Source organism: Centroberyx affinis, unplaced genomic scaffold (assembly GCF_046629955.1).
Source record: "Centroberyx affinis isolate AG114_WGS23_722 - 3 ecotype Tasmania unplaced genomic scaffold, CSIRO-AGI_Caff_v1 ptg004269l_1, whole genome shotgun sequence".
Classification (NCBI taxonomy): Eukaryota; Metazoa; Chordata; class Actinopteri; order Beryciformes; family Berycidae; genus Centroberyx; species Centroberyx affinis.
This window is the reverse complement of record NW_027281993.1, coordinates 338-67,500: the sequence shown is the minus strand read 5'-3', so window position 1 is coordinate 67,500 and position 67,163 is coordinate 338. Positions and strand designations below refer to the sequence as shown.

Below are 67,163 nucleotides of genomic sequence, written 5' to 3'. Positions count from 1 at the left end.
TTTACCCACTTAGTCATTATATCCACATTACTGATGATTATTTATCAAAAATCTCATTGTGTAAATATTTTGTGAAAGCACCAATAGTCATCCCTACAATATTGTTGCAATATCGATATCAAGGTATTTGGTCAAAAATATTGTGATATTTGATTTTGTCCATATCGCCCAGCCCTACTTACAACTGATCATTTAGCCCACTTTGTAGAAAATAACGAGATATATATCATGTATCGTCATTCAGCCTAAAAATACCGAGATATGATTTTTGGTCCATATCACCCAGCCCTAATTGTTTCTGAGGCAGTATAGATACAAAGCAACTACATCATCTCTCAGCCTCGGCATCAGGACCTTGGAGAAGACCTCTGCAATGTAAAGCATGGTGATTTTGAGAGCTAAGGCCTCTTTATGGTTGTTTTCTGACTCTTAACCTCCACTGTCCTCATTAAGCAGTGGACGGTCCCCTCTGACCCCAGACAGCAACTTGACCATTAGCTTAACTTGGCCCGAAGACAGCAGATGACTAGAGCGCGAGAGCAACCGCGGGTCAATCGCCTTGCTCAGCGGTGGTGGAGGGACGGGAGAGTGCTACGCATTTCATTTGACACTCCGGATATTTGCAGCCAGTCTGGAGATAAGAATCATCGTTGTGTGCCGACTGCCAACAGTTTTGACTTGCAAAGTTTCATTCAACAAATCATCTATGGGCAGCTCCGATCGCTTTGAATGCTAAGGTCCCGGTCAAGTGAATTTTTGAATGAATATTGAGTGCCGGAATGTGTAGACGGCTCTAATGACACAATGCTATAGTCATTTACAAGAGCTTTTAACTACAGTACATTCCTGGTCTGGTTGCTGATATACACAAAAGGTGGCGATTCCTTGTTGAATCTGGGTGTGTGTTTCATCAAGATACATTTTCAGCTTTGAAATGCCATTTAGAACGAAATATAACACCAACTTCAGAACTGAAAAAATGTGAAAATGAAAACAACTGTAGTCCTAATAGAATAGAAGTGTGGATGACTGTGCTGATATCACACTATCAAACAGCACACCAAGAATATACCACATTTATAAGCAACTGCAACTGAATTGAAGAATGCTATATTTCACTGTATTCAAGACTATTTAAGGCCTTCACTTTAGGTAATACAATTTTTAACAAGACTTTTTCAGGACCCTGTGAATGCACCAACAGGCGCTGGTCAACATTTTTCAACGTTTAACACCTGTAGTGAAGATTTGCACTAAATAATGGTGTAAATATCTGTGGTGTAAATGTCTTCTCCACTCACTGTGCCTTCTTTTTTTGGCTTCAGAAGACTTGGATTATGCTGCAGGAGCTGTTTGGAGTAATTTTATGGTCATTTTTTTTTGCTCTTTTTGGAACTCTAAAGAACTGGTCCCCATTGACTTCAGTTGTTTTGGAGAAGGCTGCTACAGAGTTGTGCTGGTAACCTCCCTGTGTGTTATATGGACTAACAAACTTCACCCGTGTTTCAGCTGGCATGCGGGTGAGTACATAATGACAGCATTTATGGGTGAACTATTCCTTTAAGAGCTGTAAAATAATGTGGGAGACAAGCAGCGATATGGATTTCTAGAATCAATACTGGACTGGGAAGAAAAATGCTCTGTAAATGTAATGATATGAATAGACAATGATGCACATTTGCATTTATGCTCTTGGCGCTGGGCTCTAAGTTTGTAACGCCGCAACTGCAGATATCTGTTAATTTGTCAATAGCCATTATAATGAGAAACCCATGAGACGCTCTATCTTTCAACATTTATATTTGAATATTTCTTTATTTCATCGCATTCTTATGTACACTCTGTTCACCTTTGCTGCTGCACTGAGTGAATTTCCCCTCAGAGATCAATAAAGTTTGTCTTATCTTAAAATCACCATGTATTTGTGTATTGATTTTTGCAGACCCAACCTTACTGGAGAATTATTTTTTACACCCTGCGGAACATTGTTAGTGTCAAGCCCTACAGCTAGTTATAACATCGCCTCAGAATGAAAAGCGTACCGATGATCTGTACTGGGAAAAAAAAAAAAGAAATTTGAATGTGGCAAGCAAAGAATATGATCATTAAAAACAGAATGTGTTCTCCCTTCTACTGGCTATTAGTTGACTCTGTCCTCATTAATCACAATGCAAGCCTACCTGGCCCCAGACTGCAACTTAACCATTAACTCAACCTTAATACCATGTTAGACTACCTCCAGTCAAGTGTTATTATCTCCCCTGATATGCATGTGAGAGTGTGTTTGTGTGTGTGTGTGAGAGAAACGGAGAGAGTGTGTGTGTGTCCACGCATATGTGTTGGTGTGTGTGTGCGTGTCCAGGCGTAGATAAATGATAGTGAAGCCAGGAGATGGAGCTACTAGTGGCTGGCCAGCTGTTTGGCGCTGACAGCTGCCGCACTGGTGCCTCGTGGGTAATGGAGTTCTTAACCAATTACAACCTGGGGAAATTAAAAACACCGTCCCACCAGAACAGTTCATCTCCTTCTCTCTCTCTCTCTGTCTCTCTTTCTTTATCATTTTCTCTCTCTCTCTCTCTCGGCTGCAGCTGTTCATTCTCAACTCTCTCGCTCTTTGTTACACACCGACAGACAGGCCGACACACACACACACACACACACACACACACACACACAAACAACCAACCTCCACTCAGCAAGTCCATTTATCAAGGCTAAGTTCTAGTCACCTGGGGATGATTATGGAGATCCAAGCTAATAGCATTCACATCCTTTTTATTCTCAACACGCTCCCCTTCTCTCCCTCCATCCCTCCAACCCTGTGGTCTCCCTCTTCCCTCCATCCGTATCCGATCTCCCTCTGCCCTCCTCTCCCGTCCCTCCGTCCTGCGATCTCTCATTCATCACCGGTTAGATTGCGTATGGAGGTAATAAGTTAGACCTACAGACACCGCGAAACACCTGGACAGCGTAGCAGCTGGACCCTCTCCAGCTCTCTATGTGTTTTGTCTGCCTCGCTCACTCACACACACACGCACACACACACACACACACACACACACACAGTCCAATCTGTCATTCAGTTCATATTTGCTTTATTGTCATGGCAGGAAATAAAAAATATCGACATTAACTAAATTACTAGTAACAATAAAAACAAAAAAATTCAATATCAGCTCATATAATATAGTATAATATCATTTCTCAGTGTCTCTTTTTAGCTGCTGTTTTATATTTTAGAGTGGTAGAACAAGCTTCAATTCCAAGATCACCAGCATTACAAGCAGCCAATAGGAAGGAATGCAAAGGGCAAAGGTCATTCCTGTAACCATAGAGAAATCATGCGAGAGCTAGGAAAAAAAAATTGAATAAGAGGGAATTTTTTTTTCTTTGTTCCTTCATTTTTTTCTCTCTCCATCCCTCCCTCGGTCTCTCATTCCTGTGCTTTTTAGTTGTTGTCCACCTTCCCTCTCTCCCCCCCCATCCCCCTTCCTCCATCCGTCCCTCCTGTGGCGACTCGTAGCATTTTCCATCCCTCCCTCCCTCCCTCCCTCCTTCAATCCATCCCTCCTACTAGGTAATTAACGGGAGCAGGGAAATCGCTGCGAACTGGTTGCTATGTGTCCTGAGATCCTTTGTATTCTACATTGGGATCGGAATTAGAAGGAGTGTATGGCCGCGAAAAAATCTGACATGCCAGGGTAAAATCTCAACATTGCTGCCAGTTGAAGGTGTAATTTCAATGGGATTTTTTTTAAAATCTAACTCTAACCAACTGGAATTCATGTTGTTGTTGCCCCACTGTGACGACCCAGAGCCGCTCCTTTACCCCTCTCTCACTCCCTCTCCCATCCATCCATCTCCCGCTCTGTCTCTTTGGTGGCTATTCTGAGCTAGAACCTGCTCCCCCCCGCCCCTCCGTTCTCCCTCTCTCTCCTCCCCTGCTCTCCCTCCATCCCTCCTTCTGTCTCGGGCTCCCTCCTCCATCCATCCCTCCGTCCGTCCCCTCCTGTGGCTATTCAACACAGTTGTGTTCCAGACAAACCATCTGGTGCGCTTTATTAATGACTGACCCTACATGGCCCGGACGTCACCGCTCGCTGTGTGTGTGTGTGTCTGTCTGTCTGTCTGTACGTGTGAGTGTGTGTGTGTGTGTGTATGTGTGTGTGTGTGCATGAACAGGTGCAGGTTGACTGATGATGTGATGCTGTGTGCAGCTTTAGCCACCAAAGCAGGTGTACTGGTTACAGAGACCCAAACAAACTCTCTCTCCCTCTCTCTCCCTCTCTATTCAATTTCAATTTTCAAAATGTCTGTAAAGATTGCAATGAGGTTAAGAAAATTAAACTGAAGTACACAAAATTCAACACAATTAAATGAAATAAGATAAAGATGGAAGAATGAAGTTTTGTCTCTCTCTCTCTCTCCCCCACTCCCTCTCTCTCTCCCTCTCTCTCTCCCACTCCCTCTCTCTCCCTCATTTTGCTCAAATTCAAACATGAAGACCACCAACGAATAAAGTTGCTGGGAATGCAAGAAGTGAATGTGATTGAGTAGAGTTCTGTTAGACTCCATGACAGTATATACTGTATATAATACAATATATGCTGTATTACCATCTACAGTTTTCCCCTCAATGAGTATATGATCAAATATCAGTATAATCAGTCACAAATTAAAAACAAAAAAGCTGGAGCTCATGAAACAATTTCTAGACCTTGGATGAGCAATATCAGCTTCTAATTACAGTCAAAAATAATGAATTCATTTTTCTTAAAAAGGCAGATTTGGCGATACAAGGTTTTTCCGCAGGACTCCGACAATACGCCACAATCAAAGAGCTGCCTGTGGAATGAAGTGTAGGACTGATGCGTGCCGACGTTCAACCGCTGACAATGATAGCGGGATGAGACGGATGGAGGGGGGGGGGAGAAAGGAGTGAGAGGGAAAGATGAGAGGAAGAGAAGCAGAAGGTGGTTGTCGGGGGATTGATCCCTCTAAGACACTCTGGGCTTCTCCTCGGAGGATGAAGGGAGGAAGGAGGCAGGCAGGGGAGGGAGGGAGAAAGAGAATGACTTATGAAGAAGCTCCACTTGAAAGAGACGTGTCAACACTTTGATAGTAAAGAGAGAGAGAGAGAGAGAGAGGGAGAGAGAGAATGAGAGAAGGGGGTGTGTATGGATCGTACAGTATGGAAGGTCAAAATCATGAAAAGAGAAGAGGTTGAGGTTGATGGAAATTGCAGCATGGAGGCCGGTAGACGTCAATCTTTTCAGTGATGGTCTGGTATGTTTATGGTAATTATGTGGTAATGATTTATTGATGCTGCAGATACTATTGGTGCATCTAATTCAAAAGCAACAATAAGGATATTGCTATTAAGTTTTACAATTAAAGCTATTGCACATAATGGTGGTAAACCAAACAATGTTGTGCATTAGAAGCTGATGAGGCAAAAGGTCAAGGAAGTGCTGATGATGCTGATGGGTCCAATCTCACTCTCTCTCTCTCTCTCTCACACACACACACACACACACACACACACACACAATCACCTCTGCTAATAGTTTAGGCTTCATTAGCCACTAATTGTTTCATTTGGCAGTTGTTTCAGTATGACAATGTGTGTGTGTGTGTGTGTGTGTGTGTGTGTGTGTGTGTGTGTGCCAGGAGCTGTACTGTTATATAAAGAGTAATACACAGACAGGTCCAAAGTCATTCCCATTAACGCTGTGTGCGTGTGTGTGTGTGTGTGTGTGTGTGTGTGTGTGTGTGAGTCTGTCTGGACATGTTTTCCATTCCCTGAAACACGGCTGTGTTTAAAGAGGATGAAAGGGACAGTGAGACACGTAGTATCACACACACACACACACACACACACACACACACACACACACACACACACACACACGCACACATGCCTTTGACGGCTTTCAGGATTAGTAATATTAAAATTCATATAGAAGTCGTGACAGAACTGGAACGGGCTTTTTACATTTTCCGGTGACAGGAGGTCGGCCTGCGTTTCCTCGATAGAGATGCACACACACACAACACACACACACACACATATACTCAAACACACAGTGTGCAGTGTTAGACCTACAATATCTGTGTATTACTCTTCATAATACAACACAGCTTCTGACACACACACCCACACACACACACACACAGACACACACAACATGTGTTCATAAAAGAAATGAGTGTGACGGTTCAAGCTGTCATTTTGTGAATCATTATGTTTTTAAATCTTTGGGTTGGGTTTAAGGGAGGCAGGGGATTGTGCTGTGTGTGTGCGTGCGTGTGTGTGTGTGTGTGTGTGTGTGCGTGTGTGTGTGTGTGTGTGTGTGTGTGTGTGTAGCAGGTAGGGCTTCACCGTCTCATTTGCCAGCATCCCTAAAATCATTTGCACTGGTTTCAGTGGAGAGTTTTAATGCCATGGGTTTTTGCCTTTAAATCCTAATATGAGACATTTCTGGTCCAAACTCTGCCGTACATGTAATCTTTCTCACTCTCTCTCTCTCTCTCTTCTTCTCACTCATACTCTCCCTCTCCCTCTTTCACACTCCGTCTCTCGGGTTCTGTTCGGCTCGATTCAAATACGCGGAACTGTCACGACAGAGAGAGAAACCTGCCTTGTGTTGCCAAAGCAATAAAAAGGTAAAAAAAAAAAATATGACCAGACGCCTCGCTCTCTCTCACCACATGTGCCGGCACTTGCTCCATCTTGGCGGCGGGCGTGCCGGGCCGGGGGTAGAACTGGTTGATGAAGAGGCTGGGGAAGCGGTAGAGTCTCACCAGGTCCACCGTCTCCTGGAAGTCCGCCTCCGTCTCGCCGGGGAAGCCGCAGATGATGTCCGTGGCGATGGTGATGCCCGGGACCCTGGGGGGGGGGGGACACAAGGCTTTTAGGATGTGAATCGTGAAGTTTGGTCGTCCTTTCACGGCTGTTTGTTCTCATTCTGTACATTTCAAGGCAAGCTTATGATCAGAAGGTGGCTTATTTGCTTGTGTGTGTGGGGAAGAAGCATGCTCAGTCAACTTTCCCAGCATAAAAAGGGTTAAAATGACAAACAAACAAATCAATCAATTAATTTGTTCATGTTCAAAAATCACAAAAAGTCAACAAAATCAACATAAGTAGTATTGGCATTTAACCGATTCCACAATGGCAAATTTCTTTATCAATACAAAACACACAACACAGCATTCTGTTCATTCATTCTGTTTACACATTATTCTATCAGGGACTCTCATGGAGATCAAGACCAAAACATTCATAGAATTGACAGAGAAAATACAAAATACAATTCAGTCACACGCATCAGCAGTCAAACAGTCGGCAACATAGTTTATGAAACATTAGAAAACATAAGGTAAACGAACAAGCAAATAGCAAAACTAGAATAATATAGAAACACATTGATTGGGACAGTGGAATCTAGTTGGTTCTGTCATTTATAAAATTTACAATTCTAATCAAAAGGTGAAAATGAGGTAAGATGATTTTCTTACACACTGGGACAAAACCACTAGAAGTAAATGAATCTAAAACCACTACTTGGCCAGTCACCTAAAACTACGTTCCAAAGTTGATATTTGCCTTTCAAACACAAAGTCAAGCCCCCTAGCATCAAAAAGGCCAAAGCATAAGGCCAGGCGTGTCCCTGTGGAGTCATTCAACCAATCACAACCTGATTAGCAACCTCAGCCGGTCGTTCATCATTGATTATCGACCCGCTGGCTCATTGGATTAATCGCAGCCAATGGGAATAGATGCATCAATTGGCTCTATGTATTCTGTTAGCACTGATAGCAAATGGGACACTTTATGTAACAACTCCAAGGCTAAGTCATCGCTGTTGTCTGGCAGAAAATCATGTAACTCCAGAATACATGGGAAATATTGCCGTTTTGACATGTCACAATACAGTTTCAATGGTTTTGCTCCATCCCAGATGCATTTAACATCTTTAAGGGCTAAACTAGCTGTCAATTACCGTATAATAAGGACAAATTAGCGATGTGTGGATTGTGGAGGGAGGGACGTCATGCTGAGCAGCAGAGGTCAAATTACTGGCGACGAACCGGCCTTCCCATTCCCTGTCATTTGCTAGAGTGGTCTATTTTCTCCTCCGAGTCAGGCTGGGAACGCTATCCAATATGGAAATCATTGGAAATCATTCTCAATAGAAGCCGAGGCATCGATCACAAGCTTCCTATCAAAGCTCTAGATGCGAGGCAACAGGAGGGACACTGCAGCATCTTCTCATTAGCAGTTGATTGAACTGATCTCCTTATTCTTTTACTTATTTTTTCTTTCACTCCTTTTGAGGCCTTCCTGTGTTTTCCTTATTTCTTTTCACATCTCGATTCCCTTCGCTCCTCACGTTTCAGAGTGAGCATCTCACTTGCTGCGGTCTCTCACTGTTCGTTTCCGTCTTCTCTGCTCTTAATGACAAGCGCACGGCTGCAGAAGTTCCACAGAATGAAGAGAGGCGGCTGAGAGGAGAGGAGGATGGAACAAAAAGTAAGAGAAGATAGGCTATTTTATCTCCTGTTGACAATCCCTGAAAGAGCCGGACACACAGACGAGGCGACAGCAACAAACAGACAAAGAGAGAAAGATAGTTCAACAAAGAGAGTGGAAAAAAAGAAGACATTTTCACTCCAATCGAAAAACATGATGCATCTTTAATCACATTAACTTCCTGCCTCTGCTCCCCCAAGATAACCTCTGACCTATTGATGGGTTCCAATTGGCTGACGGTCATTAATATTAACCAATGGCCTGCAGGCACAGGCATCCTTGACCTCTCAGATCTGCCTGACAACCGCCTCGTGGGAGAGTTAAAGAAAAAATCAACATGAAATGGCTAAAAAGAATAAATAAATGAATAATTTTGCCTTCGCGATTACAATTAACTTTTTTGGATGGAGTCAAGCGGCGGCTCTAAACGCCCCTCGAGTATCGCGAGATGATTATACAAAAAAAAAAAAGATACATCCAGTATGTTTTTAATCCTTTACTGTGGTGGAAGCAGGACTAGCTGGAGCCTCTAGGCTTCTCGCAAACAGCTAATCAAGTGAAGCGGCCTGAAAAAGGGAAGATCCAGATGAGTTTCTCTGGGTCAGAGTGCACGTGTGTGTGTGTGTGTGTGGGTGTGTGTGCCCACGTTTGGGTCAGAGAGAGGGAGCCTGCTGGATTCTCGGGCTCGCAGGTTCAGTCCAGCAGCCATATTTGAGAAATTTACTCTTGCCCCTAAGATCTAGCGGAACAATAACATATTCCTGGCCTTAAGAGGATAAAGGAAATTCAACAGTGTGAATAAATAAATGTTATTTGGCATTTTTTTGATGTTCTCTTCACAAAGGCAAAAAAAAAAAGAAAAGTCAATAATATACTCCCCTAAGCTACTTTACTAATAACAGTGGGAGGGAAGGTAAATAAAATTAGCAATGTGGATAAACAAGTACATTTTCTGGCCTAAATAGATAACTGCCTGTTTCATTTCCTAAGGGCTTGCATATATAATCTGCTATGGCCCTTTGGTGGGAGGGAGGATGGTATATACTGTATGTTGCCAGTGTTTCCTCGCCATAATTACAGCAGAAGTGAGAAAGTGAACAGAACCACTGGAGAAAAACACAAACTTGAGGGAAGACTGCAATCCCCCCCCTTCCAAAAAAAAGAAAAAAAAAACACACCCAATTCATGTTTGTATCATGATAAAGCATCTAGACAAAAGCCAGATTTTGTCCTTTGTTAAATAAAATGCTAATCACCTGGAAAAAAAACACACAAACAAACAAAAGCTACAGGATGGAAGAGGTGCAAAATAACACACAGATAGCATCCGGAGAGAAAGAGCAAAGAAAGACTGGTGTGAATTGGCTTTTGTGGGTTTTCTTAAGGTGGAAGGTGAGAAAAAGAAATGGAAGGAGACTAGGCGCACACACACACAAACACACACACACACACACACACACACAGTCATCCTGACACCTCTGTCTCTCGCAGATCTAAAAGGTGACGGGGGTGTGATGTATGATACTAATGAACAAGAGCCACACTGATGCTCTCCTTGTTAAAGCGAGAGAGGAGCGACGGAGGAGAGGTGTATCTTGTTATTGTGCGCAATTGAAAAAAAAAAAACAGAGAGGAAGTTAGACAGATAGAGTGACGGATAGGGAGGAAATCAGGAGAGAAGACGTTAAGTTTGGGGTCAACTTGCTTTCAATTAAAAGCGACTCAGGAAGTGGGTTCTCTTTCAAATCCAAAAACTTCATCCTTTCCTTCTACTTCTTTCAACAAGCCCATCAGTTTTATCGATGCATCTGTGAACACACCACTGATTTACTATGTCAAAGTACTTCCAAATATGTATCTATTGTTTGCAAAGCATCACATGCATGAGTCAAACCCCTATCTGACACACAGCTAGGCCAATTGAGGCGAATGCTTTATGTCTCTTATTGTTTTGGCCTTTTACCAGCATCATTTCCCCATTTTTCCACTGTGATTTGTTGACAAAATGGGGACCTGGGCTGTAGCTTTGCCTTTGTAACTTGACTTTGGACTCCAAAATATATGTGAATAGTTATGAAAATTGGTTTATACATGTAAACCTGTTGAAATCCTGCAGACAGGCTGTTGGTGAGGAGGGGTTGTCATTCAAAAAAGCGTGTCAGACAGCGATGTAGAGAGACATTTCCGTAGAAAGAAAATGAATTATCTCACCGATAAACTGAGGAAACTGTGAAGTGGACTGACCCAAAAACACTGATAGAGAGAGAGAGAGAGAGATGTGCCTCCTCGGCGTGCGGAGGAGAGATAAAGAGACAGAGAGCCGAATCAGATCTATCCAATAAGACTTTATCTGGTGAGTCAGGCCTGGAAGAGGGAGGAACAACGATTAGTATTGACTGGAGAGTGATATCAGTGGGGGTATTGATTAGAGAATTAAAAAGAAAATCACTACGGTGGGGTTATGGCTTCCTGGTGCAGAGAGCAGAGGAGAGAGGGAGGAGGAGGACTGATGGAGAGAAGGAATGAACAGATGGATAGATGCTGGATGGAAGAAGGGAGAGACTTTGCAGAACAGCAAGGAAAAAAAGAAATCCATAACAGCATCTTCCCTCTCCGGCTATTCACCTGTGTGTGTGTGTGTGTGTGTGTGTGTTAAACATCAAATGGACATGCATCACTTGGTTATCTCTCTTACTCTCTCTTACACAGAACTAAAAAACAAGTTAACATGTCGTCCCCCATGAATGATGCAGGCAACCCTTGGGCCAATCAGAAACGAGATGCACCTTCCCTCCAAGTTTCATCAAAATCAGGCATCAAAGTTTTGAAATTGACCTTTAATAATAGTGTCCTCATCAGGCCAATCAGACTATTTTTTTAAATGCCAGAAATGCATCCTCCCTCAAAGTTTCATCAAAATTGGACCGTGGAGCCTTAGGTATCACATTTAAATTTTGACCTTTAATTATAGCGTCCCTATTAGACCAATCAGTGTAATTTGTAAGGATAGCTGGATTTGCATCGCAGGTTTTGTGCCAATCAGACTTATGGTGTAGGAGTTAAGGCCGTTCAAAGTTTGAAATTTTGACCTTTAATTATAGCGTTATACATTAGGCAAATCAATCAAGAACAGGAAAAAAACAACAAAGTTATGAAGAAATCTGTGTAGTACAGGATAGAAAGTATACTATACATGATCTTCAACAACAAAGTATTCAGACTCAACCATTTTCTAAGTCTGTGCCAGAGACACATGAAGAATATAAATCAACATATAAAATATAGAAATCAATATAAATCACCTGCTACACTGCTCACCAGGCCTGTCCAGGAGCCACCCACACCTGTCTCCTAAAGTCACGGCTATAGGAGCTTCGTGTAATTATTCCACTGTTTGACAACGGCTGAGACTATATGAACGGCTTTAATGGAAAGTAAACTGAGAACCCGTGTTAAGACGTGATGCGCACGCCTGTATGGAGAGAGAGAAGGGAGAGAAGGGAGGGAGGCAATGAGGGAGAGGAAGATAGAGACAGAAACTTGTCTAATACAAGTGTCTAACATATAGATTTGATCCTATTTGAGGTTGTATGGTTCATTTTCTCAAATAAATCAGCTGATTGTTCAAAATCAGGTGGTAGAGTGTAATTCACTAGTTTTCTATTCATCTATCACTATAGTTTTCTGCCATCTTGGACCAAGCCAGCTGAGCAGGGATTGACTCTTGTGTTAATACTACTGACTACAGGCTTAATGTTTGTGTTACATTACTTCTGATTGGTGTGCTGACTATTGGCTTGATGCTAGTGTTACATTACTTCTGATTGGCTGACTGAACTGACTACAGGCTTTATTCTAATATTACATTACTGCTGTTTGGTATGCCGAGTAGAGGATTAGTGCTTGTGTTACATTACTTCTGACTGGTGTGCTGACTACTGGCTTGATGCTGGTGTTACATTACATCTGATTGGCTGACTACAGGCTTAATGCTCGTGTTTCATTCACTCTCATTCATAAATTTGGTTGTCACTACCAAATTCTAGCAGTGTGTGTCAAAGGTGTCAGCTGCTACCTGAAAATGTTGACATCCTAATTTTCTTAAAAAAATAAATAAATAAAACATGTCCTCCTAGGTTAGAATATAAGTGTCTGAATATATGTGTTGTTTTAATTTGGAGAATGTTAGATCAACCATGTTCAGACATTTGCACTTAACTGTAAAGAGGACATCGTTGTTTAGACATTTTATTTTAATTTACAATTTGTTTCATTTAGACAAGCATCTGCTGTTAAAAGCTGATTTATTTTATTCAACAGATTTCATTATTTGCTTTTTGCACTGAAAAATATATACCAAAGAAAGAAACCATTATAAAAGAAACTGTAGGAATAGGTTAAACTTCAAGTTGAAAATATTGGGTTTTTTTGACATTTTATGTCTAAGCAATAAGGAAAGATTCTTCTACAGTCATAATTTGTTTCCATTTAAACTTTGTTAAAAATATCGTCATTGTATCGAACCGTGAAGCCTGTACCATGTATCCAGCTGAGTGTATCGTTACACCCCTATTGGTGGAGCTAACTTCTATCAATGTGACAGGAACCACCTAGAACAGAAAGGCTGTGAAAACACAGAAGTAGTCACAGACATTTGATTCAGACTTTAAGAAGGTGGAACGGTGAACAGAGTCTGCATCAATTCCTTATATATGTAAATGTATATCTATGGTTTCTCAAAGTCCTGTGCCCCTGAATCACAGGTGATAATAGGGTAGGATAATAGGTGTGTTTGTGTGTGTGTGTGTGCTTTGTTCCCATCACTCCTACTCCCGCTCCATGGAGGCAGACAGGCCATTTCCCTGAAGACAGCAGCCTCCATTAGCCATAGTGTGCTAGCAGTCAGAGTTAGCATTTACACAGGGAGAATGTGTTCATAGGGGACTGAAGTCTTTTAATTAAAACTCCAGATAAGCACACAGTCAGTCCCCCATCTGCCTCAATGGGGTGAATTAAGCTTCATAAAACACGCCATTGTCTTCTGCACAATTATTATCAACTCTTTGTTTGCTGTGGTCCTCACAGGTACATATGTGTGTGTGTGTGTGTGTGTGTGTGAGAGTTTCTGTACACACACACAACCATGCGCTTCATCATATATTCAACGTATGTGCCTGTGTACCCCGCCGCGATAAGATGGAAGGCGAGACCGGTGGGAGAGACGGGCGCGGGGATGGGAGGATGAGAGAGGAAGAGAGACAATCTGGGAAGGTAAATATTTACCCGTTCATCTGTCGGAGAGAGAGAGAGAGAGAGAGAGAGAGACCGCGCTTAAACCATCTGTGCCGGAGCGCGCGCGGCGAGCGTTGTGTTCTCTGAAATGTTAATGCGTGGCACGCCGGGGCCGCCGCCGCGTGGGAGTCGGACAGAGCGGGAGGGAGGGAGGGAGAGAGAGAGAGAGAGAGAGAGAGAGAGAGAGATGGGAGATGGGAAAAAGAAGAAATGCTGAGGGGAGTTTTGTTGTGAGAAGCAAAAGTTTGGAAAGTTTGCTGTCTTGAGGAAAAGTCAACTCCGAAGTAATATCGCATGAACACGCGTGCTTTGACGGCTTCAGAGTGTGTGTGTGTGTGTGTGTGTGTGTGTGTGTGTGTGTGTGTGTGTGTGTGTGTGTGTGTGTGTGTGTGTGTGGTGAGTCTCCTATACTGTTTCAGAGTCAGCGCCACCTGCTGTTTAATGTTTCAGTGTGTTGAAACCAAGTAGGAAACAACTGTTTGACACCACACTTTTTACATTTCAATGATTTGTCCCATTTCTCAGTCACCTTAATATTGCTAATACACAGTGGAGCCATTGTAGAAGTGTCCCATCTTGCATTTATCCTGCATCTACCCTGCATTAGTAAACCAGTTAATGCTTTCTCACTGTTGATCCACATGTGTGTAGATCCACATTAATGTACTGTAGGGATTGGATGATATGCTTATCTCACAAATAAGATTTGATACGCGATATGCGGTTGACGATTCGATACAACCACGATACAATATGATAAATAAAAGTTCAATGACAACAAAGTCTGACTGTGCAGAATTATGTTTATTTATCAGCCACAAATCTTTCTAGCTTGCCAGAATGTAAACAACAATTGAAAAATGTCATTACAAAGTGCAAATACTACGATTTGGATGGAGAGCTTGTGAAATTGTGATGGTCAAGCGTCTCATTGGTGATTACTACAGCAGAATAACATGGAGCTAGAGAGAGAGAGAGAGGTGGGGGAATCAGATGGTAAAGTTCATTCATCTGTGCTTGTGGCACAAATTAAAAGATTTCATTTGTGATTACTACAGCAGGATAAAAATATCACGGTTCATTTTTCTGCCCCACGATAGGTACTGTCCCTAACCCTAACCCTAACCCTAACCCTAACCCTAACCCTAACCCACGATAGGTACTGTCACATTTTTGTATCGCGATATAGTGAATTTCAATATATCGTCCCATCCCTAGTATACTGCAAAACAAATCTAGTTATCAGACTATCCCTTGTAACCTATGAAGACTAAAACTAGAACACAATTTCATTTGTTCTGAACAATTCCCTTTGGGGATAAAGCAGGCACAGCATTTCCTCTGCAGTAGGAACAAGTGCTTGCTCCATCTCTACATTTCCTCGAAACGCTGCCAATGTGTTAGGTACTCCTACATCACACGTACGATATAATATACGTTTGAAAAAGAAAGTTTTCAAATCCGAAACCCTTTGCCACGCGGCTGACGCCCTGCAAAAAATAACTTGATCTTTGCGAAAGGCTGTGAAATGTTCTTAAAAAGAATACCGGCTGTCATCACACCGACTCATTTGCCTCATCAGATCCCTTCTGCAGCACATGCACAGTCGCAAAGGTCATCCATATCTTTAGTTTTGAAGATGTGCTCAGAACCCGGAGTGCACACACACATCCACAAAAACATACATCGCAATTATTCTCTGCTTTCAAATACGTTCAAAGGAAAAAATGTCAGTATAGTTTGTTAAACGGTTGTCGTCATTTACGTTCTGTTATCCAATCCGGTCGCGTCTTGGCTTGTCATCTTGCTTTTTCTTTTCTTTTGGTTTTTAAACTCGACCTCGACATATTTTTTTCATTTTCGTTCTTTCTTCCAAGTCTTAGTTTTCATTTCATGCCTGTGTTTTATCGACTAAAAAACGAAACATCGGATGCGAAATCTATCTATCTATCTCAGTGAGACAACGCTTCCCACCTAAAAAGAAAGACAGACGGAAACAAAGAAAGAGGGGGAAAAAAATAAGGACACTCGTGGAGGAGTGTGAGCAATCACTCCGACACTTATGTGTTTGATTTAGCGGTGGCAGCTGGAGGTAATGGTGCTGTCATGTAGCGGCTCAATTTACAGACGGAGAGGGAGAGAGAGAGAGAGAGAGAGAGAGAGAGAGGGGGAAAGGGAAAGAGGTCGGCCTTGTTATCGCTCACTTTTCTCACCCACTTCTGCTATGGAGGATGGAGGAGGTGATTGCCAGGACTAGCTGAAGAGGCGCCGGGTGATAGCGGCGAGCGGAGGTTCCCACACACACGACTTCACACACCTAAGTCCGGCTTACTACCGTGACCCAAAAAAGTCCATTCCTTCCCGATTCGCTCGTGTTTTTTCAGCTCAGAAAAAAAAGTTATCGCGATTCATAATTCCGCCCCTACGATAGGTATCATCCCATTTCTGCATCGCGATATATTGACAGGGTCCCTACACATTTTCAATTTAAAAAATTCCATACTTTTCCCCAGACCTTGATTTGTTTTGAAGATTTTGTCTGGTTGTTCAATATGATTTATGCAGACAGACATCTTGCCCCTGCTAACTAGGTCATATCACTGTATAGATGAAGATTGTTCTTCACAGCGACAAATATCAGAATATGTGAGATGATTGGCAGGGTTCCTACACGGTTTCCACTTTAAAATTTCATATTTTTCCCAGACCCTATGTTCTTGACCGGATTTGATTTTGGTGGGTATTTGATATAATGCATGCTGACAGCGGCTGGGTACTAAGAGCGTCCCTCTATCTGAACATTATTCTTCACATCAACAAAAACTGTGGACTCAAAGTGGCTCTACAACAACATAAAAGCTAGAATTATGTGTGAACCACAACATTTTCCATACTTTTTCCAGACATTTTTTCAAATTCCCAAACTATTCAAGACCTGGAAATGATCAAATTCATTTTTAATACTTTTCCAGACTTTCCCTGTATTGAATTCTGATATATCGTCCCGTCCCTCGCTGAACCAGAAAGAGGCGGATCTTCTCGTTTCCTCTCTACATCCTCGCTTGAGTCAAAAGCGAAGACGGAGGGCGAGAGAGAGAGAGAGAGAGAGAGAGAGAGAGAGAGAGAGAGAGGGTGATGACTGTCTGGCCCGAGGAGGACGAGGTAAGAGAGGTTAAGGCTAATTGCGGCGCGCCGGAGAGCGGAAGAGGTGACAGGTAGATGATTGGGTGAGAGACGGAGTGAGAGAGGAGCTGTCAACGTGTCAGACGAGCTCCTCTCTCTCCGCCTCTCCGGCTGTCTCTCCCCCTCTTTCTCGCTCGTTCTCCCCTTCGTATCCTCGGCATCTCTCGCTCCGGCTGCTGCTGGTGTGTGTGTGTGAGAAAAACGGTGTGTGGGTCCACTTTCTGGTGCCCCTTAGTTTCTCAATTCTCTTTCACTCCATCTCCCTCTCTCTTTCTCTCATCTTTATTTATCTTTCAATGCCCCGCTCCCATCTGTTGGGCAATAGGAATCTGTCAGGTGTCTGCTGGGAAATGGGAATCAAAGTTTCACTGGTGTTTTATCACTCACGTGTGCGCGTGCGTGTGTGTGTGAGAGAGTGTGAATGTGAGAGAGAGAGAGAGAGAGAGAGAGAGAAAGAGAGAGAGAGAGAGAGAGACACACACGCACGCAGACACACACACTGTACCTTAATGCTTTGGCAACACTGTTTGTAAACTTTCATGCTAATGAAGCAAACTGAATTGAATTGAATTGAGAGAGAGAGAGAGAGAGAGAGAGAGAGAGAGAGAGAAAGAAAGAGAGAGAGAGACACACACACACACACACACGCAGACACACACACTGTACCTTAATGCTTTGGCAACATTGTTTGTAAACTTTCATGCTAATGAAGCAAATTGAATTGAATTGAGAGAGAGAGAGAGAGAGAGAGAGAGAGAGAGAGAGAGAGAGAGAAAGAAAGAGAGAGAAAGAGAGAGAGAGAGAGAGACACACACACACACACACACACTGTACCTTAATGCTTTGGCAACATTGTTTGTAAACTTTTATGCTAATGAAGCAAATTGAATTGAATTGAATTGAGAGAGAGAGAGAGAGAAAGAAAGAGAGAAAAAGAGAGAGAGAGAGAGAAAGACAAAGAGAGAGAGAGAGAGAGAGAGAGAGAGATCTAAAAGGTATGCAAATACAAATCGATAACACTTTACAATGGCCTTATTCCAGTGTATGAACCTGTGTATTAACACATAATAAAGTACTGTAAGTACACAATATTACTGTGTATGTACTTGATTAAAATCTCCATAATACATAATGTTCAGCATACATAAACTATAATGTAATATAATGAGATTTTCCTACACAGTAATACTGTGTACTTAACAATACTTTACCATAGGTTAATACACTACAATATACTACAATAAAACACAAAACAATAAGCCTAATCTTTTACTTTGCTAACCTTTATTTACCTTTTCTCTTTTCCCCCACAATGCAAAGTTGGATACAGGTTCAAATGAGGCGTGTGAACATGCAGCGGCTGAATACTAAGTGATTTGTCCCTAACCCCGCGGTGCAAAATGACCTCTGTCTCTATATGTAGCAGGCCATTTATAAAGAGCGGGGTGGCTGCTGCACGGTGAACGGAGAGCCAGGTAAATAATGATCCCGCCGGAGTCATCAGTAAACTTTATCATTTAATGGAACAGCCTGAACACAGCAGAGCAGAACCGCGGTTCAATTTAGCACACACACACACACACACACACACACAGGCAAGCACACGCACAGACACACACATACTTCATTAGGCTGAGAGAAGGGTAATGAGAACACACACACACACACATTTCATTAGGCTGTGGGAGGGGTAATATGAATGCACACACACACACACAGATATATATATATACTGCACTTCATTAGGTCTAAGGAGGGTTAAGGTGCACACACACACACACACACACACACACACCACACACAGACAGACACCCGTCACTGTCTAGCCAGGCGTTAAATGGACTGTCCCTTTGCACTTTATTTCAATTTGAGCCAACCTTCATTGACACACACTTAGCATGTGACTCCTCATCCCCGCTCACTGGGAGTTTGAGCTGTGCTGGACAGATACTGCAAACATCAAAGCGCTGGATAAAAGCTGCAATGAAAAGGCTTATCTCTGTGTCATACAGGGTGGACATGCTTTAAGTATGTGCTCTCTTTCTTGTTCTAGAAATAACATGTAATGCAGAAACTCATACATAAACAGATAACGATATGTCCGTTATCCCCTTTTTTTAGGTTGTTTTTTTTTTTACAGAAAGAGATATAAAGAGATGTTCCCAAATGTAAAAAAAACCCTTTTTTTATTTTCAAGATACCGTAGGAAGAATGACTTCTCTGTTAAAACTGATTCATGACAATAAAATGTTGAATGTGTCATTTCTCCAACATGGAGAGCTTCATCAGGCGGATTTTGATAGAACAGAAAAACTCTCTTTTTTTTGTCAATTCTGCTTCATTTAATAATCAACAACAAAAGAGAGACAAGACTACGTGAAAAATGTTCACAGCCAGCCAAACTCAAGGCGTCATGATTATACAAGTGTGCCTGGCTCAACATTGTAAGCGAATAATGAAATGCTGACTCGGCATTTTGAAAAGCTCATGAAAAGGGAAAAACAGTATGAACTCGGGACGGGACGATATATCGAAATTCAATATATCGCGATGCAAAAATGAAAAATGGAAGAAAAATGAACCGTGATATTAGCTCCATTTTATTCTGCTGTAGTAATCACAAATGAAATCTTTTAATTTGTGCCACAAGCACAGATGAAGGAACTCTCTCTCTCTCTCTCTCTCTCTCCTCAATCCATCCCCTTCCTCTCCAGCCACCCGCTCCCTGATCTTACCACCCTTACATCTCTCCCTCTTTTCCCTCCTTTCTTTCCTCCCATCTGTCTCTCTCGTTTTATTTCTCCCCCCCGCCTCTCTCTCCTCCTTCCCCTACCGCATCTCTCCCTTCCTCCTCCTCCAGTCTCTCTCTCTCTCTCTCTGCATCTCTCTCTCTGTGATATGCTGTATTTCATCACAGTCTTTGAAGCCATAAGCAGCAGCATTGAGGAGATTAAATGGAATGATTTATTTCTCATTAACCGCAACAAAGGGTGTCCGTCTCCCATCTCTCTCTCTCTCTCTCTCTCTCTCTCACACACACACACACTGGTACAGACTGTTGCCGGCGCAAACACACACACACACACCCTAACACAGAACCACACACACAGATAGACACACATATTTGTGCAACTCAAGCATGCAAAATTGCTGCTCAGTTGGAGTATAAGCCACAAAGTATGTTAGGTTAATACTATAGTTATTGTATTGTATATGATATGTGCTGCTCATGTTTATGTATTATGAAAATTATTATTACCACTGAAGAAGAATTATTTCATAACAATGTTCAGAACAGACATGAAAAGAATATAAGTCAAAACAAGTGTAATTGTAGATGCATCTCCTCCAAGCTGTATGTTCTCTGTATTATGTGTGTTGAATAAAAAATCAGTTAAAAAAAAAGAGCTCAAGCATGCACACAAAACACACACACACACACACACACACACAGAGTTAGGAGAAGGGTCTGTCAGAGAAGGGAGAAATTACTGTATGAAGTTCAGTTCAGTTCAGTCATTATGATCCCAGAGGGCTATTTGGTTTAGAGCAAAACCCATCACAAACAACAACAATACACATAAAAACGCAGTAAAGCGCATAACCATCATTAAAAATAAATAAAAAGCATCACTCACACACTGCAGCAGTCAAAACACAGTTCCTCAAGAACGGTCATTAGGTGATTTGTGTGCTAAACGTTTGTATTCTAGGAAGCCTGTAGGGGGGACACTCAGGTTAGCAAAGCAACACGTAGAAAAATATAAAACTGACTCAGTATAAGATCAGGGTTATCAGGTTTCAGAGGCTATACAGAGTGTGTGTGTGTGTGTGTGTGTGAGTGTGTGCATGTGTGTGTGCATCTCTGATTGCATGTGTGTTATCTGATCTAGCTGCAGACTTGACTCATTTGCACTGCACTTCTAAATTAGACGAAATAACCGAGAGAGAGAGAGAGAGAGAGAGAGAGAGAGAGAGAGAGAGAGAGAGAGAGAGAGAGAGAGAGAGAGACACACACAAAACTTCATTCTTCCATTTTTATCTTATTTCATTTAATTTTGTTGAATTTTGTTAACCTCATTGCAATCTTTACAGACATTTTGTTGGCCTATTAAATATTAATAATAATAAACTTCTGATATGATGTACAAGAATGAACCAATATCCAACAGAATACTATATGCCACTGAGCTCCAGATTTGGATTTTAGCTCAGCAGTGGGGAAGTGAGCGCCTGCAGGTGAATGGATGTAAACACGGCATGCGTTAGGAATGCTTGGAGCACATTCCTGGAGAAAATGGCTTTCCGTGAAATATAAATGATCAGAAGTTCAAAATATTTGCCGTTTTAACTGTTCGCTTTGCTGCTGACTGCTTGGAGCACATTCCCTTAAGGTGGTGACTTTTCAGGGAACGGAGGAACATAAATAGGCCTTGTCAATGTGTTAAAGGGAAAATCCACCCTAAAAACAGAACTGACTTTTGCTACTCTATGTGATCCTGGACAGTTCAGACTACATTTTGTCGAGGTTCTGGTGACATCATAGGGATAAAGCAAATTTTTACTTTGACTTTAAATGGAAAGCCCTTTTTTCACTGCCTGAGGAGATGGACTTAAACTAAGTTGTTTTTTTTACAGTCTGTAGACAGTGTCTTGGAAAACAAGCAACAGTTATTTGCTTGTACTGTGAGTAATAAGAAAGAGAAATAAGGCTTCAAAGTATTGCAGTTCATACTCTACTGCTGGAAGCGTAAAGGCACATTCCACACATTTTTCTTCCTCCACATGCCATCACTGTGGCACTGGCCTTAACATGCATCTCATATCCACATTGTGTCTCACTATGATTCTCCTGGATTACATCTACAGCTCACATTAAAATGGATCTCCAGTATCGGACTGACATACATCCAACCCACCGAGCAAAATAGATTTCAATAAAAACTCAACTTAATATATGCGGCTGCCAAAACTGATGCTTTACAGTTTCAAATGTGAGAAAAGAGCAGCGCTATAAACATGTGGAGCTTGCTCTGGATCTAGCAAGCCCCAAGCAGCTCATGTATTTCTAGACTATTAACATCACTGTTGAATGCTGTGAACGCACTGCTTATGCACTGTTCCCCTTCCAAGAAAACTCTTTTCATTTTGATTAAGCACAAAACTACAGCGTAGGTGGAGAAGAAAACAAAAAGGGAACTTTAGGAGCAAAACAGACATTCCTTTACTCTCTTCATGCTAATTTACAGTCGGCTAAATAAAAGAGAAATTGGATTATTCTTCATTTTGCTGAGGAGGCCCTTACAGGAGCTGCCTAAGTCCTCTGTGTAAACAAACCATTATACAGGAGAAGTAAATGACTTTCCATTAGCTGAACTAAAAACCCTCATTGCTGCAGCAGCACATGTAGGCAACAGGTAACCTATGGAAATGAATCAACATGATTTGAAGTAGTTTAGTCCAGTGGTACTCAACATGGGGTCCGGGGACCACCAGGGGTCCTTGAGGGGGTTCCAGGGGGGGCCTCAGCAAATTGATCATAGTTTCACTGTTATCTCTCTACCTGCAATACAGATAGTCATGGAATTCTGGACAAAATCATATCTCAGATTTGGGTCAGAGAGACAAAATCTCATCAAATGGGGGTCTGTGGCCCCAATGTGGACTAAATTAGGGGTCCTTGATATGAAAAAGGGTGAGAATCACTGCTCTAATCAACTCTTAGACAGAGGTCTAGTCTTAACTGTTAGTAATATCCTCCTTAAAGTTTAACTGCCTGAGGTTAGAGAATTAACATAACTTCATGCACTAAGCTGTATGGGGTAGGAACACATTTCTAAAGGTTTAATAGCTTAACACTTACAAACATTACCTAACCTGGAAACTTTTACTGCTGTGGCGGCAAACTTGCCTCCCAATAGACGGCAGTGTACAGGACACACACACATGCACGCACACACACACACACACACACACACACACACACACACACAGAGACAAAAGACAAAAGTTTCACAGCAGAGCAAGTGTTTGCCGCCAGTGACAATCCGCCTGAGTCGAGGCTCACTCTTGCACAACGGAAAAAAAGTCGAAAAACACCGTGTCACTCACTCTCACACATATGCACACAGAGATTACAATCTGCCAAGGGAGACAAATAGAGAAATATGATATGAGAGGGAGAGAGAGAGAAAGAGAGAGGGAGATAGGGGGAGAGAGAGAGAGAGAGAGAGAGAGAGAGAGAGGTGAGTCAGACAGTGAAACATGACAGTGTTGTTAGAGGTGCCCAAGGTATCAGCTGACCTTTTGGTTGTGGGGTGTGAGTGTGTGTGTAAGCATGCACATGTAAAGTTAACAGTTAAACTGTAAGGCCATGCTACCTGACCTAATCATGCATATATTTTCAAGACTAATCTCAAGTGTGTGCGTGTGTGTGTGTGTGTGTGAGTGTGTGTGAGAGAGAGAGGGAGAGAGAGGGGGAGAGAGAGAGAGGGAGAGAGAGAGAGAGAGAGAGAGAGAATACCATACTACCACGGTACCTGCCTTCTCACTTAGCCTACAGCAGACTCTGATATTAGCTTTAGCTAAATAGCAAAATTAATTGTTAAAGGACATGAAGTCCAATTGCGCTTAGTAATGATTAGATGTGATGGGGAAAAAAAAGATCTGTTTTGTACTATTAACTTATCCTGTATTAATCTATGCAAGAGTGAACATGCAGTGCAAAGAATTGTGAAAAAATAACATCTCTAATAACTGTATTTGAGACATTTTAATACTTCTTAAGCCTTAACTTTAGATAAAGTATATCTATTCTACATCACACTTAACCCAGTGATACATGGGCCACTATTGGGGGCAAGGGAGAGGAAAAGGGAACAGGACTCTAGCGGTGGGACAAAAGAGTGGGGGACTCAGCAAGTAACCAAGCACACAGTGAGCTCACACTGCTGTTTGCACTTCAGCAGCTCTAATCTGTCAGCAAACACTGAGTTTTCATTAGATCTACCTGGTGAAAAGCACAAGGAGGATCTCACACACACCAAACCTCAACACACTCTGAATCAGCTTCCTGGAGACCAAGACCAGGTTCATCTTCTAGCTCAGGATCGGCCCCAAAATGGGTCTCGGTGCATGTTTCAGTATTGGACTCATACTGTTTGACAAGAGAATGAGTCAGTTATCTGCAGGTTTCAGAAAGACAAATTTAAGACCTTTTCAATTACTTTAAGACTTTTTAATGCTATCTGGAACTGGATTTTAAACCAATTTAACAACAAAAATAAATAAAACAAAAAGCTGTCCTGTATCCAGTTGAGACAGGACTCCCTATTTTCACACCATTTCGCCCAGGGCCGATGGTTTATGTCCATGTGCGTGATCCATATCTGCTGCGTGTTCTCACACTCAACCTCAAGCCTATTAACAGACTCCAATTAATAAGAGGTCGCGGTTACAACGTTCTCTCATGTGGAGATTTCAATTTTGCACACATCCAATCCACCAAGTAGCCCTTAGTTCAATAAAATCTCAGTTATTATAAGTGGTTCACACTGTGGGCTACTGCTCTCTGTGGTGTATAATGGTGGGAGAGGACTGTGGGGATAGGCGATCTGACTCTAAAAGTTGGAATTTTATTGAAATAAGCATAATTACTGGTGAATTATGCCGAATTTAAGAGTGGCTAAGAGTTTCTCCTGGGGTGAAACTGAAGTCGTGCGATTTCAGAACTTCCAATCTATGTTTTTATGCTTATTTTCTATAGTGGGAAACACACCGATGCCCTTTCCCATACCAGTGCAAATAAGCTCTAATAGGAAAACAAAGCCGGGATATCTGAGCAAACACAGAAAAAGGCGTAACAAGTAGGGAAACTGTGGCGGCCCAAACATGACCTCTGTCCTTCTGAAAGCAGGAGGATAACCTTGTGGCTCCGGAGTCCGACCCGAATAAAAGCAGTTCATTGAAAAGGGTGGAAATGATAACCCAGATTCAGTTAGCAAAGGCCAATATTGACTGACTCCAATCTAGCTGTGCTGACATGATGACCTGAAAAAGACAAGTTGATGAAAACAAGAAAGCAGAGTGAAGTGATAACAAACTCAACAACAGAGGAAAAAAAAGGAATTCCAGCAGAGTTTTATTGTTTTCTCTACATTATATGTGGACATTGTGTGAGATTTAACTAGAAGGAAAAACATTATGGATGTGTGCTTAAAGGGAAAAGTACACTGCACTTACCTAAATGATTCTACCAGTGTGTGTGTGTGTGTTTTATGTGGTGGGTACATGGAGAGGAGAGGAGAGGGGAGAGAGAGAGATAGAGAGAGAGAGAGAGAGAGAGAGAGAGTGTGTGTGTGTGTGGGCTGGGCTGTTGTTTTGCCACCTGCTCTTTGTGACCACTGGGAGGCATAGAGTTTCACCACTGTTCTGACATGTTCTTGGGACACACACACACACACACACACACACACTTACATAAGTGTCAACATTCTCTGTCCATCTGTGTTTTTCTCCCTCCCTCTCTCACACACACATACACCTCATTCCCATGTGTCTGTGTGTGTGTGTGTGTGTCTCCCATTCTCTCCAAAGGCAGGAAGTGTAGGTTGCGTGGCCTGAGAGGGCCTTGTAATGAAATTAACAAACAGCTCTTAATGAAGGAAAGCTTAACTCCTGTAATTACAGTGGGGCTCTCTCTTTGTCGAGGTGTGTGTGTGTGTGTGTGTGTGTGTGTGTGTGCGGTTTGCGGGAAGGAAATGAGGTATAATCCAGAGGAAGTGTCAATAAGACAAGGATGCGCTGGGAACTGCCAAGAGTCATTATCCACAAGCTGTCTCCCCCTCTCTCTCTCCCTCACACACACACACACACACACACACACACACACACACACACACACCTCGGTTTCAACTTGTTGTGAAGTTAATGACTCGTTCTCTTTTAGTTTCCTGTTGTTTTAACAGAGCCAATTCACGAAGCTAGACTTGTTGACACACACACACACACTGGCAGGTATGTAGGCAGGAAGAATCCCTCCCTCTCTCACTCCTTCCTGGACTCTCTCTCTCTCGCTCTCTCTCTCTCTCACACACACACACACCCACACACACACACACACACAGGCAGGTGGCATAAACACACAGCCAGACGGGGTATTCCCAAATCTCTCCAAGGATGCCACGCGGCACTTGGGAGGAAATTCCGGCTCTGACTTTAGATGATGCTTGGAAACATTGTAAAAAGCCCTTTGTTGTTTTTTTTAAGTCCTCTGTTTCTGAGGTTCAAAGCCTGGTTCCCAGCCCGGTGTGCACATCAGCAGTGTGAGTGCACCTCACCACCACTCGAGGTGTAAGGGAGCAAAAGGCAGATTAAAGCCCAGCTAAGAACACACTTTACAACTTCAAACACCAGAGTGTAGCCTGAAGCGATACTGGAAAAAAACATCACTATCTGGAGGCTGAAGTTTCTAAAGCAGTTGCAGCCAGGCCTTCTGATTGGTAGGATAGGTTTTACAATGGGTCTTTGGTAGTACATATGACTTCAAATGCTAATTTGCATATTTGAGTCATCAGCCGTATCAATCCTATTTTCCGGGCATCTGCAAATGTCGTCAACGTAAATCTCTAACTTTTCAAGACAATTTTAATGCCAGTAAGAATGAAATGTAAGACCAATTTTTCTACAAAAACGAAAACACAAACAAAAACATTTGTTAGCGGGACGATTTCTCTTCTTTCTAGAACAGCACATCAACAAGCCACAACATTTTTAAGACCTCTCAAATTGAACTGAAGGCCTTGTGGCTGTATTTAACAGCATTTGAGGCCTTGAATATTGCTAAAAGTTCAAGATATTTTAAGACTTTTTCAGGGCCTGCAGACACCCCTGAATTTGTTCGCAAATGCTTTGGGGGTCAACACATTTACATTTTATCCCATGGGTCAAGAAAGTGTCTCGAACTGTTGCTAGTAACCTTTGAGAAACATAGTCGCTGTCGGAGAAGTCGCGAATCTAGCAAAAAAAAAGAGTCACAAATTGTCAACAGTGGCTGTTTTTAGCCAAGCAAGCAGCACAGTGGGACGTCCTGTCCACACAACCAATGAGCAGACGCATGCAGGTGCTTAGGGAAATAGTGAGTAATGTAACTAACACGCGCCATCTACTGGTCAGATTCCGCACTGTACCAAAACTCAAACTATTCAAAGTGATGTTTTTTTTTTCCTAGTGTGTTTTTCAGTTCCTCATTTTCCCCGTGCAGGAAAAGCACCCTGCATACATGGCTATACTTAAAACACACTCATTCTAATGTGAATCAACAACTCCCAGCAGAGAGGTTAGAGAGGCAGACTTGTGAGTGGATGCTCATAAGTCTGGCCGTGGAAAGTAAACAAGGAGCACTCTTCTTAAAGTGTTGTTGAACTTTGGTAGTGCCTTGGGTTGTGTCGCTTCCTGGCCATGATATAACACCAGAATGGGTGATTCTCTGTTATCTGTTGCTTCGTAAATGGGAGGAAAAAAAGTGAGAGACTTGTTTTTTTGTATAGTGGCAGAATCTGCTTCGGCAAAGTCCTGTCTGCTACTTTTTTTTTGACTATTTAGAATTATTGGTAAACTTATTATTTTCTTCGTTCCATCGGCATAAGTGTCCTCCGACTGGATTTTGGTTTACACTGAAAGGTTTAATAAACATAAATAAAGTGATTCACTTCACCACAGTTCAGTGACATGACTCGTTTGTTTATATATTGTCAGAATCTGCTTTGTTGGAGTTCCTCCATACGATGGCAGTGAATGGAGAGAGAAAAAAACAAAAACAATGTCCTCTACCGGAGCAACAGATAACAGAGAATCACAGATTTTTGGGTTTTATTATGGAGGAAGATACACAACCCAAGGTACTACTAAAGTTCAACATCACTATAAGGACAATCAAAGCGCCCTTGAGCAAGGCACTGAGCACCCAACGGCTCTCAGTACCGAGCCAAAAAACACTGCAGTGTGTGTGTGTAACCCTCCCTGCCTGCAAACACACCCCCCCCCTCAGGCTGTTTGCTGTATAGGAATACGTTCTCCGTCCATCTGCCTGGCTAAATAAGGGCTTCGAGAAAAAATACCATGAGTCAAAACACACACAGAAACCCTGGCTGCTTCATTTACTTGCTGAGTCATCAGCCAGAGGGAAAGAGAAGAGAAGGAGGGGAGGAGGGAGGGGGGGGGCGAAAAGTCCCGCCGGTGTGGCAGGTTACGGCGGCAAACTCTTCCCGCCTCTCTCTCTCTCTCTCTCTTTTCTCACTCCTTCCTTATCTCTCTCTCCCTCTCTGGTTTTTTTCCATGCCTCCGGGGGGAAGTCGCCACCCCTCCCCCTGAAACGTTAGCCCTGCCCCCGATACCTTAAACCTCTAGGTGTGTGTGTGAGTAAACCAATATTAAGGCGACTCTTCTAAAAACAAACAAACGGAGCGAGGGGGGGAGCCTCGCCGCGCCGCACACACACACACACACACACACACACACACACACACACACACACACAGCAGAGTCACGCTACTGCTGCATGTGACCCGCCGTAACCCCGCAGTAAGCTTGATACAGCCCGATCGCTCTTCGTGACTAATAGGGATGACTAACACACACGCACGCACACACACACACACACACACACACACACAACGCGAGTGTCTTGGAGCCTGTTTGTTTGGAGAGAGACTAACTCGGGAGAGATAGATGACATGCAAGAGAGAGAGAGACGCATATAAAGAGAGGGAGACATGCAGACAGCAAGTCAGCGTCGCTCTGTCTGGGCCTCCTGCTCTATCAACACACTCCAAGCTCCAGCCATCAATTTACAGCTGATTTCAAATTTAGAATTGAAATATCTCAGATTAAAAAAAAAAAAAAAAAGACCAACACTGACCCTTGATGTTCTGACCCTTGACTTTACCATATGCGAACACTCAAGTATATAGGGCAGGGGTTCTCAAAGTGGGGTCCAGGGACCACCAGGGGTCCTTGAGGGCGTTCCAGGGGGTCCCCGGGAAATTGATGAATTGTTTAAACTTTCATTAGTTAACACAATTAGAGAATGTAGAAGAATGACTGTTTTGATCATAGCTTCACTGTTACCTACAATACAGATAGTCATGGAATTCTGGACAAAATCATATCTAGCAATAAAAATTATTCTCAGATTTGGGTGCGAGAGACAAAATCTCATCAAATGGGGGTCCGTGGCCCTGATGTGGACTAAATTAGGGGTCCTTGATATGAAAAAGGTTGAGAATCACTGATATAGGGGTCTCGTCAAGCATTTCAAATTATGCAATTGTGCATATCTAAATGTGAATACTGCTATCTTTTAGACAGAGCTATGGCTGCTGTCTACCAGCTTAAACCACGGGACACACACTTTTTTTTCATCCCGGGACCCCAACAGGCTCATCACACCATGGGGGCCAAACTCATTAAGACAAACGGAAGTGTCCCTCTTACCATCTGGGGACCCAGAAGAAAAAGGTTACACCTGATAGTTTAAGAAACGCTGCCTTAAACAATTTTGGTGGACTGTTTAGAACTTGTCTGGGACTAACGGCACCTGGGTCTCGGCTATTATCTAACCAAATGCCAGGTGTTTTTCAGGACTCCGGTGTTTGTTTTTTTGTTTTTTTTTCACTTAACCGAGAGAAACAGCTTTATTGTCTCGTCAACAGGCCGCGCCGTTTCATCGATTATGACGTGGCATTTCGGGGGATGACACGCGAGAAAGGTCATGAGCCAGATTTGAACCCGCCATTTTGTGGCATGAGCCGTAGCTCTGTACCAGCCAGCTGCACTTTTGAAGATGTGTGAAGTGGTGAAATGTTCCCTCCGCTTTATAGATCACGGCGAGTTGTTTTATAGCTGGACTAATAGTGGGCTGGTCAGTCCGGAGACCACCCAGAGAGAGAGAGGGAGAGGGAGAGAGAGAGAGAGAGAGAGAGAGAGAGAGAGAGAGAGAGAGAGAGAGAGAGAGAGAGAGAGAGAGAGTGTATTGAGAATAATAAGAATAAATTTCCCCTGGGGACACGTTTCATTTAACAGCTCTTATTCCCAGGTTATTTTGATAAACATCAAGCCAATATAAAACAAAACTATCGTCACGAGTAATTATAATTATAGACCATTAGATGAACTCAGGTGCAGGTGGGGGAACGTTCTCACACGCTAAAGAGGGGTGAACGAGTGCACATTTCAAAAGAGAGGGGGGTAGCACATACACACTCATTTTCTCAACCTGTGAGCGAGGCTTCTAAAATTTTCGGATTTTGAGACCGGTCTAGAGGGCAGACTGAGAGTCATAATCATGCAGTTTATAAATAATTTCTTTAATCTTCTTTCTTTAGGGGTCTGATGCAACATTTCAGTCATATATGGTATATGCTTTTGGTTGCAAACAGAGAATCTGGAGAAACTAGAGAACTGAAGGACAGGACAGCTTCTTCCTCGAAGCGCTGGGATAAAACAAGGGAGATCGGACGGGGAGAGCCGGGTCTCCAGAGGTCATGTTGGAGGTCAACGGTCAGTGTAGCAGTCAGCTGTTAGGCTGCTCGAGATCAATCACCTGTTGACCTCCAAATCCTCAGTGGCTTGGGGACACTCCACAGCTGTTGCAGCTGGAGACTCCCTCGACGTTATATAAACATCAATAATCTGGTAAATAATGTGCTAGCTTTAATGTCATTACAAAGTGTAAATAATATCATTTGGATGGAGAGCTTGTGAAATTGTGATGGTCAAGCGTCTCATTTGTGATTACTACAGCAGAATAACATGGATATAATATCGCGATTCATTTTTCTGCCTCACGATACATATTGTCACATTTTTGTATTGCGATATATTGAATTCCGATATATCGTCCAATCCCAAGCTAGTATGCTTTCCAGTTTGTGTATGACAGCATCAATCAGGGCTGGGCGATAATTCAATATTATCGTTTATCATCTTTCAGTGGAATCATATTGTGATGATATGAAGATATTTTGATATCGTGACACACATTTCTGCTGTCTAAATTGATGATGACAAGCAAATTTTACTTAAAAACTCTCATAAAATAAGGTATAGCAGGAATATTATTTGAATATTTCCGTTTTGTTTGACATCACACCTAACATCACCATTCGGTTCAATGAGATGAACATTAATTTGATTATTTAACATGATTTTGCATACATGAACCATATCGTGATATATACTGATATTGAGAAAAATCCTTATGATTATCATATTGATTTCAACCATATCGCCCAGCCCTAGCATCAATACTGTTTTCCCTCTTATCCCTGCCTTTCACAAACAAGCAAATGCGGGTACTGAGATTTTAACGATTTGACAGCATAATGAAGTCAAGTGAAGATGGTGAAGACTCCAATGGGCATTAAGAAACATATGCAAGGATTTTACATAACAGCATCAAAATGATACTATGGGTAGCATAAGCCAGTACAGCCTATCTACAGCTGACAGGCATGTGCTTGTGTGTGTGTGTGTGTGTGTGTGTGTCTCCTTAGGGGGGAAGGACCTCTGTGGCCTGAGAGCGAAGGAGGTTTTCAGGGGTCAGGAACACACAACCTCCTGGGATAGCCACCTACTGCCTTGAGGGGGGGGTGGGGGGGGTGACAGAAGGTCTCATACACACACACACACACACACACACACACACACACACACACACACACACACACCCACACACACCTCTCCCTTCCTAGTAACAAACCCTCTTCGCTGCTCGACCCAGCTAACTCTAAACCTCAGGACGTTAATACTGCTTCTCGACACACTCACTCACACACACACACACACACACACACACACACACACACAACCCCCCCACCCGACCCATCTGGTTCAGAAGCACTTAATCCTTGGGAGTAGTTTGGCGATATTACGGCAAAACCACCAGAGAACCGCGGCGAAATCCTCCGACCGCGTTAACTCTTTCCGTAACAGCCTTATTTCACCATAATAGGATTTTCTCCATACATCATTACATAAAGACTGCACTTCATAATGTGATTTTAATTGATAGAAGCAGAGAGAAAAGGGGTGCGGAAAAATAAAATACGGTCTATGTCGGCGGAGTGGAGCAAATTAACCGTTTTAATGAGAATAATTATTCGAGTGAGTGTAAGAACCATGCGTGGCGGAAAACAATTCATTTAGAACAAGTTGGAGAAATGAGTTGTTATGTCACTTAAAGGATGTTTAATGTCACTTTTCTCTCGACATTGACATGGCTGATTTTAGAAAAGCTCTTTGTACTGGAGGGTGAATTATGGCAGATATTAAAGCGCAGTAGAATGGAATAGTGGGCAATATCAAGGTAGAGTCGCTAGGAGTTTTTAAACCAATGAGAGAAATTGGCATCCAAAGGCCGAACCCCTCCAATGAAAAACCGATGATGTCTGAGCATGTGATGAAGAGGAGATGAGCTTCCTTAGCTGTTCTCCAACACATCCACATACTGTGAACCAGCGGCCCGTCTTTAATAATTACCGCCCTGTTAAGCTGCGGTGGATTGATTCCCTCTCACCGATTCATCATACACATGTTCTATTAAGGGACGGAGAAGTGGGGAATTAGCATTGGCTTTGATCAGTGAGAACGGACTCCCGGTGACAGGTGACTGGGGCATTCCACCATCAATACACCTCCCGACCATAATGCATGCCTCAAGGTGGATGAAAACAGACTTAGAGTATATGAAGTTTGGCCAAGCTGTACTATGGACACCAGGGTAAGAAATTCACTTTTTTAGGGTTAGGGTTTTTTCTATTAATTGGCAAATTAACACTCGATTTGTATCATTATGAATTATTTCAACATATTTCCCACTGCTGGAAACTCATAGCAGGCCTTACAGAAAAGGATAATATAATTTCCCCACTCTCTGTCCCAACCAGTCCATTCTATTCCGCGATTATTGTTTGTTTTTTTTTTAACAAAAATTGGGTGTTCTATTTTTTGTGGTGCCGAGATTTTCTGTTTTCAGATCCAAAAACGTGAAAATTTGCTTTCAAGGACATTTTTGCCAAGAATCCCCATTCATTTCTCACATTGATGGACACCATGTCATTGACCCTTCCTCTGGACATTTCTGTGCTATCCTGAGTTGCTTTTTCCCTCTGATTTCAGCATCTCATTAGTTAAAAGACTATTGAGGCTTTTTGCGATGCCGTGTTATTCCGCTTTCTAACTCGGCTGTGATCACTTCTGTTTGCTCAGGCGACCGACAAGGCTAAAGAACACTAGACCAAAAAAAAAAGCCACATGCAAGAAAAGAAAAAAAAAGAAAAAGCCACAGACCTCAACTACCTTTAGAAAACGAGCCGAGGAAGAAAGTTGGCTCAAGTTCATAATGGAGTTCAAGAACTTCAAAACCAGAGAATGTCAAGGAGGGAGGTCTGCCTGTGTGTGTGTGTGTGTGTGTGTGTGTGTGTGTGTGTGTGTGTGTGTGTGCTTTCCCTGATAAGGAAGGCCAGGGGCAGTTGACCCCTCGTGACCTCTGCGGTGTTGGTGGCATATAGTTGTTTGTACAGAGAAATCCATTTGTCTCCCACTGTGTGTGTGTGTGTGTGTGTGTGTGTGTGTGTGTTAGATAAGCCCTGACCTCACACATACCTGCATGAGCTCCCTCTCTCTCTCCGCTTCATACGGTTCAACAAAGGACTGATTGTGAGAAGCTACACCAGGTCGGTTGAGTCAGTGATCTCCTTCAAGTCCCTTCTTAAAACATACTTTTATCGGAGAGCCTTTCCCGATTTTACTTGAGTTTTAATTTCCCTTGAACTGTCTTTTATTTCCTTTAAAAAATGTTTTATCTTTTCCTACACTTTTTATGTTTTCTTTTAAAAACCTGATGATTTTATGACTTGTCTGTTTTATTTTGCTGCCTTTGTGACGCGCTTTGTAACGTGGGTTTTGAAAAGTGCTCTATAAATAAAGATTATTATTATTACACCGTAACCTATGAGGCAGACTACCACACACACTTTAAAACGATCCACCGTATTAAATTAAAAAAAATCACACGTGAATGATGGCTTGTCACTTGTCAAGCATATGCTCTTCTTTTCTCTCTGCATAGACAAAAACAACTGTGTGAAAACAGGGAGAAATCTCTTGGGTGACTATAAAGAATTTGAGCATCATACATCATACATACAAGGTAGAGTGTGTCCCTAACCCACGTGTCTGACACACACACACACACACACACACACACACACACACGCACACACACACACGCACGCGCACACGTATGGCATCCCCTTTCACTTTGCATGAGAGCAAACCTGTGAACCTGTGAGAGAGAGCGAACCGGTAAATAACACTTTATAACTCAGAGCTGTCAAGACACACACACACACACACACACACACACACAGAGAGCGTGGTGTGAGGCCGTCTCTTCTCTTTGTGGAGTGTTTGAAGGCGAGGAGGAACGAACAACAACAGCGGTAAACAGACGAGTGTAGCCTGTGGCGAGGCAGGCTGCAGTTATAGGCCTATTATCTCTCTTTTAATTCATCTCTCGCTCTCCGTCTCGCCCTCGCATGCGGCAGGAAAGGTTTCGGTGTAGGATTCTTTTCATCTTTTTCTTCTTCTATCTTACACGTATGCATGTAAGCGCGTTTTGCTCTTTTCCAGTGACGCTCCGCTTCGCATTCACAGTCCCGTGCGTTCAACACCCGGTCTTAGTAGGGCCTAGTGGGGAAGTTATCGTATGACAATTTGCTCATATTCATGTACTGTATATACATAACTGCTGATGAAAGACCACCTTCATTTTCTCAGATGTTTTAGATGGGGACTCTCTCTCTCTCTCTCTCAAAAACAGAGTTGCTGACAGACCCCGAATCTAAAAACGGTCCTTTAAAAGGCTTCCCTCCCTGGGTTTGTTTATGTTTCACACATACACACTCACTCACTCTCTCTCTCACTCTCTCTCTCTCTCACACACACACACACACAGAGGGGGAGTGTGCTTTGGCTTGTCCGAAGCACTGGCCTCGCTCCCAGACCCTGAACTGCACCCAGCTATTACTGCTGCAGCCAAATGGGTCAGACCGCTGGATGCGTACTGGTATTGATTTCACACAATAGACAGCACTCAAAGTGTGTGTTTCTGTGTGTACGTGTGTGTGTACGTGTGTGTGTGTGCGGTGACTCAATTTCTGGCTTCAATTACACACACACACACACAGACACACACGTAGCCAGACAGTTTATGTAAATCAAGATCTAATGGCGTGATACGCTGCGTGTGGCGAGCTAGTGTGCGTGTGTGTGTGTGTGTGTGTGTGTGTGTGTGTGTGTGTGTGTGTGTGTGTTTGTGGTCACGTTGTGTCTCCCATGACCATTTGCCACAGAGTGGTCGGATCAGTGTCACTGTGTTTGAATTTCTGTTGGACGCTAAAATAACAACTGGAGACAGAGGGATAGAGGCTTCTATTGCGGGCTAAAACAACTGCCTGAAGAGCAGTGGGAACACACACACGCACACACACACACACACACACACACAGACAAGACAAAAAAGTGTGGAAGTCTGAAAGTGTGGAAAAACAGACAAGGAAGAAGATATAACGAATACAGAAACACTATAGAAGTTTTTTACAGAGAAAAACACAAAATAAGTGATAAGTAATAAATAAGTGATAAAATAAGTGCTTTTTTTATGGTTAATGATACCCAGACATCACAATTAATATGACAATGATATATTGATGTTTAAAAATGTTACATGTAGCACCTTTAAGTGAATGGACAAAATGAGAGGGAAGACAGGAAAGTAAAATTAACAAAAAAAAAACGCTCATAGACACACAAATGGACACACACACACACACACACACACACAATGTGCTAGGGAGGCTTTGCATACACTCACACAAACAGCCACATGCGCACACACACACACACCCATGCACACGTACACACAAACACACACAGTAGTAATAGCTGTAACGATAAATCATGTTTGTTTGACCAGACGGTCTAATAATCCTTGTCTAGGAATAGGGAACACACACACACACACACTTATTCAATCATAAACACACACACATGTACAATGACATAAAAAAACACACTCAGTCATAGAGGGGACACACACACATTCTCTCTCTCTCTGTCAGCTTTTTTGACAGGAGATTGACTTCGGTAATCTAGCCGTAATTCCCTCCTCATATCTGCTCAAACATGGCAGAAGCTTTAGGGAGTAAATACACACACACACACACACACACACACACACACACACACACACACTCGCATAAACACCATAATGGAGTGTTCAAGTCTATAACTCCCTCCTGAAATGCAGGGCAGAAGGGGGTTTAGGGTGCTTTGTGGGACCCTAATTAGTATGGAAGCCTGATAAGTCCACAGCAATGAGAAGAAAAGAACACCATTTGATATCAGTATTACCGCTGTCATGGGGAAACTCCAGTATTTTTCCTATTTTTTTTTTTTCATGGTTTCCCATTCAAAACAGACTATATGATACCAAAAAAAAGGGATAAAAAATGACATGGTTGTCAATCTGGAAATGAGGCAGTTTTTTTCTTAATGCTAGACTGAGTTACAGGGGATAATAGATGCAGCATTATATAACAACTTTAAAACTCGGATGAGTTCTTAGTGGTGCATGTCATATGACTGATGAATCGGTGCACAAGACATTTGAACATATCCATGTACACGACTGGGAAAACTCACTGCAATCACAGTGCAGTAACTGACAGAACTGCAGTGAAAAGTGAGTCAGAGGCAGTCCTATAACCAAGAGGTCAAAGGTTTGATCCCCACAACCGCTCATGTATCCTTGAACAAGACACTGAACACCACCTGTTCACACGTTATAAGTCACTCTGCCTAAATTACCTAATTGAAATATGCTTGGAAAGAGTATCTGCATGTAATATTTCTTGATTTTTGAGTCTCTCCAAAAGGTTTGAGTCCAGAGAACCAATACTCTAACCTGTCATATAATCTGTACATACTTGCTGGTTTGGATTTGACCCGAACCCGATTTTTTTTTTTTTTTACCTAATGTGTTTGATCAATTTCGAATAGCTTACTAAATCAACACCATACAAAACACTTCCAAAGCATTACCAGTATTAAATGTGTCAGTTCAAACATTTATCAGAAAAAGGTTGAGCTTTTTAACAGGATCGGAGCCGCAACTCTGGAGATACGCATGACTTCTATTTTTGATGGAATACTACATGTCCGTCTGTTCCGTATTTTAGCCATATAAATGTATATAAATAATAGTTTGCTTATTGTAGTTATTTATCACCATGTCAGTTAGGAAAATAGAGGATACATGAATCAATGTCGCTTAAATATATGTTGGAGATGAAGTTATCCACGGAGAGCCACTGAGAAGCTTCTATTTGGCAACAGTACATCTACACTCATAAAAAGGGACATACGTATTCTTCTATGGTACATTAATGCTCCTCACAGTACAACGTGAGGTGTTTATAGAACAATAAGCAAAACTGGATAACTGTGGTGACTTACCCATACTGTAGGTAAAATAATAGATACGCGCAACAGAACGGGCAGAGCGGAACCGTAACGGAGGGCCCGACCCGAGCCAGAATGCAGGGCTCTAGTTAAGGAGACTGTGGTCTGGATACAGTTTCTCATCGCTGGTGTCAGGTAAAAACCTCACATTTTCTTTTTCTTCCACTTGCATTGAAAGCTCCTAAGAATATATATCAGTGGAGGGGTTTTCTTCCACTAACAGTGTTATATACCTGAAGACCTCATTCAATATGAACTGCATCAATATAGTTCACATGTAGTTAACTGTACACTGACCTGAATAGAAATCTCATTCCCCTCAATTTTACATTCAATAAGCAACCTGATAGCTGTGACTGTTGACCTACATGAAGTAAGCTACATGAACCCATTGATTGCTGCAGTGCGTGGATCTCATCCGCTTAGAGCAAAATGTACGCTAACAAAATGCCTTTAATCTGCAACATCAAAAGGCATGTAGATGAACATATAGACATTAATGACTATAACTTGACTGTATTCATGGGACCCGGACCGACATAGTTCAATACAAAGAAGCTTTGCCATGTGCACTGAATAAGATCCAACCTCGTGTTCATCAGTGGACTGAATTCATGTCCGTGTTCATTTGATTTCTCTGTTTCTCTCTCTGTCCCTCATCTTTCCCGCAATTTTACAACATATATGACCCAATGAAGCAGAAATACCTTACACTTATCTTAAAACATGCACGCTTGCCACATAATTCCATGAAAAAAAAAAAAAAAAGCTTATGTGAAGATAAGAGGTTATCTGGCAACGGCAGCAAGATCTTTAAATATCACATTGCATACATAAACATCAGAGTAATACATAGAGATTTAAGGCAGAAATCTGACCTAAACTCATCTTCATATGAATCGTTTCATAGCGTATTATCTTAACATCGAATCTATATTTATTCAGCAATCCTGGCGTGCTTTGCCATAATTAATCATGCCCAAGTTCCATAACAGATTATCTTTCATAAAGTATGAGATTGAATTTACATCATTTCTTATCTTGAGAAAGATTGGGTGCTGTGTCAGAGGTCAAATCCATGTGCATTAATATGTACATGTTTAGGAATATTTATATACGTTTTTAATCTCGGGCTACATTTAATCCATATCAGGAATATGCATGTTCATCGTTGGAGCCTGTGTGTGTGTGTGTGGGTGAATGTGAATGAAGTGCATCTCTTATACAGTGTGTGTCCATTGGGAAAGCAAGCCTCAAACAACATGTCCCATTTTTGTGTATTGTCTATTGTTCCCAAATTTGAAATGTTTCACTTTGTAAATGAATGTCTTGATGAATGAGAGATACTACATTAATCTTTCTCTTGTAACTACAGTGTGAATTTGGGATTTGCTAATATCTATGATTTGCTGAGAAGATGCTGATTTCCATGTTAAACCTACATGCACCTCTATGGTTTGATAAAAATCTATGACCATGGGGCTTATGAAACCCTTTTCAACCCAATGGGGTAAACTCAAAAAATGTATCGTCATCAACCTCAGAGACACGGATCATTTTCTTAATATCTGAAAAATTGAAATTTGCCAAGATTACAACTGAAAGTACTCGGCTATACACGGTTCCCTGTGATTAATAGTAAATAATAAATAATTCTAGCACATGTAATGAATATCATTTACAATGTGTGTCATGTATTACCAGTTTTGTGCCTCCAAGATGTCACAGAAACAGAGGATGACAGAAGTCTCTCAATAAGAAAGACTAGAGCACGACTCAAACTGACAGGACAGATACACAACTTACATTGCTTAGATCAGTGATTCTCAACCTTTTTCATATAAAGGACCCCTAATTTAGTCCACATTAGGGCCACGGACCCCCATTTGATGAGATTTTGTCTCTCTGACCCAAATCTGAGAATGTGTTTATCGTTGGATATGATTTTGTCCAGAATTCCATGACTATCTGTATTGTAGGTAGAGAGATAACAGAGAAACTATGATCAAAACAGTCATTCTTCTACATTCTCTAATTGTGTTAACTTCTTGTAGATGAAATAATGGTGAAGTTTTAACAATTCATCAATTTCCTGGGGACCCCATGGAACCCCCTCAGGGACCCTTGGTGGTCCCCGGACCCCACGTTGAGAACCACTGGCTTAGATTAAAGTGAGACAAAATTAGTTGGCTCTTCCAATCTAATCATTTTGGACGTTACTGTATATCAATAATAAAACTTAACTATAGAAAATCTTCTCCATAGCCAAAAGAGAGACAGGTAAAGTGGAGAGGTTGTTTTGGCTGCACAACATACCTGGATAACGACTCACACACTCTGCCTTCCTAATGCAAAACAATACTATCCGGTGGGATGAATGTGTCTGTAATGACATGGCTTCAGTTTTATCTGATGACTCAGTAACAACACAGTGAGTCAGCTCAGAGACTGAGAAAGAGAGAGAAAGAGAGGGAGGGCGAAAGTGTGGCGCTGTCCAAACAAACACCTGTAAGCTGTCACGCTAACAAAACCACACACACACACACACACACACACACACACACACACACACACTCCCTCTGACATAGGCTGTCCTATCCAAACCAGATCAAAGTCAGAATTATGGCTAGAGGCGACATTACAGGATGTGTATCACTATCAACATTAAGAGTTTGACGGGGTTGCATAACACACACACACACACACACACACACACACACACACACACACACACACACACTAGAGAGCACTATCTCAGATGCAGCTGTTTCATTCTGAGCAGCCTCTGCAGGTGAGATAGTGAGTGGGCGAGTAAAGGAGTGTGTGTTATTCACCTCAATGTTATTCACTGAGGTCTCTCTCTCTCTCTCTCTCTCTCTCTCTCTCATCTTTTGCACGCTATCCCTATTAGACAGCGCAGAGGAGAGACAGGAGTGATGGGAGGTATCGACCGGACACTGACATGCGACGGACTCCACACACACACACACACACACACACACACACACACACACACACGGATCCATCAGGAGGCCGCGTCCCGGTCCTACCTCTCTTTGAGGAAGTCCACCACTCTCCTGAAGTCGTCGGCGCAGTACTCCCTCTTCATGTCCATCAGCACGCTGTCCGAGGCCGACTGCACGGGGACGTGGAGGAAGGCGTACACGCGAGGGTGATTCAGGATCTTGGCCATCTCCTGATGAGACACACAGAGAGAAGAATATTAGAAGAAGAAGAATATTATCACTGTTGGCAGTGTGTGTGTGCACTGCGACTCAGGAGAAATAGAAAGTTAGGAACACTTCCTTCTCTCCTGGACCAAGTATGAACACATCAGGAACACATACTTTTCAAAAATCTCTGAAAGAATAGAGAACTTTCAAAATCTCAGTATCCGTATATTCTATGTGCTGAATCTATATATTTAATATGCAGTGTATTTCATTTCATTTTACTTTATTTCTATCTCATTAATGTTTGAATCTATGCTTTGGCAACACGTGCACATGTACGTCATGCCAATAAAGCTCCTTGAATTGAATTGAATTGAATTGAGAGAGAGAGAGAGAGATGGGAGACATGGAAAAAAAGGAAGAATATGTAAGAGAGACAGAGAAGAAGAAAGACAATGAGATAGTTCACGGTGTCTGTTACAAATGCCAATCTGAGTCAAAGCTAATACAGATGCTGTATAAGAGTGGAACTTTGTTTATGTGTTTGCGCAAAGAAATTAAAGTGATTACACAATGAAAAAGCAAACGCCACTTTTTTTCTGACTGTGTGTTAGAGCTGCAGACATCCTCAACAATCTGTTTGTTTCCAGTTTGATCACAACAGATCGCACCGTTTCTCTCTCCCTGCCGCCTTTCACAAACAAGGAAATGTGACGACAGCGCAACAGAATCCACATTAGCATATTCACTTGTGTTGTTTGTGGCAGATACGAAACCACGTGTGATCTGCAAATCTCTGCACATCCTGAAATCACATCTAAAGCATCTCTTTTTTTTTTTCCATTGCTGTAACATTCATGTGACATTCACATCAGAACGTACACACGTAACACACACACACACACACGCTGACAAGGGGCTTGGAATGAAAGTCATTCTTCTCTGTTCAATAAATCGTTCCCATTTTCAGCCTCTTTCATCCCATGAACATCCCATCCGATTGTGTGTGTGTGTGTGTGTGTGTGTCTTTTTTAATGTACTGTCTGCTGTTCATATTTAACGTGCAGATGCACTCAGCTAAGACACACACACACATGTACATTGGCTAAGTAAGCAGAACAGGATTCAGCTCAGTGCATCAAAACTTAAAGAATGGAATATGTTGGAAAAGAACCAAAAGTGGAGACGGAATAGGGGAAAAAATTAAACAGAATAGAACAGAATAGAATAGATTTTCTAACTTTTTCAGCAGACCATTTTTTTTTTTTATCTTCCCATGGCCTGTGTTGGGGTCCCAACTGATGAAATTTGCAATTCATGGAAAGCTCTGTGAGGAAAAAGTACTGAATAAAGCCCTGTGAGTCAAAACAAGCAAGAGAAAAAGCCAACCGTGGTGAAATAATGAGATTCATAGTGTTCACATTTCACCTTCGTTCAACAGCATTCCTCTTACTTCCTATAGAGAGAGCAGATGACAGCTGTTGGGAGACATGGACACATCTGGATCTCTCCTTTTCGCTCTCTTTCTATCTCTGCCCTGATCTTCCACGCTGTCTTTTCCTTTTCTTCTCCCGCCCTCTACTTCTACCCCCTCCCTCTATCTCCATTTCTCTCTCTCGTAGCCAGATGATAGTGTACAGTGGCAATGGGGAGGACAAAAGATATTATATTTTATTTCAATTTGATCTGAATTCAAAGACCATTCAGAGACGAAGAGGGGGAGAGAGATGTGACTCTGTTGGGAAGGGAAAACAAAAACAGTAGTACAAACATTAGTTCTCACCAACTATGCACCAATCAGCTTTTTTGGGGCCGATTCCAACTACTGATTTTTTAACAGTGCAGTTTCACCAGATTGAAATGATGCATTTTACACAGGCAATTACTAACAACAGCCCATCAGCAAGCATAAACAATAACATTTCAATAGCACTGTTTTAAATATGTTTTTTTCCTATAGCAGCATGACATTGCTGGCCTAACCATGTTTAAATACATTTTTTATATTATTACATATTAGTGCATGCTTGATGCCAGTAGAGCATAAAAAAAGATTTTGATTGAGGCAGCATAGCCTATACTTTCTGTCCAATACATTAAACTCTTTCTCATCATACAGGCTATGACTTTCATAACACAATGTCAGATGGCCGATTTATCGGTGCATATCCCTACTGTATGTTCAAGACTATGCTCAATTAACAATTTCCACATCAGCTACACAAACTTGCATAAAAAAAACCCAGCAGACCCAAGGTTTTCTCTCCAAAAGCCACATTTTAGAAAAAATGCTTTTGAAAAAACATAAAAGTCATACAGCAAAAAATGTACTAGAACCCTATGCTCCGACTATGTTCTTATGCACAACCCCTTATAAATTCAAACATATTTTTTCTCACCCGCGGAGGCTAGACTAGTAAATGGAGTTTCACGAGGGAAAAAAGGGCCGCAGTGACACAGCCTTGGAAAACGGTGTCCATTAGCCGCGCGAGTCGCGAATCCGAGGCCAGAAATTTAAACTCTGTGATTTTTTTTTTTTTTTAAGCCGGCGTGAGGTTAAGCGAATAAAAAAAAACACCAAAAAGAAAAAGCGGTGAAATCTCACACGGGGGCTTTGGTGAACGATAGCCGCCGGCTTTGACTCAAACGAAGGCTCCATTAACATTCCTTCCTCTCTGCCTGCTCTCTATTCACTCCGCACCCTCCACAATGCGCTGCCTCCTTCTCTACTTCCTTCTGTATTTATTTGGGGGGGGGGGGGGGGGGGATGAAAAGAAAAGTATTTGAAAGAATCCATCGTATACCCACTGGATCCCGAGTCCCGGGAGTCAAGGCTGCTTCGGAGGGGGTTCTTTATGCCTCGAAAGTCAAGAGCCATTTCCAAAGCGTACAGGACCACATCGCAGATTAGCGTTTAAAGGAGTGAAATGATGAGGGGAAAAAATAAAACGAGGCTATAATTAACTGCTGAAAATCTAAGAGGCGAAGGTACAAAAAGGTTCGGTGGCCTCTAAGCATCCACTCTTTTTTTCACTAAAGGAGCTCTACAGAAGCTTGGGAGGCATGCTGGCCATAGATCCTGCTGTTTCTACGCTACTGGAAACAGGTTTTAAGTGTAACGCTCACTTGTTTTAAAAATTTTAAACTATAACTTGGCACTCGAAAAGCTAATAACATGCAATCCAGAATCATCCATTTGAAGCCAGCACTGTTTAGAGTGGTTCCTGGTGGACGCGAGGCTAAGTACTGAATGGCGGTTCTTTGGCTTAAAGGAAAATTCCACCCTTGGGTCCTCTTAGGGTGCTTGCAGACAGCGGGGCGCCGACCGCAGGCTCTGCCGCAGAGTGATGCTGATGTTCTAGGTGCTGACTGGGAGGCTAACATAACTGAACTTGTGACTGACCTGAACTCAGTGAAAATGACCCCAATAGCAGAGTAAGAGTTTTTCTTTTCTTGGCTCTTAACGCAAAAAAACACAACATGTCTTTTGGCTGTGTTGCATTATGGACTACAGTGAAATGGTGAGTCTAGGAAGAAGCCCTCACTCTTCGATTCTGAGGGACTGACAACAAAACCTGACATTTATCATTTGATGTTTTAGATAGATTGAATTTTCTGCCATTAAACTCCATTGTAGCTGCACTGGAAATATGTTGAGGTGATGTCATGCCATCTGAGTTTGGGCAATTATCTGCAGAAATAAGAAAAATACACCACCAAACCATGAAATGGGCCCAGATATGCAAGGTACATCGCCAATAGCGTTTTTTTTTTTATAACAGTGTTCAAGTGTTTAAGGGTGGATTTTTCAATGAATTCAGTAAATTTTCAAGGCTATATAGTATCAAGACATTCTCAGACACAAAAGGTTCATCATTCCTCTTTGGTGGAAATCACTAAAGCACTTGTTGGACAATATAATGAAGCCTGAAAAAAGTCAGTGGCATTTGATTCTTAATGGCCATGAAAATAGCGCATAGGTTGTGATGTTGAACAAATCTTTGCGCCACTGCCTCGTTTGCTGTGCAGCAACCTTCTCTTAACAACATACAAACATACATACATGTACACATATACGACAGATTAAAATAAGCATAATCAGCAGCCAAGTTAGTTCCAAAAGGTAGATGCTTTGACCACCTCACTACCGTAAGAGTGGGTCAGTGTAGAGCAATAAGAACCACTGGAGAACCTCATGCCGTCTACAAACTGCATGACTTTCAAAGTCCTAACAGACTGTGAAATGGAAAGCATTTCACACTATATAAGAGAGAGATGAGCAAATTTCTAGTCTCTCTCTCTATGGGCACAGAGACCTGAAGATGAGCCAGGGAGAGGGATCACACATTTGACACCATGGAGCATCAAATGCTACACCAATCCTCCATTATGGGGTTCACAGACTGCCGCACAACACTCAATTTTCAGATAAGCATGAGAAAAAGATAATACAACACCACACAGAGACAGACAGTATTTGTAAGTATTCCTTGTTTTAGTCAGAGATTTGTGTCATTGTCTCATCAAGTCTTTAAAACAAACTGTCCTTAAACTCTCTCCCACTCTGAGATTAGCTACGCTGACCATCAGATGAGTCAGTAAAGACTCAGCCTCATCTTGAAATAGTCAGGAGGGCAAAGTTGGGGCTAAAATCAGACTAAAAAGCAGTGTTGTGAGAAGCCAGTATAAGCCAAAACTCAGAGGACCAATAAAAGGTTCAACATGGAACCATTATAGCACCAGAGAGACTGGGAACGTCTGAGCCAAAGTCACATAGAAAGCAACTCCAGGAGATTTTCTCTATAGCTGGAATCAAGGTTTTGTTTCCACAGCACACAAGGATACATCTCAGGTCGTTGGATGAACTCTATTCAAAGAGAGACTGAAGGTAGCTCTATTCACATCTAGATTGATATAAAGATAACTATATCGATACATTGTTGCTCAAGCATCCACGTTCAAGTTTAATTTGATTGGTTGAAAATATTTATTGTTTTCTCTGCATCCAATAAAATCGCTCTTAGATCAAACCAAAAATATAGTTCTAGTTATCGTTTTAGATGGGGTTTTTAAAAAAAATCTTTTTATAGTTATAGTTATCTTTATAGTTATCGTTCTAGATGTGAATGGAACACAGGAATATAGGTAACGTAAATGGGCAATTTCACCAACAATTATGAACAATAGGCTATACCTAATCAGAAATGTAAGTCAGTTGTATGCCACAGTCAGACCAAAGGCAATGTAACTCTAACAAAACCTCCCTGTGGCTTGAATGTGAGGAGTTTTTTCCATAGCAACACTGGACTGAATCTCATGCCTTTTGGCTCACACACCTCACACATTTCTACCAGGGAAAATTGTAAGAGTGACATTCTGTGCTGTTCTTTAATACACTGTGTTAATTAGGAGACTTGGAAGGACGTGCAGGTTTTTCTTATTTTTATTTTTATTTCCTGAGGAATAGAGATGGATAGACCACAGATGTCAGATTTTTCTGATGGCCATAATCAGCGTGCTATCATTACCATGCTAATCACTACTAAGAAGGAGAGGGAGACAGAAAGAGAAAAAGAGAGGGGAGGAAGAAATGATTTAATGATTTCCTACAAGAATATGCTGATTGCAGTCCGTCTTCTCAATTAAGATCTATTGTAGAGTGTTCCCTACTTCACACAGACGCACAAAAGCATGCGTATGAGTGTGTGTGTGTGCGCACACACACACACGCTCTCAACACGGCTCGGTTGCAGTGCACCACAGGGGGCTGACCACTGGAAGCTACAAATTAGAAAGAATTAATTTGGTTGGAAAATGGAGCTTGATTGGTAACAGACAGAAATCAGCCTGCTGCATGTGTGTGTGTGTATGTGAGAGAGAGAGAGAGAGAGAGAGAGAGAATAGAAAATGTGTATGTGCGTGAGTGCATGCGTATCGTTTTTTTTTTTTTAGAGATGGATGACAACTGGAGTTCTTATGCTTTAATCTCTCCAACAGTTATATTTTTCTCAATGTAGATTTGCAGATTATAAATGATATTGTACAATTCTGGTGTGTAGCCTTTTGAGTCCACAGCCACAGCACTGCATGTTAAGTAGGGTAACAATAAACATGCCATTGCCAACAACTAACCTCTTAGCTAATTATGGTTAATATCCACTACATTTTTCACAGCGATATATGAGCAGTAATATGGTGCACCTCAAGCATGTATAGTACTTTCCATTAAGATTTGAGTGTTAGCAATCAACATATTTTCCAGTAGAGATCCATTATGTCCGGAATGTCGAGAGCAATTTCCAAAGCATACAGGACCGCATCTCAGATTTGTGTTTAAGGAGAGAAATGATGAGGGGGAAAAAAAATTAACTGAGACTGTAATTAACTCTGTCTGTGCTGAAAGAAGCAAAGGCACAATAAGGTTCAGTGGCCACTGGGTACCTCTTAAGTCAGCATTTTAGCAGAAAATCATAACAAAAATACATAAATTATATAATTTGCACTTTGCAATGACATTTTGAAATTGTTGTTTACATTCTAGCAAGACAACGCCATCGCTAGAAAGATTTGTGACTGAAAAATAAACAGAATTCTGCACAGTCAGACTTTGTCGTCATTGAGGTTTTATTTATTACATTGTATTGTGGTTGTATTGAATCATGAACCTCATATCGCGTATCGAATCGTATCATGAGATAGGCATATCCTCCCATCCCTAGATTTAACTGTAACTAACTGTCTTGTGCAAACTCTAAAATGGAAATGTACTTATAGTAAGGCTATGTGTTCTATTCATACCATGTTTGAAGCTCTTGTGCTATAAATTGAAATAATTTTGAATTCTGGCGCTCATCACTATGAGTCCTAAACATCTGAGTGTTAGCAATTAACATATTTTGATGTGTGCTCATCATAGATAAAACCAGTGTTCCCAGTGTGCATCTTAGTCCACAGCATAGATCAGCTTTGGTAATATGACGCCCTGTTCTCATTATACATGTGCATTAAATAGCAGTAAGGTCTGATTGATGATAATTAGCATGCGCAAGTCATAACAAGCACAGGCCAGAGATAAAGCCCGTCATTTTAGTATGCGTCCTAGTACAGTGCTAATATGTTGCCCCGATCTCATTAGATTCACTGACAATGATAACTCCCCGATGGCTGTAATCTAGCCTTCAGACAGTGTGTGCGCCTGGGTGTGTGTGTGTTGCAGGGGTGAAAGGGGTCTCAACAGATGGCATGTTAGTTTGAGTGGCAGGGCAGCGCTGATGGGCACTGGGGATTAATCTATAAGGGGAGGACACTCTTTCATTCACACAAGCCATTTATCATGTGTGTGACAGAGTGCATCCCATCCCCCCTAATGGCTGTACGCCGATATAAATCTCTCCCGTTACCGATCCCGGCGGAGTCGCGGCCTTTTTCAACGTTAAACTGCTGCCGACAATGGACAGTTGAGTAGCTCTGAAGAAGCAAATGACACTGTGATGAGGACGATGTCTCTCGGCCGTAAAATTAAAGCGCTGCATTCAGCCAGTAGCTCCTGGGTAAATGAAATATCTATGAAATAACTATGAAATATATATATACTGTATATACGTTTCAATACGCGATATGGGGTTCACGATTCAATACAACACCGATGCAATGTAATAAATAAAAGTTCAGATGACAAAGTCTGACTGTGCAGAATTCTGTTTATTTCTGAGCCACAAATCTTTCTAGCGATGGCATTGTCTTGCCAGAATGTAAACAACAATTTCAAAATGTTATGACAAAGTGTAAATAACATAATTTGGATGGAGAGCTTGTGAAATTGTGATGGTCAAGCGGCTCATTTGTGATTACTACAGCAGAATAAAACGGAGCTGATATCACGATTCATTTTTCTGCCACACGATACACTTCACATTTCTGTATCGCGATATATTGAATTTCAATATATTATCCCATCACTAATGCTTAAACAAACCAATCAAGGTTCAATGTTTTGTTTGTTTTAATCAGTCGTGACAGTGTTTAAAGCGAGTCTATATGCCACTGTCTCCGTCCCCCGACCGGGTCTATCTCTCTCACACACACACACACACACAAACAGATCCTTTCATCTTCATGGCTGATCGGCCCAGATACACACACAAACCAGAAAGGATCTATCTTAACTGGCTTAGCTCAAAGCATCTGATATCTACCCCCTCAAATCAGATAGGACTGAAACGAACAGATATGGAAAAAGAAGAGAGAGAGAGCAGATAAAAGGTGATTTGGCTTCAAGCAACCTCTATGAGGGACAACTCTCTCTCGCTCCCACACTCTCTCCTCCTTATTTCCAAAGAGTAAAAAAAAAAAAGATGTGTGTTCACTACGCGAGTTTCACACTTTCGATTCGGGTGGAATATTCTGTATGATGATGCTATTTTTCTCTCTCGGCCGCCCCACATCCCCCTCTTTCTCCGCCTCTCTCTTCCTCCATCCCTCCTTCCGCCCACTTTTATTTCCAGGGAGGAAAGTGTGTGTTCGCTGTGTGAGTTCCATCATGTTTGTACCACAGGTGGAATATTCTGTATGCTGAATGTCTCTGAATGTGTGTGTGTGTGTGTGCATGCGTGTGTTACTAATGGCTGCCGATGCCCTACTGATCAGCGATGTGACAGCAACACCGCAAAGAACATGAAATACATGAAAAAAATTAAAACAGGAAGACAGGGGGGAGTTCTGTGTCCGAAACAAACTGAAGTCCTGAAAATGATGCATCCTAAACTAATGTAATTCTACTAACACACTGAAGTTTATAACTCCAGCCTAACATATACTGAAATCACTTAAATATGCAGCTAGAAGGAGTTACAGGGCAAGGAGAGATCAGTGATAAGCGATACTAACATAACCTGTTGTGTTGTGAACCTAAAGGTGGCCAGATAGGCTTAGAGAGATCAGTCCAATCAGTCCAACCAGTTAAATACGCTTTGCCCCAACCGCTGCTGAATACAGCTGATGCAATGTGGAGAGAAGGAATGAAACTGCTGCCAAAACATTTGCCATCTTTGTGGAGTCCAAATGTCAGTAGCTTCAAATGAGAGTAAAATTAAGGCAAAAAATATGTATGTATGCATTAATGAATGTATTTTAACCAGCTATTGACTTTTCTTTTGGCGATGTCTCCACTACGTACGAGACAGCATCCAACGAGGTGTAGATTTAAACAGTCGCACACATCTGGAAGGGTTGTTGTATTGATTCATTTTGGTCGCGGTCTTTTCACTTTGCTCTGTCTGAATTTGAATTTGTATCAATTTTTATCAGATTTTCTTATCCAATTATATCTGATCTTACACCCTTCTTATATTTCATCCTTATCTACTATGGACTGGTGGGTATTACTCGGACTACGGATTATTCTGCCGCAGCTCTTTGGCGAGTTTGTATCCTGACAGAGAGACACTGTACTTGTGTCACGGTTCTTCACTCGGACCTTGCCCTGAGCCACCGCTAGCTACACGGCTATCCTAGCTTCGTCTCCCTGTGGAAACTGTCTGCTCTTCAAACAAGCCAAAGACATCCGCCGCTAAAAAGAAGAATTGAAGCAAAGGACGATCTTATCCGTAACTTTTCCACTGTGGCCACAGCTCAAGCCAAACACATCCACCGATGGGGATGGGGAGTTCGTTCCGCCTAAACGGTCCAGATTTTAAAAATTCTTCTCCTAGTTTTTTAAGTCTCTCTATGGCCTACCTGTCTGACTTGCTTGAAGGTATTCAACCAACAGGGCCATCAGATCCTCTGACAGTAACATATTGACTATATCGAGATACACAACCAAAACTTTTGGCTGGGAATCCTTTAGTTTATGGCCCGAGCCTATGAAGCGGTCTGACAGAGGGTCCTTGGATTCTTTTAAGAGAGAAATCAAAACGTACTTTTTAGCATTGCTTTCATCTGAGTTGCTGTTTGTGTGCCTTGTGTCTTATTTTATTTTCCTATATATGACATTAAAAATCCCAATTTTTGGCCAGTAATATCTTCCTTGTTAACACCTGAGGATCTGACTAATATTGGCACCTGAGAGAGATGAAAAGAAGGCAAAAAGTGGATTGAGGAAAAAAAAAAAAGATGACAGAAAGATACAGCAATGGAGATCTATCCATGACTTTTCCAAAACACATGTGGCTCTAAAACATCATTTCCATCATCGGATGAAAAAAAAAAAAGTTAATGAAATTTCTCACCACTTCTGCAGGACATAAAACCTGCTGGCATTTCACCTCTAGACATAACACTCACAACACAAGTGCACACAGCACTAGCAAGGAGACAGCAGGTCCCAGCACGATTGCACACGCACACACACACACACACACACACACACAGATTCCCCAGAGTGCCAACACACAGACAGAAAGCGTTCCAGTCTGGTTGAGGAGACGGTTCTCAAAAGAGCGGGGATTGCACTCAGCAGTAGATGGGAGAAACGGAGGTAGCGATGGCATTAAACATTTCAAACACTTCAGGGTGCACTTGATTTCCCCTGCAGGACGCGCCAGGCCCACAGCACCCCGCGCGGCACAGACAACTCCACGGACTCAGGTGCGCTGAGAGAGGGAAATCAAGTGCATCTGTAGCACTGGAAAGACGTACTGGACCATGCATTTGACTGTTGTGAGAGATGGAAAAACCGCTGCCAGTATCACATACATAAGGAATATGAGAGATGTCATCTGTCACCCTTGTCTTTCTCCACCTTTCAAACTTTATCTGCATAATTTCAATTAAAATACACTTCTTTAGCAAAAACAAAGCTAAACCACAGTCTAAATAAATATGAGTATGCTGTAGCAATGGATTACATTATCAACCTGCAGAAAATTCATTTTAACCACTGCTTTTATTGCTACCTTCATTCTTTTTGCCCTTGGGTAGCCACACACAAAAAAAGCGTCTCAAGGCACAAAAAAAAAAAAAAAAAAACACAACAAAGAATGCTTTTAAAATGGGCGGCCTGGCACATAATTCTCCACCATCTTTCAAAAGTCATAATTCACCGCAGTAATTCAAAAGACATAATTCACTGCGGTGAGTCAGGACTCATAATTCAGAGCTAAATCAAAATCGCTTCGCTGTGAGCATCCATTTGGTGCCGGGTCCCTCACACAATGCTACATTAGGCTTCTAATGGGAAGAGGCTCCCAAAGGCTTCATTAAAATGAAAATGGTCTGAAAGGGTGTGTCTGTGTGTGTGTGTGTGTGTGCGTGCGTGTGTGTGCAAGTACAACTGTCTTTGTGTGTATGTATGAGCGTGAAGGTGAGAGAGAATGTGTGTGTGTGTATTTGTGTATGTGTGAGAGTGCATGTGTCATGGGTATGAAAATTAGCAGCCTGTGCTGAAGATGGAGATTTCGCTTCCTTAGGGGTATTTGTTAGTTTGTTAGGCTCCCCGGGGCCCCCTGGGGATCCGGCCAACTGTGAACGGTCACACATCTCCCGCCGTCTCTGGGATGTAAATGGTTGAGAGGAAGGGAGGAACTGAAAATAAAAAAAATAAAATAAAAAAAAAAGCCAAACCAATTCTGTCCAGTCCGACATCACACAAACAGAATTCCCCATTAACGCCAATGTTAAAATGTACATTTTGTGTCTCCTCCTACTGAAGCTGTCACTTCTACTTTCCGAAATAAATACCCCATTTTTGTCTGGTCCTTTGTCACATATTTTATAGCTGTTTTTGAGAAACAAACACATGACCATTGAAATGCATTAAAATGCTTCTTCCCTTTTCCCTCACTCTCAGGTTTAAACTTCTCTATGCATCTATCAATTTATGGCGATGACATGTAGTTCTTTCTGAATATGTAAAGAGGATTGTGGGAGGTGAGCATTCACAGCTAAGATGTGAAAACACACAGTTAATGTTAAATTTTCACAATAGAACCATGACTTAAAATCAACAGACATGATTTATAGAAAATTATTTTCTGAAGTACTGTAAACCGCAATTACATAAGTTTGTTTGCGTCCAGGTATAGCGGAGTGTCTGACCACAAACTGACTGACCTGACCTGACACTGTGGCTACAGCGCCATGCTAAAAAAAAGAAAGAAAACAGAAAACAAAAAGTGGGAAAGATAGAGAAAGAGGAGAGGAAGGAAAGGAGGCAGATAAAGAAATTATATGATAAATAACAGCAGAAAGGTATTTTTTGCATGACATATGGCCAACACAAGCTGATACTACAGCTCAGCTTCAACCCAGCTGATAGAAATTAGAATATTTTTGCACGACCTTCCAAAAGCTTGCTTAAAATTTGTTTGACGATTGGATAAAAAATGTATCTAGAGTGAGAAGTGTAGGGGAAAAATTAGTCTCACCCTTGTGGGTCAAAATGAATGAGCATAGGTTCAAGAGTCTTCTGTGGATTCTTTATTCAGACATGCATGGAGAGAAAACCTTAAGCGCATATACTTCAGTAGGCTGCAGGATATTCTCTGACAAAGGGTAGAAATGTCAGTTTCTTTATACACTTCAGTATGTATAGTTGCTTTGTTCATCCTTTTCTAAGAAATCAATATATGGCTAATGTAATATGCACGCTTCAAACTAGTCAAAACCAGTTCTACAATACACATTAACATAAAGTCTATTCTTACATGATCGTCTCTAACAATGAACACTAGTCTGAGGGCTAAACTTCTAATATGTGGAAGTCATACATGCACTCATGACAGCTGCATGACTTCTTAATGTGATCAGGACATGATCACATGAAGATCCTTTACTGAATACTCCATTGTAAGATATAGAGGACAAACACACAATATCATATTTTATTTCCTACAGAAGGAAAGATAGCTCGTGTGAAGGGCTTTATTCCTCTCTCTGAGTAGAGGAACTAAACAGTCATGGGTCAGGTTGTTCATCTGGTCAAACCGGACACCAATTTCCATTTATATTCAAATTATTTAACAACACTTGCAACCGCATGACCTTTGAGGGAATATGACTGAGCAAAATGCAAGGTCAAATCACTCTCTGCTTGCGAGGATAAATTGCGTAAAACCACAGCAGTGATACACATGAGATAACAGTGGAGAGAGTGTGAATGGCAGATGTGATGTATCTCTAGTCAAACTGAGACGAGCTCTGTGCAGGACGCTTAATGGACAACTGCTTTTTCATTCATCTCAGCCTGACTGATGGCTGGAATTGGAGGGGGCTATTTTCACACCTCATTTACTGAGTCTGCGAGCGTGCTAGATTCAATAACACGCACACACGCAATAGCAGACGCAAGGTACACGCATACCCACACACACACTATTTGATTGGAAGACCTACTTTTGCGCTCTTGACAGCTGCTTAGCAATTTGCAGGGTGAATGAGAAGAGAGAGAGAGAGAGCGAGGTAGACGGGGAGCGACAGAAAGAGAGATGAAGAGCGAGAGCGCGAGGCAGCTCGGAGCCAGCTCCTGCTAACACTTTGCGCTATGCTTCCCGCTGAGTCCCTCATCATTGTGCTAAAAGCTAAACATCACAGGACAATTTCTTCCTAGTATTTAAACCTTTCATCTGCTCCCTTGCGATGGTTCAACCCTTCAATCATCACACCATGCAACATTAAAAGGCGAATTCGTCACAAAAACACGTTTCGTATAATCCCTACGATCTTAAGACGGGGGACGTCGATATCTTGGACACAACTCTTTCAGGGGCGGATTTGACCTTTGACCTGGGAAACTGGTGATGATAAATTAGGAGACAGTTACACAGTAGAGTTTTGAAACACAAGATACAGGACGAAACATAACAGGACCTTACATACGGTGCAAAGAAAATGTACAGTATGAGAGAGAGAGAGAGAGAGAGAGAGAGAGAGAGACAGAGAGAGAGAGGGATAGAGAGAGACAGAGAGAGACAGAGCGAGAGAGAGAGAGAGAGAGAGAGAGAGAGAGAGAGAAGAGAGAGAGAGAGACAGAGCGAGAGAGGGAGAGAGAGAGAGAGAGAGAAAGAGATGGTTAATAGATGATTCATTTCTTGTTACATGCTTTGGCAATATTGTTTGTTTGTAAACTGCCATGCCAATAAAGCACACTGAATTGAACTGAAATTGAGAGAGGGAGAGAGAGAGTGGGAGTAATAGAAAAAGAGACGTAGAGAGAGTGCAAGGTAGCTCAGAGCCAGCTCCGCTCAGAGAGACACTAAGAGCCAAGAACCTTGGCATTCTGGTCTCTAGCTTTGGGACTTTTTTTTTTTTTTTGCTTTTGGGAAATGAAATAACAGTAACACCCAAGAGAAATTGCAGTGATGCCGTCACATCATATTTAAAACACCGGTGAGTTCATTTTTATGGGTGGATTTTCCCCTCCAAAAGCAAAAGTGATCCCGACGGCGAGAAGGGGGAGAAAAATGGCAGCGAAACGAAGAACAGAGAATACAGAGGAATCGAAAAAGTAAACAGCACCGTTAGAGACGTTTTTCCTCATCCGCGGAACATCTCGAAAAGGGACCATTAAAGGCACAATGCAATCAACTAAAATGTCAAAGACAAGTGGCCCATGAGAAGCGATTGGGCCTGTAACTGCTCCAATCAGCAAATGGTGCTATGAGGCCGTCTACATCTGTCAGGGAAAAAAAAAAGGGCTGCATATAGGAAGAAAGTGGGTTTCTGAGAGAGGGAGAAAGAGAGTGTAGATTTATTTGAGTGTGTGAGAGAGTGTGTGTGTGTGTGTGTGTGTGTGTGTGTGTGTGTGTGTGCTTGGGCAGGGTGATCTTTAAGGGGGAAGTGGAGAGGATACTTGGCCTTTTCAGCTTCAATCAAAGCCATTCGCTGTGATGCTGTTATATAAGCGTTGGTGTTCTTCAGTAGGAAAGTGAGCGGGAAATAATTCGGCCTTTACTGCAAAAAGTGCTCGGGTGGGGCCGGGAGACTTGGCCTTCATCATCGTCATCATCACGTTGTGAGCGTCATCATTATCAGGAGAGGATGGGGGGAGAAGAGACAAGGAGGAAGGAGATGAAGAAGCATTAGGGGCAGGAGAAGAACTTAGAGGAGGAGAAGAAACATGAGGAACACCGGGACAAGAACAAGAATTAAGAAGAGAGGAAAGAGAAAAAGAAGGGGAAGAATAATTTGGTGAAGAAGAAGCAAAAGAATAGTCAAGAGGACAATGAGGAGAACAAGATTAAAAAGAAAGAAGATGGTTTAAGGGAAGAATTGGGGGAAGAATTGAAGAAGTAAAGAATTGGGAACAGAAGCAGATTTAGGATAACTGGGAGAATAAAAAAGAACAGGAAGGAGAAGGAGGAGAAGAACGAGGAGGAGGAGCAGGAGAAGAAGAACGAGAGGGAGGAGGAGAAGGAGGAGGAGGAAGATGAAGAGGAAGAGGAGGAGAAAACAGAAGCAGAATTAGGATACTTGGGAGAAGAAAATAGAACAAGGAAGAAGAAGAAGAAAAAGAAAGAAGAAGAAGAACAAGAAAGCAGAACAAAAAGATCAAGCAGAAAAGAAGGAAGGAGGAGGATTAAAGAAAGAAGAAAAAGAAGAGTCAAAAGGAAAGAATCAGGAGAGCAATTGGAAAACAAAGGAGAAGAATTAGGAGAAAAAAACTGAACAAACAAAAGAAAGAAAACGAATTCATGAAATAATTTAAAAAGCAAAGAAACTTTTCTTCTGGGGAGAACGAGATTGAAAGTGTGTCTGCATCGGTGGAGGGGGGGGGGGGGGGGGCTCACCCATTATCATTAATATAAAAAAAAAAAACGAGAACGAGGAGAAGGGGCAGTTGGGGGGAAAGGGAACGCGAGGAGGAGGAGGGGGTGGAAGAGGAGAAGAGGAAGGGAAGAAGGAGGAGAGGATAAAGGGTAATGGGGGAACAGGAACAACAAAAGACAATGATAACTTAAAGAAATCACTCCTTATGTAGGTTAATTGACTGAGGAATTACAGCAAAAAAAAAGAAGAAGATATAATTCAATTCAATGCATGGACTTGAACAATAAGAGGGCCAGTAGCATATGAAATGATTCTCTGTCCACACACACACACACACACACACACACACACACTCTCTCATAGAGGGAGCAAGCCAGTGTGTCGTCCTAGTATATTTCTAATTATCAGTTAATTGTTATTCCCTATCATTAGGAGGGTGGTTTTTTAATTGTAATGTAGCCAAGCAGAAAGCCAACCTATACATGTGGGGGACAATTAGCCACCTCCATTAACCCCTGCTTAATTACAACCTCCACTGCTGCTTCCCACAGCAGTTTTCCCACTCTTTTTTAACTGCCCGTCTCTATCCCCGGGCCTTTATCCCCATTTTTTATCTATCCTTCCTGCCCTCCTTTCATCCACCTATCTTCTCCGATCATGGCTTGATTCCAAAGTATATCTGTTGTGAACTCCACTCCTCTACTTTATTGAAAAGTTTTCTTTTTTGAGACTTTTTCTAGGTTGTTATTCCTCTATTTCCATCCTCTGTGTCCTCCCTTTCCTCCGTGAATCACTCCGTCCCTCGGTTTATCTGTCCCTCTTCTCCTCTTTCCAAAGTGTTCTCCTTAGGGATGTGATTTGGAACACAAAAGGGCAAAGGAAAAAATATATGGGAAAACACTGACATCCAGTTAGAAATAAATGAGAGTTTTGTTTTTCTTAAAAAAAACAAAAAAAAACTAAACGAAACCAGAATCACATCCCTGATTCCTCTCTTTATCACTTAATCCCTTTCCTCTTGTCAACTTTTCCAACTTTCCTCACTCCATCTTCTTCTTACCTCCAGCTCCACACATGGCTGCCATTCTTTCTTTATGCCTGCTACCATTGTCAAGTTATTAATTCTTCATATTTCACTGTCCGTTAACAACAGAGATCTCCAAACATGTGAAAAAGCATGTTTGGATTTGGGGCACAAACAATATAAAATAATCCGTTGGATGGTAATCTAGTCAAAATGAAATGAAACTGTACTTTTTCACTTTGTTAGCTAACTCTCTGTATCATAACATACATCTATTCAAGAAGAAATGATTGAGTTTTTATTTACATTTTTTATGAAGTACTTTTACTTCTTGGAAATCAATGTATTTTTAATGGTTACTTCCCACCAGTGTCCATACAGAAATCCAGAAATCGTCTCTACTGCAGCCCTACTTTGTGATTTAGGCTGATAAGAAGCATTAAGGTGAAATTTTACATCAAAATCTCGCCTAGTGCAGCTTTAACTCTCTCCCATTCAGTTTCCCCCCCTTCTCCCCTGTCTTCTTCGTCTGGAACAGGCAGAGGAGGCCGGCTTCTCCCATTGTCCGTCGGCGGCGGAAGGCGGCGATAACGAGCGATAATACGCCGTTACCTTAACGCGTCCCGGGGAAAAAAAACGAATAATACATCGAGAGAGATTGACACGGAGAAGGGGGACAAAAAGAGAGCGATGAAACGATAGCGAATCCCTATCAGACAGAGAAACGGAGGCAGACACACACATGCAAAAATAGAGAGAGAAAGAGAGAGACAGACAGAGAGAGAGAGAGAGAGAGAGGCTAACAAAGTCCATTGTTCCACTAGGGAAGACGGTAATGGCTGATAAAATGGTGTTGCTAAAGAGGACACAATGGTCCTTAATTGACTCATTAGGGGGAACAGAGAATGAACCGCGCTAATGAATGGAGTGTGAGCGCTAAGGTTAGAACAGCTAAACTGCTTGGTAAGCAAAACAGAAAAGACAGGCGGTTTACTGAATGTGGGCAAAGCAATTTTATTTGCTCATTGGGAAGAGTATTATAGGAGACTATCAGAGAAGATAAAGACACAATGGTAAAATAGAAAAAAAACTCTAATTTAGTTCCAGCTACGATGTATTATAAACAACGCGGAATGGGTGATGTGTGTGTGTGTGTGTGTACCTCTAGGTGTTCCAGGATGTACGGGGGGTTGGTCATGCCCAGCCTCAGCATGGCTCCTTCAGGAATCTCCTCCACCAGTCTCCACAGCAGGGTGGGCAGGTCCGTCCCTATGTCCCGACCGTAGGCTCCTGTGTCTTCACTGGTCAGCCAGATCTCACACACTCCCTCTGCGCACACAGACACACACACACACACACACACAAAGAAAGAGAGAATGAAAAGGGGGGGGATGAAATATGCTTAGAAACTCATTTAAATCCCTTTTTGTGCATCCTACAATTACAAAAAGTACAATTTCCATGTCAATAAAATGGAAGTTTTGTTGCTCTCTGTTGCCTTAGTGGTACCCAGTGCATGACTGGTGTCAAGTAGGTCTTTCCTGGAAGAATTGGGTAGTTAGCATGAGCAGTGATAGTCACCATGGCTGAACAGACAAAGAAAAGAGAAACTCAAACTGCATCAACAGAAAATCAAAGGAAACCACCGTCACAGTACTGGACACACTGATTGACAGGTGATCTCTGGGAATGAGGATCTTGAGGATTATCACTTTAAAACTATGGCCAGTGTGATTTGGACTGGAGAGTTTTGGACTGAAAGGATCGATGGCTTGTGATGACTCAGAAAGGCTTCTTTAAAAATTTAACACTTCTTTTATGAGAGTTGAACAGACGTCAACTATTATAATGAGGAAAGAGTACTTCCACCAGAGCACTAACATGCGGGGCCTTGACCTATTGCAGTGATTCTCAACCTTTTTCATATCAAGGACCCTAATTTTGCACACATTAGAGCCACGGACCCCCATTTGATGAGATTTTGTCTCTCAGACCCAAATCTGAAAATATTTTTATTGTTAGATATGATTTTGTCCAGAAAATAATGCTGAAGTTTAATAATTCATCAATTTGCTGGGGACCCCCTGGAACCCCCTCAAGGACCCCTGGTGGCCCCCGGACCCCACGTTGAGAACCACTGACCTATTGTAACCTTCTTATACAATGGCTAGATTCAACCAAGCAATATTACTGTTTGAACACGCTTTCAAATGCGCTTTATGGAAAATGTTTGTGCACTAATATCCATACAGTACAAACACATAAACATTCTATAATTATGGTAGCCATTGTATAAAAGCTACAATACCCAAGAGGGCATTCTTTACTGAGACTATGATTACTGTTCCACTTAAGGGAATCATACACTGTGTCTGTATTTATATAAAACTGTGTCTACATTACTTTGTCCCTTTCAAATTCTTGAATGTATAATCCTGATTACACTACAATCTGGACCATTTCCATATCTGGTTTTGAGGATCTGACAGCAACGCGAGCTAAATCAGACTTTTCTGTTCAGACCACTCACTTGATGTGAAACTGGTGTGACTGGAGGACCAAAGTCACACTGACTATTGTAACCGTCGCCTATGGAACAGTGATGCAAATGCCAGACACAGCCGAGTGTCATCGGCATCAATCTGGAGTCTCTCTGTGTTATCGCCTGAACGCTCCCAGGCTTTGGGAGAACCCCGCTCATGATAGTCACTGAAGAATAATAAAAAAACGCCAGTCCTATAAACACGCAATGCAGGATGTGAAGGTCACATACAGTCAGAGGGAAGTATCTATCAGCTTCATGTTAAATTAGAGCGGCGCTCACTGCTACAGCATAATGATCTAGCTGCCATTTGGCTGTAGGACTGGCAATGGTTGACTGCCTGCTTAAGCTATGTGTTAGGACACATCATATAAGGCAGGCGCACAAAAATACACTAGCACATGCGTGGGCACGAGCTCTCTCTCTCTCACACACACACACACACACACACACACACAGAAAAACCCACAGCCATCATTATCATTAGCTGTGCAGAGACAGACAGATAGATGCATGCGGTCATTCAGTGCTGAGAGACTGAAGATGGTGCTAGGCTAATTGGACAGAGTTAAAAAAATATATACTGGGAGTGAGTGAGTGTGTGTGTGTGTGTGTGACTGCGTGTTTAAGTGCACGCATGTGTCAGATAGATTAAAGATGATGACAGTATAATTGTAGAGAGTTAAAGAGTTTGAAAAGCTCATCATCATTGACATTAAGACGGGTTAATGATTTCTGGAGGCAGCCACGTCCAAACACAACATCAGAAACATCCTTCTAATCACGGCTGATCAAACCTAAAGGTTAACACACAGCCAACTACGTAAGTATGCATCAAAGATGTATTCACTTCAAAGACATATTTCAGTTTGATCTAATATTTGATAGTTCATGAGAAGTTGCTTACATGTTGGTCCTGGTAGCCAGAGCATTTTTATTTGTCCAGAGGTAGACTGAAGATGTATGTCATGTATGGAGTCACAGTACACTACAGTCTTCTCCTGCCAGCCACTGAGCTGCTCCACTGGACCAGGGGTTGGGGGTTAAGTGCCTTGCTGAGAGACAACTCCTGTTCATTTCTATTAAACTAGCGTTTTCCTACTTGGTTCCTGCCTTTCAGTGTCTCTGCTTACTATGGTGGGTGGTTCATTTGTAGCTTTACTCCCAATGATCTGTGTCACATTTTTCAAATTTATTGTTTGATATCAAGAGTGGATAACGAAACGAAACGAAACGAAACGAAAACCGAACTGCACTTAAACCTAAACAAAACAAAGTGAACAGAACGAACCAAACCGAACCAAAACAAACCAATACAAAACAAAACAAACCAATACAAAACAAACCAATACAAAACAAACCAAACCAAAACGAACCAAACAAAAACAAACCAAAACAAAATGAACCAAACCAAACCACACCAACCCAAAACGAAACAAACCAAAATGAACCAAACTGTACCAAACCAAAACGCAACAAACCAAACCGAACCAAAACGAACCAAAACGAATGAAACCAAACCAAACCAAAACAAACCGAACCAGATCGAATCAAACCAAACCAAACCAAATCAAAACGACCCAAACCAAACCGAATCAAACCAAACCAAACCGAATCAAACCAAACCAAATCAAACCAAACCAAGCCAAACCAAAACAAACCAAACCAAATCAAACCAAATCAAACCAAGCCAAACCAAAACCAACCAAACCAAACCGAACCAAACCAACCAAACCAAAACCAACCAAACCAAACCCAACCCAACCCAACCAAACCAAAGAGCAGCTAATGTCAGCTTGTCTGGTCTGAACTGAACCGAGGTGCGTCTCTTCCCTCTGCCAAGGCCTTCCCTCAGCCTGCATCCTCTGCACCTGTGGGCTGGATGTTTCCCCTCACCCACTGCACAGACACCAGTGCTCTCTCTACATCACGTCACAGCCTCGCTGCAGAGTGAAGCCGGGCCGAGCGGCTGACCTGACAACAGCCTTCTAACAGTCTTCCACGACGGGGCCAGACCAGCGCTGAACGGGACAGGGACCTGACTCGGCTTCCTCCAAAACAACATTCCTGCGACATTGTTTGGGTGCGCATTGTCTGTAGCCAAATATCTCTTTAGATTCCTGTGTTAGTTATGTCCCGGACTGGGCTTTACTATGGAAAAATCGCAGGTGTTGACTCGAGGCCAGGGTCACACGCGGGAGCACAGACGAACTCGTTAACCCGCCCGGCTATCTGCCCCCCCCCCCCCGTTGTGTTAGGCCTGCCAATGGTGTTATTGTTGGCGGGGGGAGCCAGAGAAAGTGGTCGCTCCTTCAGGAAACGTTAGCTAGCTCTCCCCTCTCTACCTGCCCTATCTGCTTCAATACACGCTACACAGCTGCTTCCTCTGTTGTTGGTATGTGTGCAGGGGGTCAAGGGTGGGTGTGTGTGTGTGTGTGTGTGTGTGTGTGTGTGTGTGTGCGGTTCGGAATTTTTAGTACGATGACGTATTATGGAGAGCTAAAGAGCACAAAAACTCATTAACATGGGCGTATTTTGTGGGGAGAAATTATTTACTTTCCAAGTTTTTTTTTTTTTAATTCTGAAAAAGCAGGCACTTAAATCTAAGATATTACTAACCCTAACCCTCTGACTGAGATTTTAACGACACAGTATCACAAAATCATCGTTATTAAGGTTAAGGATGTTCAGAAAACTATCAAACTGACTTGTAACACGTCTAAAAAGTCTTCAAGACAGTGTTTCACCAGCCTCCTGTCACCATTTCTTAGCAATAAAGCTCAATGGAATGTGGCTTTCTTAGTCTATAAATCAGCCAATTAAAGATAGAGTTTACAATTACTGTAGAACATCACAAACTTATAAGTAGAATTTTTTTTCTTCATCTCATCCCTAGAAGTAAAAAAAAAAAAAAAACTGGACAAGCTTACTTAACCCACTTAGAGGTTTCCATTGCTTTGGTGCGATGCCCGTCCACCAAAATGTGACTTTGACCTCTGTGTGTTCACATTATTAACCTCCCCACCTTTGTTCTTTCCACATCGCGTGGAGATGTAGCTTGATGTCAGAGCGGTTAAAAACAAGGGTGGAGAGCGTGACACCTTTCCTAAAAGCTATTAACGACCGTTTAGCTCTGCCACGGGAGCGTAGAGAGGAGAATCGGTGACAGATGGAAAGGAAGATATGAAAAGATGAGGATATAAAAGAGTGGGGCCTCGCTCGTTTGGGGGGGGCGATCTTTCAGGGCGGGAGCGTGGATGGAGAGAGAGAGAGAGAGGGAGAGAGACAGACAGAAAAGTGTGTGTGTGTGTGTGTCTGAGATGCGTTTGTCCAAGAATAACACCATCACCATGCTTGACACACTCCATACACATTTCAGGCCATCATCCCTTCAACTCTCTGCCAAATGCTTGTTTGGGATGGCTGGGTGACGTCAGAGTGTGTGTGTGTGTGTGTGTGAGTGAGTGTGAGTGTGTGTGAGTGTAGTCCCATGTGACATAGGTGTGTCATAGTGATGAGGTGGAGGGAGATATAAAAATTCAACAAGGGACAAAAAGAATGCAGAGGAGGGCTGTGTGTGTGTGTGTGTGTGTGTGTGTGTGTGTGTGTGTGGTAGGGGAAAATACCCAACACAGGACACAGCAGCTTGCAACCTGGCCCAGAAAACAGCAAATAGCTGAAGAGAAAATTGAAAAGTAACCCCATCCACCATGCTGAAGTGTAAACTGCCTAATAAAACGGAACTGCCCAAACATAAATAAGCAAATAAATACCTAAAAATAAAATAAAAACACCTAAAAGGAGGATTCTGCCACATGGAAAGCTAGTAATAAAATCCTTTCAAATGGAACTGGAAAGTGTGTGGTCCTCCTGAGACGCAACTTGAGGTTGGTCTTCTTCCTGGACAAAGACTCTTTTTATTTTTTTATTCATCCATTGTCAGCAATAAAAATGTCCTGGCCTTGATATTACATACCATTCTTTCCACATACATGTTGCATGTAGGCTGACAGTGAATGTAAGCCGCGGCACTTATAATCACATTAGCGTCTATATACGATTATACTGTATGCGTGTATCATTTCCTATAACCCTCTGTCCCCACAAAAAAAAAGGATGAGAAGAGTGGGAGGAGAGGAGAGATGAGAGCTTTGAAGTGGCTGCTTTGAAGGAGTGTGACAGAACCAATTGATTCAGGTGATTGCGAGCTTTGTTAAAAGCCATTGTTGGAATGGTAAAAGGGTCTTAAATCATACATGACACATACAACTGAAATGAACACGCAGTTATACGTACATGTGTGTTTGTATTAGTACATGCATGTTGGGTTGGATTCCTTCCATAACCTTACCTCTAAGCGTTAACTGTTTGAACATAACGCTGCTTATTATTTTAAAATGCAAAAAGAGCAAGATAAAGACAGACACATGCTGTAGATATGCAGCACATAGACACACACAGACAGGCAGGAGGAATATTCCTCAGGTGGTTCAGGAAAATTAAGCGAAAAATTTCCTTAAGAGTTAAAGGATAAGTTTGGTGATTTTGGACCTATATATAATTAGTCTTGTCCATACCTGTAGTACTTGGACCCACAGAGAACATTGTCTCTGGAGTCAGCTGTTGGTTGAAACAGTGAGCTCTATTGCCTCTTGCTGCTAACAATTAGTCCAAACTGGGTTTGTCAAAATATCTCCAAAAAAGCCATTTGTATGCTCCACAGGGGAGTTGAGGGTAAATGGAAATTTGCAGACATTGATGACAAATGTAATTTTTGTACTGAGGTTGCTCTTATTCCATAAAGCTTTGGCTTGGAAGGATTTATATTGAGTAAAACTGTCCATCACATTGATCGCAAGATTGATTGCAAAAGTGTTATCACAAGCATTGACCATGATTATGTCTTCTTGAATAAACTTGTTAACATCATCATTTTATTAGGGAAATATGATATACATGAATCTTAATTTCTAAAATCAAAACCATGTTTCAAGGTACCTTTACTGTAATGAATCTCTGAATGAATCTCTCCATTGTATAAAATGAAATATCTGTCTATTGTTTGGTTATATGAAAAATTACTTTTATACGTTGTATTATCCTGAAACAACACTGTCACTTTATTTGATATGTGAGTTGATTTTGAAGTGAAAGTCTGATTGTAATTATATTCAATAAAAAACAACAGACAATGAGTGTGTGAGAGTGTGCGCCAATGACTAAGCACGCTAATGAGGACCAGCAACCGTTTGCATGCTTGCTATCCCCTAGTGAGTATGCACATACACAAATATATTTCCTATTCACTCACACTGGTACACACACACACACACACACACACTCACACTTTACATAATCTCTGTCACAGTGTCGTTTTCTCCAATCTGCATGATAAACAGTTTTGCAACCAGGGGCAGTAGTTCCACTGTGTCTTTATCCATGCTGACTGTAGCCAGTGTGTGTGTGTGTGTGTGTGTGTGTGTGTGTGTGTGTGTGTGTGTGTGTGTGTGTGTGTGTGTGTGTATGTCTGTACCCACATGGGCGTGTAATTATTTATGCATGTCTAGAACTGTGAATGCATGTGTGTTTGCTTGCATGTATAGGTGTGTATGTATGCATTAGTCCGTGTGTGTGTGTGTGTGTGTGTGTGTGTGTGTGTGTGTGTGTGTGTATATGAGTCTTCTATCCCTACACAGGCGGGTTCAGTGTTCCCACTTATCTTAATCTCATCGGCATGATATACATTTTGATTGGCTGCCATGGGCGATAATGTTTAACAGATTACAGATTATATGCACATAAAGATGATCCTATTATGCTGCATTAAATCCCTATTTTCCATAACACAAGTCAACACATGGCTAAGCATGTTACATACATGGAGCTGGTACGGGACATGCTAAGCAGGGTGAGAGAGAGAGAGAGAGAGAGAGAGAGAGAGAGGGAGAGAGTGAGGGGTGTGTGTGTGTGTGTGTGTGTGTGTGTTTTCCCCTAACCAAAAATGTCCTTAAACCATTTTGAAAACACTGCAATATTTTAATCTTTGGTAAATCATAATTTACTGGACTTTTAATACACTTTAATGTGACAGGCTGATATACAATCTCTGTCTACTGTCCTTGGGCTTCTCTGACTGAAAATGCACACACACACACACACACACACACACAAACACGCCAGCATACCATGTACCACACCAGCGCAATGTATATCACATGCTTAGCTGTGTGTTGACTTGTGTCATGGAAAATAAGCATAATGCAGCATAATAGGATCATCTTTATGTGCAACTAATCTGTAATCTGTTAAACATTAGCGCCCATGGCAACCAATCAGAACAGACGTAGCCTGAATGTACAGCAGCCACATCTTAGAAGCGTTTGCAGCTTATTCGCTCTGTAACTTATTGACTTCACAGATCTATTATAAAGCATTATAAAGCAGGTTATATTTTGCTTTAAAGAACCAGCCTCCACAGATGCTTTCACTGTGTAAACACCACATAGAGTTTGATCATGACTACTGCACTATGTAGAAGTGTTTATGTATGTATAAAAGAGAGAGATAGACAGAGGGGGAGAATACTGTGTGTTAAGATAGAGTGTTTGATGAACTTACTGTTGTGTGTGGGGCCATTCACCTTATCAAATATATTCATATTCCAGATGTAGACAACATATGTACAGAATGTGCAGATTGTATAGGTGTATACTAGCTGTTCAGGTGGAGGTACCATATGTATAGACCAACTCTTATACATAGGATGTCCAGAAATATATAGAAATATGTGCAGATCAGGAACTGAACACTGAACTAAACACCACCTGAACATGATCAAAATGCTTTTATTTACCCATGGGTATGAAAGAGAAAAAAGTAGTTTGTAGTGATGGGACGATATATCGAAATTCAATATATCGCGATACAAAAATGTGATGATATGTATCGTGGGGCAGAAAAATTAATCGCGATATTAGCTCCATTTTATTCTGCTGTAGTAATCACAAATGAGACGCTTGACCATCACAATTTCACAAACTCTCCTTCCACGTTATGTTATTTGCATTTTGTAATGACATTTTTAAATTGTTTACATTCTAGATTCTCTACATTTTAGTGCATAGT

At 41.9% G+C, this 67,163-nt stretch overlaps 1 protein-coding gene across 1 annotated transcript; it reads right to left on the bottom strand.

Moving 5' to 3' along the window:
- Positions 1 to 6,686: 6,686 nt before the first annotated feature.
- On the bottom strand, positions 6,687 to 58,825 carry LOC139664394 (threonylcarbamoyladenosine tRNA methylthiotransferase-like; the record flags this gene model as incomplete). The annotated part of the gene is made up of 3 exons (XM_071543204.1): positions 6,687 to 6,889; positions 40,645 to 40,790; positions 58,659 to 58,825. Coding segments are annotated over 3 exons (516 nt in total), but the record flags the coding sequence as incomplete, so codon positions are not given.
- Positions 58,826 to 67,163: the final 8,338 nt, after the last annotated feature.